General features: G+C 40.5%; 2 long non-coding RNA genes across 2 annotated transcripts; one reads left to right on the top strand and one right to left on the bottom strand.

Moving 5' to 3' along the window:
- Positions 1–13515: 13515 nt before the first annotated feature.
- On the top strand, positions 13516–26349 carry LOC142830045 (uncharacterized). The gene is made up of 3 exons (XR_012905062.2): positions 13516–13806; positions 25451–25532; positions 26152–26349. It is a non-coding gene; the product is annotated as an uncharacterized LOC142830045 (long non-coding RNA).
- Positions 14894–67803, bottom strand: LOC102453053 (uncharacterized). The gene is made up of 4 exons (XR_001369242.4): positions 67125–67803; positions 23944–24018; positions 15489–15556; positions 14894–15003 (listed from the first exon to the last, which is right to left on the bottom strand). It is a non-coding gene; the product is annotated as an uncharacterized LOC102453053 (long non-coding RNA).
- Positions 67804–72089: the final 4286 nt, after the last annotated feature.

Genomic DNA, 72089 nt, shown 5'->3' with positions numbered 1-72089 from the left:
CACATATAAAATGTTGATAAAGTTTTCCAATTCCTGTTTTTAATCACCGTCATGATTTGCAAGTTATGTCAGAAAAAAGTGCTACACAGGTCCTAGATGAGGTGCATATTGATTATGCATAGACAAGATAAATTAACTTACTAGTTATTTATTTAATAGTATCCGAAGATTTGCAGCTCAGTACATACATTGCTTATTAGCATGACTACAGTAATCTTCCTTTTACACATCAGTATTTATTTAGTATACCTTTTTGTAAGCATGCACGCTATCTTAAATTGTTCACTGATAAAACAAAAGTTGCAAAAAGCAGGTTTTGTGAGGTGAGTAAGAAGTATGGCATGAATTAAAATAATTTTTAAGGCAAAAAAGTATAAATTGTCACTTATTAGAAAGGATATTTATGAAACAGGAAAAAAATGTTTTATCTAGCAATTTGTTTCAAAGTGTTGGTACAGGGAAGCTTGAACCCAGAAACTTGTATCTACAGCGATTGTTTATTTAAAGAGAAGATATGCTAGAGGAGCGTTGAGCTTAAATTTAATACAAAAAGTATTATTTTTCTGAATATAGAATCATAACAAGCACAGATCTAAAATCTAAAATCAATAATTGTATATAAGTGTCAAATTTTGTTCCATATTTTAAAGACTATACCTCTAGGTGCACAATTTCTCCAACTATATGTCCAAACCAATTAATTGGGCACACAAATTTCTAGTTGCATATCTCACTGATCACTTGCTTATGCAATTCTGAAAATTCTATGTAGATTTGTGTGAATGTAATTGCCCATGTCTATTAAAAATCAAAAAGTCAGATCCTTAATGTATCCCTAATCCTTAATGTATATGTAATACTAAATATGGTTTATTGGTATCCCCTTTTACATAGCAAGTCTGACTGTGACCCCCCCACACCTTATAAAATTAAAAACAAACTTTGTATATACTTAAATTCTATTTAAAATGCAGTAGGTAAAGCAGGGTTTGGGATGGTTTACAGCTCACAAATCACCATGTAGTAACCTCATGATCCGGGTCCCTGGCCGTAGTTTGAGAATGCCTGGATTATCCCAATCCTTCTATTATATCCCCAAATGTTACTTTATGAAGATTACATAAGTAGCTATCATACCTGTATCTTCCTAATGTAAACCTAGTAAGATGGAAGACATGTAAAACTATACTGCCAAAATCCATCCGAATTAAGCAGTTAGTGAATTATCACGTGTTCATAAAACAGCAAGCAAAGCTGTCACAAAGAGTTGGTGCACAACAGGGATTATTGAACTTGTCTGTGGCTGCCACACAAACTGGTTATGCAAAAGAAATACATCTTTTACTGATTAGTAACAGTTCAACTGAATAGGATTGATTTACAATGAATATCTATTACTTTAACAAGCAATTAATTTGCTAGTGATCACCTTGAAAATATTCCCCCCCTTCCACATGCTCCTCCTTAAGCATAGCCTGTTGTGCCACATGTTTCAATTAAGAGGTTTTCGATGACTGCAATAATGTTAGTTTTGATGAGCAAGCTGAAAAACAAAGAGTACATGAGCATGCTTAGGAAGGCACAGTCTTCTAGGAAGGGACTGTTTTACATCCCTTGGTTAGTCACCAAAGGTCAAATGTGCCACAAGGCTACAATCCATGGCAGACTGTAGAACACTGCAGCATAGTCCTAGCAGCAATCCAAGGATAAAATTGTGGATCAGACAGAGACATTATCCTCCTTGGTCACCTCTTACTCTGGGACTGAAGTCATTTACCATAAACATATAGCAGCAGGAAAAATTGCTATCCTTCCCTGTCTTCCGGTGGGTTTCAGGGGACAGAGCCAAAACTATTGATTCCCTGCCCACCTGTATCATGAGGTGAAAGTAGGCTTAGTATAGCTGACTTTAAAATGATAAACACCCACACAGGTACCTTTCTGCAAAAATAAAAAAAAGTATCAATGAACATATTGATTTTGATTAAAAAAAAATCAGTGCCAGAATTGCATTTCTAGGTCAACCCTCCCAATGCAAATGAGAAAATGCCCCTCCCCCAAAACAGTATGGCAGTTAGGGCACTCATGCTCAAATCTCTACTCTATCACATCATTCTTTTCATTCTGCACTGGAAAAGAAAGCCTACCACAGAATGTCAGAGCTATAACATTTTTTCACAAAATGAATTGTTGTCTTCCATGCAGCTCTAGGGCTAACTGCTGTGCACCTAGAATCTGGCCCAGTAGCACCTTCTAGAGGCTTTTTACTCTTACCCATGCTCATGCATTTATTCAAAAACAAGGAACAGCCTAGCCCTAAACTAGACATTTGTTCAGCTTGATGGCAGTGTTAAAGAGCTGCCATCAGCCTCTCTGGGCCTGAGGAGTAATCATGTTTTTACTTTCTAGTGACTACGTCAATATTTTTTAAAAAACATTGCTCAGCACTTGCTTCACATTTAAATCCTGGTCTGAAGGGGACCTTCTTGGGGTGTATGTGTGGCTCCAAGCAGGGGAAAGGAAATAAATCATTTTTTAAAGAAAGTCACATCTCATGTATGCCCTCAAGGATCCTTACTTGATCTCTCAGATTTTTGAGGTTAATAAAAGTGAAATATCCCTAATAGAAAGCACTGTTGTAGTTAATTCAAAAGGGGAAATCAGTAGATTTTTAATAAAAGGCCTTTTATGACAAGATGCTGTAATGCTTTTGTAATCCAACTTCCCCAAAAAGCTATTTTTTCCTTTTATTTGCATCTGATAGAAGCCAAGTAACCTGAAGTTTATCCTTCACTTTGTTCACCAACATGTCTCTTGGTAATCTTGCAGAAAACAACTACTGTTCAAAATAAGGGTGGTGTATTCTTTCTTGGTCTGTAGATTGCTATTTACAGATTCCAAAATTTACAACATTGGTTAAATCAATCATCCAATCAGGATTCAGGGATCAGATACTAAAGCAACCAAACAGGAAATTGTCAACTGCAAATTACACAATGTACTGTTCAAAATTTCTTTTAGTAAATATGAAGGCATTCAAGGTAAAAACATTTCTGCAAATATTTGTTGGAATCTAGTTGAAGAATTCATGTATCCATGGAAAGTAACATGAGCACAAATCAAATCAAATTAAATCAAGGTTCACGTTTTGAATTCAAATGAATATTTCTAGAATTCTTTCACCACTCTTCGCTCAGTTGTATTAAACACTTAAAAGGCTGCCTTGCACTTCCCCTAAGGCAGCTTGCAGTTATTCACTTTCCACGTAATCTTCATCGATTGCAAGAGCTTAATTTTGTTCACTACAAAAAACAGAGACTCCGTCTTTATGGCAAATGAAACAGAGAGCCTCTGTTATGTTCTCAGCAGTGCTACTTATATATTTGTTCTTAATAATTGATTTTTGCTGACATTCTTCTATCATCTAGAAGAGAAGACCCTACAAAACATGGAGTAAAAACAGTAGTGACTTTATTCAAACCATAATCACCAAGAGAAGAATAAAAACAAAAAGCATGACTAATACGAGTCAAATCAAGAACAATGAGGTTTACTTTGTCATTCCTTTCAAAATGAAGCTTTTGATGGAAAACAAATTCCACTTTATGTTACTGAAGGAAGCAAGATAGCTCAGGAGACATCAAGTAAGTTATAGGGCACAGGTGCCCTTGTATTTTCAGGAGCTTCAGAGGGTAGCTGAGTTAGTCTGTTACAGAAAAAAACAACAAATGGTCTGGTAGCACTTTATAGACTAACAAAATGTGTAGATGGTATCATGAGCTTTCGAGGGCACAGCCCACTTCTTCAGATGACTGGAGTTATGAGTAGGGGATTTGAAAACTCAAAATAAAAATCTCCACCACCCTATATAGGAAACCCAATGACGGCTACTCTTACCTTCATGCTTCCGGCTCACATCCCAGACACATTTTTTAGTCGACTGTATACAGCCAAGCCCTGCGATACAACCGGATTTGCTCCGACCCCACAGACAGAGACAATCACCTAAAGGATCTTTAGAAAGCATACACAAAACTGAAATACTGACCTGGGGAAGTGAAAAAACAAATTGACAGAGCCAAAAAAGTACCCAGACATGAACTACTTCAAGACAGACCCAAAAGAGAAAATAACAGAACTCCTCTTGTTGTTACCTACAGTCCACAACTCAGACCCATCCAACACACTATGATCCCTCACTCTCAGAGGCCTTAGGAGAAAAACCTATTCTTGCTTACAGACAACCCCCTAACCTGAAACGTATTCTTTCTGATAACCATGCCACACAACCACATCATAAGCCTCCAGGAACCCAGCCCTGCAACCAAAAAAGATGCCAACTCTGCCCACATATCTACACTGACAAACTCATCACTGGAGCAAACAACATAAGCCACAAAATCAATGGATCATTTGACTGCACATCTAGTAATTTGATCTACACCATCAAATGCCAACAGTGCCCCTGTGCTATATATATTGGTCAAACTGGACGTTCTCTGTGGGAAAGAATCAATGGGACTATTTAGAAAAGCTAAACATACACAAATCCATGGGTCCGGACTTAATGCATCCGAGGGTACTGAGGGAGTTGGCAAATGTCATTGAGGAGCCTTTGGCCATTATCTTTGAAAAGTCATGGAGATCAGGAGAAATCCCGGATGATTGGAAAAAGGCAAATGTAGTGCCCATCTTCAAAAAAGAGAAGAAGGACAATCCAGGGAACATTAGGCCTGTCAGTCTTACCTCGGTTCCTGGAAAAATCATGAAAGGGATCCTTAAGGAATCCATTTTGAGTCACTTGGAAGAGACTAAAGTGATTAGGAATAGTCAGCATGGATTCACAAAGGGCAAGTCGTGCCTGACTAATCTGATTAGCTTCTATGATGAGGTAACTGGCTCTGTGGACATGGGAGAGTCAGTGGATGTGTTATACCTTGACTTTAGCAAGGCTTTTGATACGGTCTCCCACAATATTCTTGCCAGCAAGTTAAGGGAATGTGGATTGGATAAATGGACGGTAAGATGGATAGAAAGATGGCTAGAAGGCCGAGCCCAGCGGGTAGTGACCAACGGCTCCATGTCAGGGTGATAGTCGGTTTCAAGCAGAGTGCCCCAAGGTTCTGTTCTAGGACTGGTTTTGTTCAATATCTTTATTAATGACCTGGATGAGGGATGGATTGCACACTCAGCAAGTTTTCAGATGACACTAAGCTAGGGGGAGAGGTAGATACGCTTGAGGGCAGAGATAGGGTCCAGAGTGACTTAGACAAATTGAAGGATTGGGCCACAAGAAATCTGATGAGGTTCAACAAGGACAAGTGCAGAGTCCTGCACTTGGGACAGAAGAATCCCAAGCATAGTTACAAGCTGGGGACCAACCAGTTAAGTAGTAGTTCTGCAGAAAAGGACCTGGGGGTTACAGTGGATGAGAAGCTGGATATGAGTCAACAGTGTGCCCTTGTAGCCAAGAAGGCTAATGGCAGATCCAAAGATGTAATTATTCTCCTTTATTCGGCTTTGGTGAGGCCACATCTGGAGTATTGTGTCCAGTTCTGGGCCCCCCACTACAAAAAGGATGTGGATGCATTGGAGAGGGTCCAGTGGAGGGCAACCAAAATGATTAGGGGGCTGGAGCATATGACATATGAGGAGAGACTGAGGGAATTGGGTCTGTTTAGTCTTCAGAAGCGAAGAGTGAGGGGGGATTTGATAGCAGCCTTCAACTTCCTGAAGGGAGGTTCCAAAGAGGATGGAGAGGGGCTGTTCTCCGTAGTGACAGATGGCAGAACAAGGAGCAGTGGTCTCAAGTTGTGGTGGGAGAGGTCCAGGTTCGATATTAAGAAAACTATTTCAATAGGAGAGTGGTGAAGCACTGGAATGGGTTGCCTAGGGAAGTAGTGGAATCTCCATCCCAGGAGGTATTTAAGTCTCGGCTTGACACAGCCCTGGCCTGCTTGATTTAGTTGGGATTGGTCCTGCCTAAAGCAGGGGGCTGGACTTGATGACCTTCTGAGGTCTCTTCCAGCTCTATGGTTCTATGATTCTATGATTCTATGAATGGACACACATCGGATATACGTAAAGGGAATACTCTGAAGCCAGTTGGAGAACATTTCTGCTTGCCTAACTATAATCTGACAGATCTGCAGGTAGCGGTCTTGTCACAGGCCAGCTCCTCAACCCAAATTCACAGAGAAAGCTTGGAATTACGTTACATACACAAATTCAGTTCATATGCTAATGGACTCAATCTTGATTTAGATTGGTGGGGACTCTACCAATCAGGGTGCTGACAGCTTTCTGATTGGTATCCTTCCTGCTTAGCAATCTGTCTATTGACCTTGATCTTTATCTGCTTAGATTTAGCACCCATTTTCCAGATACTTAAAGAAAAAACAGGAAGGGGGGTGGGAGACAGAGCATCATTCTCCCTCCCCCCCCCCCCTTCCCTTCTCCTATTTATTTTGAGTTTTCAAATCCCCTACTCTTGTATTTTCAGGTAAGGGTAAATTAAGGCAGCAGACTCCTCCTTTCAGTGGAACCAGGTCCCCCTTCTCTTTCATGTTTTGGTCAGTAGGAGGACACAGAACAATTCAGCTGTTTCCCCTATCTCTCCCCATTATCATCACAATGCTTGTATGCAGGGAGACAGGTCAAAGACAAATTTTAGCTCATGATCTTAGTGCCTCAAGAGAGGGCCTGGAGACAAACATGAGCGGCTCCCCCCAAAAGGTTTATGATACTGTACTGTAAGGTGGTATTACCTCTTTCTTAGTGGCCCATGAACATGTGTATGTAAATATTAGTATGTTCTTGGAGAAAGTGAAGGATAATTACATCAGAAATGAAGATGAAAGAAGTGTTGTCAAAATTTGATCTTTACCACTTTTACAGATTGCTTTATAGGCACCTGTTTCTTTTTAGTATTTAACTTTTCACCTTTGTTAAAAAAAAAAGCAGATGTCCACATAAAGACCAAAACAACTTTAATTTAAAACTTCAGTAACTTCACACTATGATCTGTGAGAGTCAAGATTTTCATGAACAGAACTTTATGCTTGGGGTTCCATCCATGAGGGTGATACAAACACTTCCCCTTCTAGCCTGTTGCTAGATCTTAAACCTAGCTTCACTGAATTCAATTCTGCCCATTTATAATCAGCTAAAGATCTGGCTGTTTGAATGTTCAGCTTGACCAACATATCATTTGGGTTCTGTGTAACTATTTCAATTACAAGTGTGGGTTTTATATATATATATATATATATATATATATATATATATAATTACACTAGTTCAAACCCCGGTGTATACACAGTTATATCACTATAAAGCTTATTGCTTTCCTTTACAGGTAGTGGAGTAAATTACATCATTTTAAGGCATTTTTATAAATGGGAAAACTATGCCCACACTAGGGCTTGCACTGATTTAATGGTACTGGTTTAATTAAAGTGGTATAACCTAAGTGCATGCCCTTGCCTACACACACGTCTTGTCTACACTGGAAGTTTTTCAGCTACAATTATATCAGTATACTCCCATGTGTGGGCATGTTTTGGGATACCAGCATAATCAGTTTAAATTCATACCACCTACATCTTTCCTGCATACATAATGCCAGTAGACTCTGGTTGTTAGCAGTTGGGATCATACCTGGGACCTCCCAAGTTTAGCATATGAGCTTCTAATGCAGACCCATGGCACCTAGCCCAGCAAGAGAGTAAATAGAGGAACACAGACTACCACAACAAGCAGGGATGGATCACACATGCACCAGGCTTTCAGTTTCTTAGGAATTCCTTTTTTTTCTATTTCCGTATCAGCTCAATCCAATAGTGTTTAGAATTCAAAAGTTCCAGAACCCACTCCCAACATCAAACTGCTGGGTTTAGAATATAATTAAGGGATCTCTGTTTGACTGGCTGCTAGTGTCAGATCTCTTCCTTGTCCTTTTCCTAATTTCCCACTAGGTTTCTTCCATCCTGATATGGCTTATCATATGCTCTCTAATTCACTGATATCTAATTTATACAACTCAAACCCAACAGCACTTTAGGCAATGATGAAATAAAAAAAGTTACATAACCTTACATCAAAGGTTGCATATTTTGATTAAATCAAAACAGAGCTTGTTTATCACAGTCTAGTGAAACTGGTGCACTAAAAGTTTTGTTTTAATGTGCATTTCACAGTTCTTTCAGGAATCTGAAAATAAGAGTTCCTTTGGATGAGTTATTGCACTTGTACAACTAACATAATTTTGCTATAAAAAAGTGTAATCTAAGCACTTAACAAAGGTATCTATTCATGGAGACCTCACCTAATATGCTAAAGGAACATTGTCAAACTATCAGTTTGACTGGTAGGAATCTAGCATATTAAATTGAGTAAATTTGAAACAAGATAAATGAAGGGGGGAAAATTCTATTCCCCCCTCCCACACACACACACACACACACACACACACACACACACTGTCAGCAAATAGATTTGTTCATAGCAGCACATTGCTTTTATGTGGCCTTGTCAAACATCCAAACCACAATACAAGAGTGAAACAAGTTAGCCAAGGCCATAAAGCAGGAGGAACAGAATGCAGACCTAATTCATCTGTATCCAGTCTGCAATCCACAAAAATGGTTCATGGATAAAATTTGGATCTATTCAGAGAATGCTAGATTAACATTTTTAATGAGTCATTGCAATGCATAATTTCTGGGTCTTGAGATACATAAATACACCAGTTCCAGACTCATGAAAATGCCTTATGCCTAGATGAATTTTTGGCCATGACAATTTAGTAGATTTGAGATTGCAATTACTTTGAGATGAGTTAACCATATTTAATCATTTCGTATGTGCAACAATAGATGACATGTGGAACTAAGTCAAATGATTGGCACAATATACCAAGAGTTTAGTTAACTTGTAATGTCAAAAAAAGATGTCAACTTCATTTTCCATAAAACCATGGTTGACCAGCATTAATTATGTTACCAACATTAATTCTTTACTAAATTATCCCATATCTAGAGCCGATTGGAAATCTTTGACAAAAATGTATTTTTATTCTGACAATCAAATTCAAAATATTTTGACAATATTTTCTTGACAATATTTTCTTCACAAAGATAGCCACAGTGATGTATTTTGATAATCCTGACACTTTCTGTTTAAACATTTTCAGAATAGAATTTTTTTCAAAACAACTTTTCAAAATGAAATATAAAAAACAGTCAAACACATTTTGTCCAAAGATGACTTTTTCCAGAATTCAATTTATTAGGGTTTTTTTAGATTACTAGACTGTCCTAATATAAGTCTCAGTCATGTTATACTGTAACTTTAAAAATGAACAGTCCTGTCACCTAAGGGTATATCTACACTTGCACCCTAGTTCTAACTAGGGATGTGAATGCAGGCATTCGAAATTGCTAATGAAGCAGGGATTTAAATATCCCGTGCTTCATTAGCATGATCTCGCCGACGCGCTAGTTCAAATCACAGCTGATTCAAACCAGGAAGTGCATGCTGGGACGCGTTAGTTAGAACCAAACCCCTTGGATTGAACTAATGTTACTCCTCAAAAAACGTTACTCCATTTTTTGATTCATTATTGGCCAATTTTGTTTGGAAGTTCCTGGAGATATCACATGACATAATCTTTAATTAAAGATCAATCTTTAATTCCTGGAGACTTCAGGTTAAACTAAGAGGGTTGGCAACCCTAAGCAGGGTGCTGCCTTCAGAGCTGGGCACTTGGCCAGCAGCCACCATTCTCTGGCAATCGATCTCTGAAGGCAGTGCAGAAGTAAAAATGGCTTATTCCCCTGCAATGCCCTGGTCTCGCCAATGAGATCTCTGTAGGATAGGGTAAAAATACACAAGAGGCCAGATTTCAATGGGGGAAGGAAGGAGAAGGGAGAACACCAGATTTCATGGCCCATGGCATGTCTTTCCATGAATTGGGTGAGGCTGTCACCCATTGGGCTTATCATACTACTAAGCCCCTTTGCAGTCCTCTGGGGCACTCCACCACCCTTATTGAGCCAGAAGGTCTGGTTTCCCCCAGGCAGGACACACAGAGTTGGGGAGTAACAAATCCCAAGCACAGCCATACAGATGCTGAACCAGCTTAGCTACAGAGACTTGCCAGCTTCCAGGAACACAGCCCTGAAAAGGGACCAAAATTCCAAATAAATCCGTCTTATTCTATAAAAAAGAGTCATAAAGATATTTCATAATGAAAGAGAGATATGCACGCCTATGGCTCCCCCCACAGGCAACAATTATTTACACTGCGTTAGATAATTAAAAGTAGGATTTAAGTGAGTACATGTGAAAATAGATAGATCAAATGAAGTTACTAAGCTAAAACCAAATACACCAATTAAAACCAAAATTTAGAAACTTAGAATATTTCTCACTTCTGCTTGTTTCAGATAAATACCTTGAAGCCATAGCTAATCTTTTCTCTGGCCTGGGTCTAACAGTTTCTTGAACATACTCCTGGGGTGGGAAGGCAGTTTTCAAAAAAGACAAGCTAAAGACAATGTTGATTGATATCCATTCCTTAAATAGTATTATCTCAGGGCAGTAACTCTTTCTTTCACCCTCCCATCCTGATGAGAAAATACCAGATTCAAGATGGATTCCAGTACTAGCTGGCATGGTCACATGTCTTGGGGCTTACAGGAAAAACAGAACCATTCACAGACTTTTGTCTTTAGCACTGGGTCATTAAGCCCTTGAGCATGACATTTTCTAATTTCACATACAAGAATATATGCACACAAATAGAATATACATATTCAGGGAATCACAGGCTCTCAAATGATAGGTTATTTGCTCTTTTGCATAAAGCATATGCAAGTTATGCATATTCAGAAACCTTTCCATAAAAATATGAGTGCAGCATCACAAGGATACTCACTGGTACTAGTTGGAAGTTAAGAGTTCTTTCAAGTTTTTTTTTTTTTTAATTCTTGGTCAAAATCATGTGCTAGTTCCAATTTTAATAGCTATCTTAGTAAAACTTTGTGATTTCCAGCTAAGAAGTATAGAGTACATAACTGCTCAGGTGCATTATTGTTATAACAGACAATATTTTCCCTTAAATGCATAAAGAACGGGCTCTTGACATAAATACTTAGTATTAGGGAGTGCAGGTTTTAAGCTGCTGACTATAATCACATATTTTCTGCTTGAGGCTCAGTCTGTGCTTATTGGGTCCCATACTAAAGCATGCAGATACACCTGGGACACATTCCCTTGACTCCATTAGCCTTTGAATTGGACTCTTGCTGTATATTTGCACACTTATTTTATCTTGGAACTTTGAGTTAATAGGGCAGACTGTCATGGAGAGGAAGAACCTGAAGTAATGATTATAGAGGCACTGAACATTATATCTAAACCTTGATATGGGGACAAAATAGTTTGTAGACAGCTTGTGTGGCCAAGTCGGATAACAAGGCACCCAGCTACTATTTAAAATGTGGCCAATAGAACAAGCTTTTTGTGTTTGTAGTGATTTCATGCATATTTTTTCAGGTGCTCAGTCATGAATATTTAGTCCCATATTTGCTTCCCATTTACGTTGAAGCCAAATAATGTTGAATATTATGATAGTTGATTATCAGGGAGATGTGACGTGTTTGGGAGGCAGGCGTGAGAGTGGAAGGCAAGGGAATAACCCACTTTTAAAAGAAGGCTTTTGCCCTGTTTAGGTTCATATAGTGTTTCCAAAACATTGAGTGATGCTCCTGCCCCCACTACAGTCAGTGGTAAAACCGACTTTTTGGGGAGCAGTACTAGACTGCTAATCACTTGAATCACAAAGAGTTAATCACCCAGCAAACCAAAATAAACTGACTTTTTGGGGAGCAGTACTAGACTGCTAATCACTTGAATCACAAACAGTTAATCACCCAGCAAACCAAAATCAAACACTTACACTATGTACCTGCTATTCAACAGTTCCTCTGGTTACAAAGAAAGCTGTTTCATTCCCCCTTCAGCTCCATTGTACTAATAAATTCAGAGAGTTTCAGCCTTGACATTCCAGCTGTAAATAGCTGACATTTAGAGACAGAAAGCATTCACTTATTAGAGTATAATGCATTCACAGACACACAAGATGTGAAAAGAGTTCAACACTAAAAACCACAGTATTTATTCAAAACAATTAAAAACTATCAAACTATTGTAGCATAAAAGGTAAAATGCACTTGGAAAATCATGTATAACAGATATTAAACACACACTTCAAGTCATTTATATGGCGGTCAAACTCAGGCAGCCAAGATAGCAATGCAGAAAAAGAAAGTTTACCTTGAAAAGAAAGTAAAATTTTTCAGTGTGAAACTCAAATCCCATCCTTCCTGTCACACCATACAAGTTCCTGTAGGGAGAGCTTGACTAAGGCACATCTGGGATAGACTTGTATTTAAAGGCAAGGTATTAGAATCATATGATGAATTCAGAACCTCATCTCTTTTTGGTTTGGGGATTTTTTTTAATTAAAAAAGTAGAATTCTAGGCCCCATGTTGAGAAGAGAAAGCTTGAAAATGTGTAATTTAGCCAAATACCTCAGCCAGAGGCTAGGTGAGTATAATACAGATAGACATAGTTATGCTAGCTTTAGTTTAGCTAACATGGGTAACAATAGCAGCATAGACAGCACAAGTTTCAGCACAAAGATAACATCCAAAGTACTGGATGCTTACTGTGTTTGTTCATCTGTGCCAAAGCTTCATTGCTTTGCCTCCAATAGTGATGTTAACTATGCTATTTTGAGAAGAGCTGCCATCTTCCTGTACTACAATCATACCTTCACTTCCAGCATAGACATACCTTGGCTCTTGTTGGCTGCTTAAAACAACAGTTCAAGAAATATGATGTGCTCAAGTCACATACATTGAGTATTATCTCCAAGACCCACTGCTCAGAGGACCAGCCACCTGGCACCTCACCAGAAGGCTCTGGACAAGAGATGAGTGAAGCAAGCCCAGCTACACACTCATCTATCTGCATCTTTGTTGGTGGGGAAAATAAGGGGGGGGCTCTCCTTGCTGCCCCCTCCCCTGCCTCCTAGGACGAGGGTAAAACTGGAGACCTATGCTACTCTTATCAGTCAATGAGGGGATTTCAAACTTTGCCCCTTCCTTTTTGGGAGGGAAGTGAGGTCTCCTCAATTTACCACAGCAGGGCACATGGGCAACTTTGTGGCAGGGAGAAATGCAGCCTGTGGTGTGCATAGAGCGATGCATTGTCTTAGTCCAGGCCTGACTCTAGCTTGTCAAAACAAGAACATTTACAGACATACAGAAGCCAAACTGGAGATTTGGTTCCATTTATAACATTGAGCAAACCTGAATCTGGGAGTAGAGTTCCTGAATAAGGGCTCTTCTGGATTATGGGGTTTGCATTATACCATTATGATGCAAATGACATCACACCGAGAACTGGTGAACGAAAATGACCAGAGAAAGTCATCAGGTCAGTAAAGCACTACTGTGAAGCCAGCTTGCAGGGCATTTGACATGCAGTTTGAAGAAAGGTAGTGACTCCAAATATGTGAAGGCAGAAGTAAAAGAGTGACACACCACCTTAGAGAGTCACATAAAAAATACAAAACAGGAGATCAAGATTAGAAGAATGGAGAGAGTTGGCAGGAGAGGAGGTCAGAGAAGTGTGGTAGAGTGCTGTAAATTCATAGAGAGTTTTGAAGCAAGAGGGCAATTTTGAATTGGCTTCGGAAATGAATAAAAATCCAATCAAGGTGACAAAGGATGAGGGTGAGTGTGTCATATCTCCTGGAGTGTATGAGTAGTCCAGTCACAGAATTCTAGACCCCCTGAAGTTTAGCAAGCAGGAAATTAGGAAGACCATAAAAGATGAAAATGTAATGGCTAACCTGGGACATAATAAATAAGGACTTTTGCAGAGTAAGTGTGAAAGGTAGTTCAGAGTTAAATATGTAGGCAGAGATTGCTGAATTTTGACTTCTCAGAGCAGTCTACTGTTCTCCTCACTTGAAAAAAAAGCAAAAAATAGTCCTATTAAAAAATGTTACCCGATTAAGCACACAAAAATATGATCAATGTACAATGAAAGTAAAACTCAAGGTTAAATAATGAACCTTCACTGCATTATTGCATATATAATTTACACAATCATAGGCATACACCCGTTTTGCGGTTATATGAAAATATATAAAAGCTTCAGACAGTTTATATTCAGATACCCGGCTTCTGTAAAGCAGAAATCTCGTGAGTGTTAAAAAAATTGAATCTGCTTTTATGGGAATTCTTTGAAAAACAAAGGGGAGAAAATGTTCAATGTTGTCATTTATTTGAAAGAAAATCCTAGCTATGGCAGGGCTATGTTATCGCAGGACATGTGATTTCCATTTGGCACACAGTGAGATGAGACTATACCTTGAAGTTGAAGTCATTCAAGTAAACTAAGTATTACCTGGCTCTTCCTAATAAAGATGAATTTGCCTTGGTTCTATCTATATAAAAGCAAGAACACATTTACATAATTCTAGAAAGAATTGCATGAGTGCAGCATAATATTTAAATCTGGTCATGATTTCAGATAACAGCTTCAATAATGGGAATGGATTGAGTAGACTTCATGGTTTGGCCCAAGAAATGTTGCACTGTTTTTCCTCCCCAGTAGAAATACTTTTGTTGCCATAACGCAACAGCGGCACCCATATAACACTCATTATGTCTATTCACAGACCTCAGGACTTACAGCATTTCATACAAAATCTACTTACCCAACCCTTGTGATTCTTTTGTTCATGCTAGCACCTAGTACTCAGTTGGTAGCTAATACGGCATCCTTGAAATCAATACAAGCATGAAAATTCAGGTCCCAAGTTATAGAAATCGCAAGATGTTGAAATATTAGGGAAACAACTTACAGAGCTGCGGGGAGTGGTGATGCGCTAAAGTAGGAGCCATGTCCAGCTGGAGGGTAAGCTAGAAGTGGAAGTAAAAACAGAAAAGATCGGAAAAATTATCCAAAAAAGTAAAGCTATATTATCCAGTTTAAGTAAGAAAGAATAACCCAACTGTGGTATAAAGGCAGAAACATTCACAGGTGTCTCAAGTTGAGTCCCTGACATTAATGAATATCTTTGAAAAAATTGGAATAAACATTCACTAAATGCTGGAGTCTATCTTTCCTTATATTTTAATTTGTAATCATTTGAGGAACACTGCATTATTCTCAGCTATTGACAAGGCCACAGATAACATATTAATGGGAACGCTGAGGAATTCAGTTGCCCATGTATCAAATAGCTATTGAAAATGATAACTACATTGGAGTTGTCTTTCTTCTAACACATTTTTCAGTACAAAATGTTTTGAAACTGAAAAAGCTAACAGCTTCAGAATTCTATTCTTACATTCGTTCTTTGGTTTACATGAGACTTATCTACATTTAACTTAAAAAAACTTACAGATCTGTTCTTATCCATAAAGGGATGTTTTCATGGATGTTCAGTATCCACTGATGATGCTTCATTTGCTGTGAAAATAAATCACAAAAAATAAATAATCACATAACTGTACATGCAGAGGGCTATTGTTCTAGAAGAGTCAGATGATTCTGTGATTAAAGAATATTGCTGAAAGTCATAAGATCCAGCTTTGCCGCTGACTTTCTGCATAACCATGGGCATGTTACTTTGGGCCAAACTCTGATTTTGTTGTGGATGAGCATAGAGCTGGGTGAATTTTTTTTATGAAACTATTTTCTCCCCCAAAAAAATGCAGTTTCAGGTTAGTGAAACATGGAATGAATTCATTTCAAATTTGCCTAATGTGTTTCAGTAAAAGGATTTTTTAAAATCCCGCCCCCCCCCCCCCCCAAAAAAAAAATCAGAACACATCTTTATTTATTTGAAACAATTTTTTTGGTTTAAATGGTTGCTTCAACTTTTTTTAAAATATATTTGTAAAATATTTAAAAAAAAACCAATATGAGATAGGTTTTATGGGAGGGATGTCAAATTAATTGTTTTGTTTGACTGGAAACAATTTTGTTTAAAACTTTTTGGTTCATTGAAAATTTCTCAAGCACACCAAAAAACAATGGTTTTCAGTTAACTTGAAACAGTTTTCAATTGTTTTTATGGGCTAAAAAGCCAAAAAAAAATATCCCTCACACCTCTACATAGGTGTAAGATGTGTATTAGCCATGTCAGAGGCCAGAGCATAGGCTGTCATGCCTAGTGACTACAGCAAAAGTTAGTTATAATGAGATCCAGTGGTTGCAAGCTAAAGCTGAAAATATTCAGACTAGAAATAAGGTTTAACAGTGTCTATAATTAACCACTTGAAAAACATTCCAAGGGACATGATTTAAAAACTTCAAATGCTGTGATTCTATGACCTTAAAGACTATAAGCCTAGATGTCTTTCTGAAAGATACACCCTAGCTCAAACTGAGGATATAAGCTTGATATCGAGTTTACTAGATGAAGTTCTTTGCCTTGCATTATGCAGGCATGCAGGCTAGAATTAAAATCTATGAGTCTATGAAAATACAGTCATTAATTTCTCTAGTATCGGGGATCTATGCCTCTTAAAGCTACCACTTGCTCTTTATTTATTTATTTTGATTTTTTTCATGGCTTTTTTTTTTTTAAGAACTTCATTGTACAGAATGGTCATTAAGTGTGACGCAAACGCCAATGTTGCCATGGAAACCTCTGTCCACTACAGAACATACTAGAGCAATTTTTGAACCATTTGTCCATTTGATTAATTATGTCTTTGTGCTGAAGGCAGCTTGGCTTGATTGTCTCATCATGTATTAGAGAAGCTACTGCTCTAACAAATGGGGCTATTGTTTTGGGTCTATTCATCTTGGTACATCCCTAAGAGCTGATAGACATTTCAACAAAATGACTGTCCCTTAATGAGCTGCAGCTTGTCAGAATTGTTTAGGGCTTCATGCTAGGCACAGTCCACTGTCATGACAGCTTCTGTTATTATGGCAATGAGTAGGATGTCTATTAAAGAGTCTATACAATACAATGACCCTGGTTTTGATATCACATACTATGTAATTATCAGCTATATCTACTATTTGATAGATTCATAATAGATTCCAAAGCTTTGGGGAAAAAAACTTTGAGAGAGTTTTCTTACAAGTTAGGTAGCTGTTCTCAGTCAAAAAGGAAGAAAAGGATACTTTCATAACATTTATAGTTGTTTTTAATTAAAAAGAAAACCTGAATCTGACTTGTTAGGGTTTTGACTTGCTGGTAAATCATGCAAGATCTATATGCAAGAAAATTAAGGTTTATTTCTTTATTATGATTTTTAATTTTTTTATAAATCTATTTATTACTGGTCTAAAAAATATGGAATAGTAAATAGTAATAGCAAATATTATTAATAGTATGTTTCTTGTAAAGGTAAATTTTATTTTTTCTGCCAATATTTATTATATGTGCTATTGGCAGAAAAATAAAATTTACCTTTCCAAACAACACACTCTACATACTATTCATAATATGTTGAGCATGTTGCTTGGAAGGATAAATTTTATTTTTCTGTCAGTATTATATATAATATAAAATCTCTGCCAATATTTATTTATATATATATATATATATATATATATATATATATATATATATATATATATATATATATATATATATGACTGAATATATTTTGCTCATGCCCTTGCTCAGTCAGCTATATCATCATTTTCATAATTTTAGTGGACACGTTTGTCAGTGTGTTGTTTACAATAATGAATATCCAGCTCTAAAATGTAATCAGCTTTAGCTGAGTGGGATCTATGTCACACATATACCTGCTTATTTTTGGCAACAGGTTTCATGTATTTTCAATAATAATAATGGAAGGATATGGATTTTATGCTACTATTTTTGAATGTTCAGAGCAGCAGAGAATTTATTTAGCATAGATGCATGAAACTCAAAAGGAGGATGGCAAGCAAGGCAGAGTCAACACAAGAAGAACTAAGCAGCCCTCTAACCAAAAGCTAATTATGAAATTCAAGAAAAGCTTTCTACATATTTTTAAAAATGTAGATTTCAGATTTGCATTCATAGATGTTCCTTTCAGTGAACAAGCATAAAGAGTCAGTGTATATGACATTTGCTTTAAATATTTTTCAGTAGAAAATCAGTGATTAAGCTGTGCCCCTAATAATCACAGATGGAAGTCAGCACCCTGTAGCTACCAACAGCCACATTTAATCAGTTAATAACTGTGGATTAAACTTAATTCAGATTAATTTGTATTAGTATAGAATTTGTAACTCAATTGCTTTCATATTAATTTACATGTTGTCTAGACATGACATCATATTGACTCTTTGTTTGGCCTAAACACTAATTATGAACCTTGAAGCTAATGGATGCAAACTTTCAGTTTAAAAACAAAAAGGATTTCTGTCTACACTGTACCAGAGAAAGCTTAATATTACAGTTTAAAGTTGCAGGCTTGGCATTGTGTGGGAATAGCATTTCTTCATTTCCACTTGCCCCATCTTAAACAAAGCGTGTTTTTTCCTATGTGAAGAATGAGGCTGTTGGAAAGGAAAGTTACTACCATACATCAAGAATTGTTAGTCTCAAATCTTCTGAGAGAAGTCCAGTGAGGGAAACAAAGGGGTTAAAAAATTTCTTACCTAACAGTAACAAACTGAATATGGTACAAACTGGACTGAACCACTGTCGAGGTTATGCTATCATATTTTATTGTATTTATTGTGGGGGTGATTTCATGTGAGTCTAAGTTCTCCTGGAGAGGTTCTCAAAGCTCTCCTACTTCCAATTCCAATATTTGAAAATACACTCCTGAGAGTTTGCAATGTTGAAAACTATCATTAGCTTTCATTGACTTCTCTTTATATTGTTGAAAAAAAAATCACTTTACTTTCTTCTCGCTAGTGAGGCAAGGTAAATTTATAACAGAGAGGTGGAAGATGTAATTATGTTATTTCCTTGGACAAAGAGTCTTCATTAATTCTTGTTAATGCATTAAAAAGCTTCACCTTTTACCTTGAGCTTTGCATTTGTTCTTTTAGACTTTGTTTTATAATAAAAAGATAGCTCAAATTGTTTATACTAACCTGCCATTTTTATATCTTTTTTAGTTCTGTCAGCCAAGTCTCTTTAAAAAAATCTACTTTAATACTGTAAAGGCACATACACAGTACACTTGCTTCTGAAAATACTTCAGCATAAGAGAATTACTTGATAGAATCAAGCTGGAGTATTTAGTTCTGGGAGAATTCTGCAATTTTACAATGGCTTCAAATGCATTATTTGCAGAATTCTCCCAGGACTAAGCATTGCTAACTTTTGTCATAATGGTGGAGAAGGAATGTAACTAAATGCTAAGTAGCACAATCTACAAAACATAGAACACTGAGTTATCATTTAGATGCACTCTAATAAACAGGATATGGATCATTTCCATTTTGCAACATTGCATCATAACTGAGGGTTTATAAGTGGATGGATCATTGTCATGAGCTTTGTGAAAGGTTCACATACAAACTGCCTTCTTCGATGTTATACATATTTTTATCTGCTAGATAAATACAATTTGCCAAGTCCATCTGTGTTATAACAGTGACACTCAGTGGCTAGTTGCACCAGTCTCCAGAGGGATATCCCAAGCAATCTTCCAAGGGTCTCTTTTCTAGAGGAGAACATTTGTCACATATACAAAGGGAAAGTGGTGTGCTTAAGCAATTGTTGCTATTCTGGTATTGTGGTTGTGATTAATTAATATTTCATGCAGATCATCTGGTATTTGTATGGAACAAATACCTTTCCCAGCTTTTTGCTCAGGATGTGAGATCTAAGCAGAAATATATTACTGCTTACTCAAACATCACAGTGATTTGTGTTTGATATTTCTAGAAACTCCTACAGTAATGCAGCATAACTGGGCATGAAGCCTTCAGTGTTTAGGAAATTTCAACTATCTCCTGCACCTCTCCTCAGCATCACAGGGTATCAGGCACTCCAGAATACCAGACCTCTCCTAAAAGCTCTATCTTGGTTTCTCAAGGAATTTCAAATCGAGTTCAAAGTCTCAGTCCTTACCTCCAAGTCATTCCATGTCCAGGACATCAAAACAAACACATAAGCTTCAGGATGAAGATCACAGTTAATAACTTCACTCATTGGGCACAGCAGAATTATCTACTTTAAGGATAATATTTAGCTGAGCAGGAGACAGAACTTCCTTAAGACCGTGGAATGATCTCCCCCAGAAATTGCAGGCTACCACAAATCTCACCACTTTCCATTCCAAGGGCAAGGCACTTTTTTTACACAACCTTCTCTTACATAAATATATAGCAGCATGTATATTTATATTTCAAAAACAAAAAAATCAAGCAAAAATCACACCCTCAAAACATAAAGCAGAACAAGACACTCCCAAACTTCATCTTTTGAGTAAGAATGAGAGGATGTGTAGTCGCACTGATTAATACAGGACAATGTAGCACTTTAAAGACTAACAAGATGGTTTATTAGATGATGAGCTTTCTATCGTGATGAGCACTATGTAAAACTGTATAGAATAGAAGGCAACTGGTTCTGACTCCACTACTGATGGTATCTGCTGTCACTCTAGTAACTGCAAAAACCAAAGAGAGCAGCAGCTCAGTGGTATGGCTCCAGTCCCTCAAACTGTTCCGTACATGCAGACCCTTACAGCTACAGGAGTTCCACTTAACATCAAGGGGATCCCAGAGGAATGCCCTTGACTACTCACAAGCAGCAGCTTGCAAGGTGGAATCTGGTGGTGAAAGGTAATCAGAATACCAGTTCTGATTTAAAGGCTGAAAGGGAGCTGTCAGTTAGACTATGGTTCTCACCCACAGCTTGATACAACTGCATTACAGCAAGCCAAGTGATAAAGGTCCAGCTGTGTATAACAAAGTACACATCTGAGAGAAATACAATATTTGTGTCAAGAACAGATACAAGAAAAAATGGCCCTGCCACAAATGCTGCCTTAGAATCCAGAAACAGAGAGTCCAGAACTACCAAACTGCTAACCTCTTTGACAGACAGTGGCCAAAGCACCTTGACAGACATAGCACATTGCAATCTTGGTTGCTCTGGTTAGTCTGGGCAAACCAGATTAATTTCCATATAACCTGGACTGAGATAAAATCTGTTTGCCATAATCTTTTGTTAACCAGGCATTGGCACAATCACTGTATCATCCAAGTTTAATGAAGGGGAGTTATTTCCTTAAAATTCATATTTAGTTCCATACCTGAAATTCAGTGTCAAACATAATTTTAATTTGTGAAATTCCCATTAGACCTTCATATAACTGGGATTTACTTGCATCCACAATTAAACTATTTAATGTTCATACTAAAGTACCAAAAATGGAAGAGAAAAATTACTGAACAGTCAAGAGAAATCCTTGAAATTAAAAAAAAAAACAAAAAAAAAAACCACAGTTACACTGGGCAGAAGAAAAGAAGAACAGACAGCTCAAATAAAAGGAAATGTATTTACAGAATTTACTGTAATTTTTATTTGCACTCTTATATTTCTTCCTCACATTGTTTTTTAATTTTTCATTGCATTCATAGGATCATAGAATACTAGAATCGGAAAGGACTCACAACAGGACCAAGCACTGTCTAGATCAGTGGTTCCCAAACTTTTCAGCATCACGCCCCCTTTTTGATTTTTGAGAAACCCTCACGCCCCACCCCGCCCCCGCGAGCTAAACTTGTTGAGCAAAACAAAAGGAACTGACTGGGACCGAAAAACAAAAATAGCAAGGGGATTGACCAGGAGGTAGGGGGGAGAGGTTGGTTTCTGTCTAACCTAAACCTCCCTTGCTGTAGTTCAAGCCCATTGCTTCTTGTCCTAACCTCAGAGGCCAAGGAGAACAATTTTTCCCCCTCTTCCTTGTAATACCCTTTTAGATACTTGTTTCCATATTACCCAAAAGTTTGATTATGTCTAAAAATATTGGGTCAGAAGTTCCACTAAAGTAAATCAGATTAGCTCAATGGACATCAAAGGAGCTATACTTATTTTTTAGCAAACGTGAATCTAGATGTTCATCAAATATGTGTGTGCTTCTGTTAAATGAGAATTAAATACGTTTACCTGACAAATGTTAGTTAGGCTAATTTTACCATCTAAGTCCAAGGATTTTCACTCTCTGACCAGGTCTTGGCCTGCAGTCCTCACTTGCTAAGAATGATTACCTCAGAAAGCCTGATATACTTTCACGATCTGCTTTTCAGGTCCCAGTAGTTTCCAGTCAACAAACAGTCTTCTTTAAGCAAAGTATTGCTTATTTAGGAAAAAAGCATTTTAGAGAAAATCACCTTATAGCAAAGCTGACCCTGTTTGTATAAGCTTACTACCATTTCTGAGGAGCCAGAAAAGGCTTCAGTTGCTTCCCGACACTGTCAGGAACTGTATGTGTAGTCTCTCTCCGTCTGCAATAGCAGGCACACTATGCGCTGATCCCCTTCCTCTCTCTCCCCCTCCCTCCAAAAAGTCCATTTAATTATTTAGCTCTGGTCTACACTAGGGCTTTATTTCAAAATAACCCCCCTTATGTCAAATTTATAAGCAGACCATCCACTATGTAACATTACACAAAATAACATTTGAAATAGCATTTCAAAATAACAGGCCACTTATTTCAAAATCTGTATGCCTGCTTTTCTTGGGGAATAACACTAATACCAAAATAGTATTAGTGTGGACACTCTGGTGTGGCTATTTAAAAAATAACTATTCCCCAGAGTAATTTAAACTAATTACTTTCCTGTTCTGGGGTTCTAAGTCAAAGTAGCGCATCCACACTAACCGAGCCTGCCTCAGACTAATTTCAAGCCTCCTCCATTGTGGGGACAGGATAGTTCAATTTTGCTAACTCAGGAGTTATGTTGATTTTAGTAATTTTGCAATAATATAGACATGCCCTTAGTGTTCCTTTGATCTCTAGACTCACAGCCTTGACAAAACAGTGTAACTTCAGGCTGGATATTAGAGGTAGACTATTGACTGGGATGAATTGCCTCCCAAGTGTTTCTTGGGAGGCTGCTTATCCCTAGCGATTGCATTGCTTTCCTGTTTGTCTTTCCAGCAGCTCCCTACTAAGTTAGGAAAATGTCTTCATGCAGGGAAGTCCAATGTAGCTACACTAACTTTCTGGAAGGATTGGTATTTCTTTGTTCTACTAGGACCCCATAAGACTGATGGGTGACTCCTGGTATGCTTAGTCAGTATGTGTTTACATTTCTTTGATTTGTAAAAGTACAATGCTTTTACTGAAAGAATGAATGTGCTTGCTAAGAAATAGCTGTGTCCTAAATTGTAACTGTTGATAATACACTGCTCAGCATCCTCAAAGAGAAAGCAAAGCACAGCTAATGGGTGTTTGCTGATTGGCTTGCTGCGGGATATCACAACGTAAGGCCAGGAGCTGTGCTGCCTTAAAACCCCCAGTCAGGATAGAATGGGACAAGTGTCACTGCCCAGGCACAGGAGACCACTGAAGACCTGAGACCTGGATGGGCACTTCTGGAATGAACCATCTGTGTGTGCAGGGGGAGAAGGGAAGAGAGATGCAGTTAATCTAAAACTGTTGACACCTGTTACTAGAGTACCATTTGTAATGACAAAGATGTTTAAAGGTGAAGAATAAATACAAACTGAAGACAGTTATGCACAGACTTCTACACTGAATGTCTCTGCAACCCATTTGTTGAATAGTATTTAGCACAGAAAATAGTTTTATATTTCTTTTTAAAATTTAATTTCCTTCATAGTGAAAACCATTTTCTACTTCTCGATTGATCAGAAGTAACGCTAAGTGCACTACTGCATGCATTGCATTGAATCTTCTGGTACTTACAATTCTGTGATGTCATATTTTGAAGTTTCACTGCTGTTCAAGCTGTATTTTCACATGGTGAGGCATTTCAGGATGCTTGCAATAAACCAAGAAGTACCAAAATACTTTTACAAGAGGAAAATATATATATATTATGTCATCTAATTTTCCAAAAGACATTATTCTTACTGTTCTTTTTTTCATATTCCCTATAAGAATATAAAAACATTAATGGCCATACTGGGCCAGACCAAAGGTCCATTTAGCCCATTATCCTGTCTTCCGACAGTGGCCCTGAATTGTTTTTTTTTTTTTTATTCTGCCTGCCGGTAAGTCTATATTTCATATAATTTCTTTAATGATTCTTTTCATCTGCCCCTTTTTCACAGTTCTCTTAAAAAATATTCAAACACAACTCTTATGTTTAGATCAAACTTTTGAAGCCATGATATTTAAATGCTTTCCAAAATTAGTGTACCCATCCCTGCTTGTAATAAGCACAGTTAAAAATGAACACCACACTGGGAGTGCTGAAAAGAAAATATCGGAATTTTCAAAAACATTCTAAATATGTGTGTGTGTGTACAGACTCATTTAATATTTAAATGCATATATTTACGAGAATCTGTGTGTCCTCTTGCTTTCACTGTGTATGCTGCCTTGATTATCTTCCTTGTAATTATACCTGCCTGTCAAATTTCTCAGACATCATTTTCTACTCTGGTATTGTATAAAGATGGTGCCGAGAGGTTCACCTGTATTTGTGTGACTGATTTACTTCATTTTATTTTCTCACTTTCAAATTCAGTGACCAGACTAACCAAAGAAGTCCTGTAGGAATTACACCTGATAATAGATAAGTGCTCTGGCAGATTTTCAGGTAAACATACAATGAATGAGAAGATACAGAATGAATGGAGCATTCCCTTACTGTAGACAGCAGTGTCTAAGTTTGGAATTTATTTCTATAGGCAAGTTTAACAACAGGGGAAAAGACTATAAATGCCCTTCAGCAAAAATGAATAGGAGGAAGTAGGAGAGAGCTCACATCTCTTGCCTTAAGATATCTAAATACATTATCTCTTTCCCATAGCTGTCAATGTCAACTTTGATCACTAATGTATTACCTTGGCAGAAAGATAATCTAACTCTATCCTTAAATCTTTGTGCTTATGCAGTGCATATCTTCCTAGTGCAGTCCCAATATACAAGCCCAGCTGCATTCTACATCATTTAATAAAGCACATTAACTGAATCATCTCTTCACATAAGAGAAATGTTAAGCCTGAAATCAAGTGTCATTTGTTTTTCTTTATATTAACATTTCATTTTTTTCCATTACTGCAACACCATTTTTAAAGGGATGCCATTCACCTTCACACCATGTTAAAAATAGTTTACTTAGTAGGACAATCTATTATTGGGCATTAATAGATCCTTAGAGACTTTTGCAGTAAAAATGCTCATATTGACAATATAAAATTTCAAACCACACCAAGCACTGACCAGTGGTTTAACTCCCATTTAGAGTGCAATCCAATGATCTTCTGAGAGCTGATAATCAGCATATGTCAATCTAGAAATCCTTTCCAGAATTGTATGCTTCACAGGTAAGGTGTCATCATATTAACAGTATAATCAAAGCAGGGTGCTTTGCCTATGCCTATAGTTGTCTAGAACTTTTCCATTATAACAACCTATTGTTAAAATTCAACCATTTGGTTTAAAATTTTCCATGAAAAGTGTCTGCCTAGGGCAGATATGTGAACATTTCGGCAAGAATGGGTCACCCATTTCTCAGAATGAGATGAAGAAAAATATATTGATTTATCAACATTAAAAGAATCTTAAAACTGTTTAAATGGACTGGCTATCACATGTCCTTGATTTGGAGCCAGGCTTTCAATTTGCAGGAAGATATTTTAGGTTCAAGGTAACAGCGCAACCTTTGCTGTTGCCATGAAAATATACCCCAATTTAGCGCAATCATTAGCTTATCAAAAAAATCAGTTTAGCATATGCTCAGTACAAAACTTGTTAGAGTTTGGCAGTTAAATTCTCCAGGCACCTGAACTAGGCGTGCTCCCTACTCACAGCTACAAGAACTGAGCAGGAGTTTCCATGCAATTGCTCCTCCCAACAGCCAGGGACCACTGTGTTGCTATGCATAGGTATGGAAAGCAGGGATGCTGTTTATTCTGTTCTCTCATTCCCCCCCAACCTTTGCAGGCACCCCAGAGAAAAAGATAGCTGCCTTACTGGAATTCATAGGAGTGAAGAATAGGAGATCAGATGGACACAGAAAGCAACTGGGGAAAGAGAAGACCTGGGCGGAAGGGGGCAGAGGGAGTCTTCTGGGGCTATATGTTGTGGATGTGACAAAAGAAGAAGGGTCTATAATCTTAGATAACATTGCTCTCCAGAACATTAAAAAATCAAAAAAAATTCCCAACATTCTGCTATTGTCAGCAAAAAGCTGTGAAACTCACTGACTAATGGCTGGTTCACATAAGAAATACCAACCTACTACTTCTGTCAGTTACTCTGTTAGCTCAAGTGGCAAAGGCCTGCACTGTGCATCTAAATCATGGGTGGGCAAATACCAGCCCATGGTCCAGGTTCAGTTTACCAGGTTCAGTTTACCTTGCAGGTGGCACTACTATATTTACCTGCATGTCCACCGGTATGGGTGATTACAGCTGCCTTTGGCCGTGGATCACTGTATCTAGTTAGGGGAAACTAAGGGAAGCAGTGCCCTAGCCCATGCCACTTTCCTCAGCTCCCATTAGCCAGGAACGGTAATCTGTGGCCAATGGGAGCTGCAATTGCACAGACCTGCAGAGGCACAGATAAATATAGTGGTAGAGGCCCACCAGGGGCTAATCCTGGTGATCTACCACCGTTTTATTGCCTACACCTTATTTAAATAGTCTAACCCTGCTGTTGAAGCATCTATAAAGTAAATATGCTTCAGCAAGACAGAATTTCTGATTTTGTGTTTTCCAGGAAAATACATTTAAAAATCTATATTAAAAGTTAGGAAATGCTTGATTTTAAGAGTGCCTGTTCAACCTTAATTTGCTCTTCTTGTGCATATATATTATGATATAGTCTTCAATTATATGATCACATGCTTCCTTTTTCCTCCACAGAAACTGTCCCTAAATCAGGATGGATGGTATTCAGGGAATAAGATAATGGGAATTCTGAACATATAGGGTACGTCTAAACTACATGCCTCTGTCGGCAGAGGCATGTAGATTTGTTTGTTCAGCAAAGGTAAATGAAGCCATGATTTAAATGATCGCGGCTTCATTTGCCTTTGCCTATGTGTCTAATCTACATGCCTCTGCCGACAGAGGCATGTAGTCTAGACACAGCCATACAGTGCTATAAAAATGCTAAGTACTCTGATAAATCAGGCCTTAGGTGTCTCAGGCTGGGCTCCAAAAATTAGTGAACACTTCTGAACTTAATCTCTCTGTGTTTAAGTTCTCCATCTGTAAAATGGGGATAATAATACCCCCTCACTGGAGGATTGCTTTATGTGCATGAAAATAAGTTTGTTGTTGTTTGTGAATCACTCAGTTAATATAGTGACAAGCACCAAATAAAAGCTAATAAGAAAATGAAATAGTTTGATATTTTATGCAGGGTTTGGACTAGTGGTGGGCAGCTTATGGCTCTCAGGCTCCATGTGGCCCAACAGGGTTCTGTGTGTTGCCCACAAGACATTTTGTTTACTGTTGCTCTCATGCAGGGTTGCCCAATTCCACTGATTTTCATCCACTTAGGTTTTTTTTTTTTAACACTACCTGTATTATACTGGTGTGATATGCACATAAAGCCAGGGCATATAAAGCAAGTGAAGTGAGGTGCATGCTGATTGCATGCAACATTATGAAAGCCATGCATTCCCTCTGCATCCAATCAAAGATCTCCTATAGTTCAACTTGCACACCCTGCAAATTCTAGTATGCAAGCTCAGTTAGCAAAACTACCCTGTCCTGGGAATCAGTCTTGGATATGACAATTTTGCATCCCCCCGAGATGAAGAAAAATCACTCGTGTGGCCCACTCACTCACTAGCCTAGATTGCTTATTCAGGATTTGGATCATAATCATAATGGCAAATCCCAAAAGGATACGGCCTCCTTTCGTATTGTGTGTCATCTGGATTGGTCTCTGGTTAGTCCTAAAAGTGGTTTGGCTGGATTTTTAATTTGTGTCCATCACTGGTGATCTTATTCTGCCACTGAAGCTTTTCATGCCTATCTGAACATTGTCTGTATATCAGCATTCCTTGCAGGCTTCAGAATTTGTTGGTCTTCCAGTCTAGTAATACCTTAGTATGAAAGAAGCCACTAAAACTAAATCAGTGCTGATGGAGACTGTTGTTGAGTTCAGCTTTGAATAGCCTTATTTCTGATCTTGTCCTCCTACTTAATATGAAACAGCTGATGAAGACAGTGGGAAATGAAATCAGTCAAATGTTCTTCATCCTTCCTCAATGTAGATAGCATGCAGTAAATAAGTAGATCCACACAGTGAATGAAAAGTATATTTTTTTAATAACTATTTGGTCAGTAAGCACAATCCAAAACTGTGCACTGAGTGAGGCAAGAGCTACATGGAAAAAATAATAAATAGTCATACAATTCAAGACAGTGTCATAATGTGTGTACACATGGCGTGGGAGGGGAGTTTCGACTGCACAGGCAACTTCATGTCCGTCATTTCCTAGCATTTGCGTGCTTGAGAGTTTAATATTCTTGTATCATAGCTTTTATGTATATAATTGAGTAAAATATGCCAGTCATCAACATGGGGCTAGATAGTTACTAGCTATTGTGCAGGTATGTTGCAACAATAGTAAGGAATCACAAAGTCTCACTTGCCTCAAAGAGTGAACAAGCAAATTTGTTAGAACAGGAGAAACAGTTTTCTGTAGAATTATTCTACCTCTTTCTCTATTTCACTGTACAGCTTTTGCCTAGAACTTTCTTCAGCATGTTCCTTCTACTGATTTACAGAAATAGCGTATTTATTTTCATGGAGTGCAGATGTGGGAAAATGTAAAGAATTGTCTCTTCATCATCTTGAATGTCTCCTTCAAGGGTTAAGTACAATTACACTGTTTGGGAGACTTCCATACCCCTACACAGTTTCATATGTCCCTAAAAGAGGAAAAGAGGGAGGAAATTCATAACCCACTTTACCCTGAACTGGGCAGGGTTAAATTGAAGGTGAGCACCATGACAAATGGAGCATATTGTGCATTACTCTTTTGCATTGGCAAATTCATGAGCATGATAGACACAAATTAGATTGTTACCTTTGTTGCTCTTAGGGTGTGTCTACACTGTGGCACTAGCTCGAAATGAGCTATGCAATTTGAGCTACACAAATTTTGTACCTCATTTCAAGCTTATTTCGAGATAGTCTATTTCGAAATTTGGCATTGTCTACACAGCAACAAATTTCAAAATAGACCACTATTCTGACAAGTCCCTTAATCCTTGTGGAACGAGGTTTACCAGGATGTCAGAATAGCATGCCGTTATTTCGATTACATTTCAAAATAATGGGAGTGCTATCAAGATGAGGAAAACTATTTTGGGATACCGGAAATATCCCGAAAGAGTGCCACAGTGTATATGTACCTTTAGCATGGTGCAGCATTCTCCCCTCCCCATGAAGGCAGTTACAATGTCTAAATATCAAAATCTAGCCTTGTTTATGGAGGAATGATAGTCATTTCAGCATTATAAAGTGTAGCCTCAGAGAAGTGCATTGCAGATAACAAAGATATATGTTACTGTAGAGCAGTCAACATCTGAGAGAAACCTTTTCACTGTGTTCACCAAATGAGGGCTGTCTTGACTACCACCTTCACTTTGGTGCCTCATAGGTGGTGATAATCTAATATTACCCAAATTGTCCACCTATGAAGAAAAATATGGCTGTCCTTACACATACTGTGCTTGTGGAAGATTTAAACTCTGTAGGTGACAATGAGAGCAACTTAGAAGATCTTAATTCTGAAAGAAGAAAGCAGAGCTTTGAGTACCTTTTAAAGCTTGTATCCTTCACCAATAAGAAGTTGGTTCAATAAAAAATGTTATATTACTTACTTTGCCTCAGAAGAATAGATATACATATATAAGTAAAGGGGTAAATATAAGGGAAGAAATAATTTATTGTACAGAGTGGATGTACTTTTGCAGTCATATCTAATCCTTCTCCATAAAAGAAGGGAAATTAAAAAATTACAAGGGCAGCAAAATCAATAGAAGGTTTAAAAGGCACATTGTAAAAGAGGTGATAATAGGGTATGCAACAAGCGAGTATGGTGGGGGCTGGTCTATGCTCCAGCTGTTTGAGCTCAAAGGTGTTGGCATGTTAGCTTTTAAATAGTGTATGGCCTAGGGAGATCATCAGATGTCCCTGCTGATTTTAGTCTCAAGTCATATTAAGGTCTCCTCTGAAGAAAAGTTCTTAAAGCTTTACTCAGCCATAAATTCTCCAAGGCAAAATAAATTTTTGTTATAGTTCCAGTTTAATAGGCAACTCCCTTTGGCTTCTCTAATCTTACAAATCCTACTTCTTGTGCCAATTGCACACAAACCCTTAAAAGAATCAGGTTGCTGTTGACAATAAATACTGCCTTCATAGAACTCCTATTAATATTATTAGTAAGTAAACTGCTGAATTTCAAGCAGCCAGACACTCAGACATCCATATCTCCCTACAATCAAAACATTGTCTGTAGGGGCTTGTGGCTAAATACAACTGGCCTTAAAACTTCTGGATGATATTTATAGTGTGATATTCATACATCTTACTACAGATAAATGATAAAAAATATAGGAATTTACTTTTTCAGGTTCATTAAATGTAGGCTTATATAAGAAAAAATAGATTGGAAAAAAATTCACATTCAATATAAGGACAAAATTCTTAGCCACAAAGGCCTTCAGCAACAATTTACCAAAGAAGTCACTAATACTCTATCAGTAGAGGTGTTCAAGTGCACATAGATGATACACTATGCAGGAATATGGTAAAAAAAACTCCTACCCTTGGGTGGAGGACCAGACTAGGTGACCCAAAAGGTCCCTCAAACCTTAGGCTCTGTGAACTGCACAAGAGCATTAATAAGTGGTGACACTCACAGTATCTGTTTCTGCCATGGCGCATTCATTATTATACAAAGCCTGTCGCACACAATACATCATCTCCAAATGTTTAGAATTGCTGCTGCTGCCATCTAAATAAAGTTCCCTAAAACAAAATGCAAAACGCACGGAGTTATGTGACAAACTAGACATGCACTTTGAGCCTCTCTGAGAGTGCCAATGCCTTTGTCATGTTTGCTCTTTCATGATGAAAGTATCCCCAGGACTGCATCCCTGCTTGAGAAAGGCTGGCATTAAACAAACCCAGGAAAGAAAAACCATCTTGGACTTAAGCTTCAAAACACATATTCTAAACTTACTTCATTTGCCCTGTGCAGTTTAAGAACTTTGTGGTCTAATACAGATTTTGGTTTGTTCCAAATTTGCAGTAAAGCTGAATCAGTGTTTCTCAACAAGTACCCCCTTGGTACTTGAGAGAAGTCTGGCACAACTGAAATTTGAAGAAAACTGAATTTTTGTTTTAAGTTTTTCAGTGCTTTGTTATTTTTGTACTTTTTACACCAAAAAATTTCATCGCCTGTCCAGCTACATGTGTTGCAATGGTATAAAAAATTTTTGTGTCTGAAAACTGTAGGTATATATTTTAAAGGGGTACTTTATTAAAAAAAGGTTGAGAAACAGTGCCCTGGATTATACTCTGTCTCACTGGTATGCCATCTCTCCAAAAACCCTTGTCTTATTTCCCTGATCACAGAAGATTTAGCATTAGTGAATACATTTGCGATATTTTAAGAGTTTTACTGGAATGAGAATTCACACCCATCGTTAACTATGGTGTCGTAATGACTCATCTATAATAAAAAAATCAGTGAATAGAGGCAGATTTTGTAATTTTCCTCTAGATTTTAAGATCCCAGACTGATTAAACAACATAACACATGCTATCTAATATTGCCACATAGAGTCTCCCTATATCCTGGTGGAGACTACACAGTCTGGAAGGGATAACTAATTACACTACCACCCTTTCAATAGAAAAATTTCTCCATGTTCCCTATTTATAACCTCACTTTGATGGCATAGATTAACCTGATGAACCTGCTTAATAAAATGCCTTATCAGAAGCAATTTCAGCAGCAAAAGAATTAAGTAAAATACTCTAGTAATTCATTTCCTCTGATCATGAAAGTTTAGCTGACATTCATATATTTCCACGTTTTAAAAAATTGTATTTCTTCCAATAAAAAAGTTATAAGTGTGTTAAATATTCAGAGCCATTGGTAATTTCTATGCTGCCTCTGGTATGCCAGCCATTAGTAAATACAGTACTACTAACATCGAGGAAATTAAAATAAGAAGTGTATTTAATATGTAAATTAGTTTATTTGATTGCATAATCTACCCTCAAAACACATCAAATCTGCAAACTGTCTGACAAGTGGCTTTGCAAAGTGAGATTAGCTCTGTATCAGTGACATGTAATTTTGATAAAGTAAGCAATTAAGTTTCTTGTACTTAGAGGATCGGAAGCTGTTCTAGAAAAAATAGTAAGGCTCATTCTAATTGCTATCCATAAATTTCGTTTTTTTAAACCTTTGCAGTTGATGGAAGATGAGAAGCCATCAGTTACTAACATATGTTCCTGAATTTCCTAGACAGTTGCTTCTAGGTAGTGATGCTTTTCAGATTAGGAAACTTCAACTTCAGTTGGCAAAGCCCCACAAACCAATAAGTGCTTCTGCTTTTAATCTTTCAAGTGCATAGTTCCCTCCAAATGGGTTATACAGGCTGCATACATTGTAATCTCTAATTCATTCATGTCATGAGCACTTTGAGCTTTCCAACAGTATCTAGCCTATGTTCACTTTAGAGAGAACTTAAGAAAATACATAAGAATGGCCATCTTGGGTGAGACGGAAGTTTCACCTAGCCCAGACACCTGTCTTCCGTCCCTCCCTTGTTGCCCATTCCCAGCTTCTGATAAACAGAGGCTAGGGATCTCATTCCTGCCTATCCTGGCTAATAGCCACTGATGGTCCTATCCTCCATGAATTTATCTAGCTCTTTTTTGAACTCTGTTAAAATCCTGGTCTTCACAACATCTTCTGGCAAAGAGTTCCACAGGTTGATTGTGTGCTATGTTTGTGTGAAAAAATACTTCCTTTTGTTTGTTTTAAACCTGCTACCTATTAAAGACATGATGAAATATATTAGACATGACTGAACAGGACTATTAACAAAGACATTGTGTTTGAAACTGCAATTTATAGATGACAGTTTATACACAGCCATGCCTTAAATAAGCAACTGATACACATCACATAGTCTAGGCTATGTCTAGGCTACAGGTTTTTCTGGGATACCTCCAGTATCCTGGAAAAACTCCACCATGTCCAGCTCTTGTGCTTTTTTTTGTTGTTGTTGTTTTGTTTTTTTGTGGCAGAGCAGATGCACTCTTTAGGAAACCCTGTCTTCCTCCTTCCATGAGGAAGAATAGCTCTTCTGAAAGAGGGGTTTTTTTTGTTTGTTTGTTTTTTTAACAAAATTTGGTCCAGGGTAGATGGGCCAAATTTCAGAAAAGCCTCTTCCAAAAAAACTATCCGAAAAAGGTACACAAATTATCAGAAAAGGGTACTCAAATTGTGCTCTGCAAAGCCCTGTAGGGTAGACATAGCCTATGTTATGAAGAAAAAAATAAAAGGACCATAGCAAATAGAATTTGTGAAAAGGGTTTCTTATGGCTAAAACTGACCCCATGTACAATCACAGTTGGGCTCATTGGATCAGTTTCCTATTTTATGATATTCAGCAAAAATCTATCTTAGAAACTCCCACTTGTGGAGCTGAGTAAATTCACAAAACACCATTTATCATATACATTTAGCCTTTTTTTGCTGATTGAGGACTTTTAGAATTCAATTTCCTAATACGTATCAGTTAGAAAATGTTCCATGAAATTATTAAAATTATTTTACTTCTATGGTTTGGTATGAACAGTAGTTAGTAGCCAATAGTCTTGAGTAGAATTGTGTTGATTAGCTGTGATTAGCAAAGTAAATCAAATGGCATTTCTTCCTTTAGTGGATAAGCATTAAAATAATCATTGGACATGCAACGTTAAAGTGATCGTTCTGCAAATACTCATGAATGTTGCTTGGAAACTGGCTTTGAGAAAACATTTGTGTCAGAAAAATTTGCAGACTCTTGCTCCAGTAAAAATTAGATTGCATAAATGCTTTAGGAGCCCATAAGCATAATGAAAGCAAACTGATACACATATGTGAGTGACTATGGGTGGAAAATTTGTTTCATTTTTCAACTTCTGCCACCAGAAGTATATGTACTACTACTCTGCTCCTATTAATACTTTGGACTTCTGTCCTCCTGTTAACCAATTATTTCAAACAAGGATTATGACAAACTTCATCAGGCTCTGGGCAAGAAGGGAAGGGGGCTCATTGTGGACCTTCCAAAAGGGACAGGGCCTCAGGTGGAAGGGGTCAGGCTAAGGACTAGCCTCTGCCAATCAGCCCTCAGCACTGCTTGGACTGTACCCTGCCGGGCTTCAACATTGATTTCAAGGTCCCTGGACTCTAGCTGCTGGAGTAGTGACCCAGAGTCATGGGCCTTTTTGAATTTCTGGGACCCATGGCAACTGTCCTCCTTCTCCCCTTCCCCCACACACATTCTCGCTAAATACACCTCTGCTCTCCATCAGTGGCTCTCATCTCAAAGCGCTTTACACACTTTAATGAATTAAGCCTCACAACACTATTTGGAGGCAGGTATTATCCCCATTTTAAAGTGGTGAGGCACAAAACCCCAAGTTTTTCTAAAAATGGTTCTCTAACATTAACACATTTAACACATTTATAACTATGTTTAAGTATCTAATTAGTGATCTGATAGAAGTGTTCAGCAGGCAGCAGCAACTGAAGCTCAGCATCTCTGAAAATCAGGCCACTTATTTAGATAAGGTCTGTGACCTGCAGCCTTAGCCTATGTCTACACTACCTCAGAAAGTCGATCCATGGCATGCAACTCCAGCTACACAAATAATATAGTTGGAGTCCTTGTACAATAGGTCAAATTACCATAGGGTATGCACCATGGGAGATTGATGGGAGAAACTCTCCCTCTGACCTCTTTTATTCTTCTCATCTGGGATAGAGTAATGGGGTCAACTGGAGTGTGATCTGCAATTGATTTTCCAGGTCTTCACTAGATTGGTCTTGAAGCCTCAATCCCTGCTGTAGTATGAATGTTGTCTTAGAGAAAAGAGAGCTATCTGTTCTCATCTGTTGGTGGCAAAAAAGGCTATTGACCTTGTTGGAAAACAAGACTCTGACATCAATTGCTTGGACTCACCCTATTACCGCTATCAGGCACAGTTAGTCAAGGGAGTCTGGTCAGAGATGAGAAGACAGAAAAGGTGCATAACTTCAGTGGAGTAGTACATTTGTGGGCGTGAACACACTGTGAAGAGTCTTAATTACTGCTGATCTCTTTATAAAGAAGGCTTAGACTACTGCAGAAGAGTGGGCAGAGCAGAGCTGAGGGTGGTTTCAAACAACAGATAGTGTAAACAGGTAGTTGATGGAAGGTTCAGAATGGCAGTAGCACCTACAGAAGAGGTTAGGCAGTTTGGGCTAACATTAGAGAGGCCCATTTATTGCTTGGGCCTTTTACACAGCTAAGCCAAGTAGTAGAAGCAGTATTGGCCTACCAATATCCTTGGACTTGTCCAACCCAACACAGCTAACTGTGAGTGGGGAAGAGGGAAGTGGAAGAAAGACAGAAATGCACTACCCACTCCCAATTGCCAGAATTAAATTTGGGGCTCTGATTAAGGTACCCATAGGATTGGGAGTTTTACCTCATAAAACTGATTTTGACTGCTGGTTTCCCCAAATTCATTCCATTATCCCTGCTGAAGTAGTGCTTTTTTATTTAACCTATGAATTCAGTGGGGGTCCATCCATGTGCTAAGGGCACCATTTATAGTTTCTCAGGTTTCTGGGTGGGGACTTAAGCTGCTGATAGCTAAATCTTTAAGAAAATCCTCAGAAAATTGAACCCCAACCCATTTTTCTGCCAACACCACCAGGTAAAAGAGTACATAGGTACTTATATATGGACTTAGGAGTCCAATTTTAGGCACATATCTTCAAAATTCTTGGGCAGAGAATTTAAATGTGACAAAGCAGATGTCGCAGATAGAATTAAGTTACCCTAAGTACTAGATGTATGACTTAAACGCAAAAAAGGGAATAGTTAAAAAGCTTTAATGTTAATTTTAATCAGTAATCCATTATTTCATCCCAACATTAGGAAGATTGCTTAGCTCAGTCTTTGGATTGTCACCTTGGAAAGGGAAAACAAACTTATATAGTACTGTTTTTTCATACTGCAAACTACCCACAGCAAACCCAAGACCTGTCGTTTAGAGATGAAATCAAGAGCTGTGTCATTTATTTCAGATTCTCCTTCTGGATGGCTTTTCTTGTCTTGATAGCCTCTTTTTTTCTCATCTGCCTTCCGCTTTTCACTTCCTTTATATCTTCTTCCACATTTCTATTTGGCCTTTCCTTTCTTCCTGGCACTTGATCATGGAAGTTGATTACAAAGTCAAATACTGTACTATTGCTGGTAATACAGTGTTTTCTTGTTCTCTTGTCCCCTTCTTCTCACTCTGCCTTATTTCTTCCTTCCCACTCTTTCTCCCTTCCTTCTGCCTTCTTCTTTCTGCTCAACTTTCTCGTTGCTTGTCTCCTTTTCTACCCTCCTCTTTCTAAATCTGCCTTCTGTTCACCTTCTGCCCCACCTTCCTTCCTCCTATAAATTCTGCATCTTTTCTTCTTGTTGGCTCATTCCACAGAAAACAATGCCCCCCTCCATGGTTAAATAGCATAATTAAAGTGTTCTATTTTCATTCTGTTAAATAGATTCAATTTTTCTGACATGGGTAAAATAAAGAGTTGCCATTTCAAAACCAGTACGATGGCATTTGCGCTGGCTCACAGTGACTGGGCCTTCTATTGAAAGGATAGCCACACTTGCTTTGACTAAAATTATGCACTACCATCAGCCAAGAAACCTCCATATTTCACTCTCAGCATTATCCTGTGGTATCTTTCTATCCAGCTAACTAGGAAATTTGTAAAATGCCCAGAACTGAAATATCAAACCAAATATCAAACCATGTATAAGTATATTTATGTTTATAGCTCTTTCTATTCCTTGTTCTCCATTATTCATTCTTTGTTATCACCTTCTACATCATATAGTCTACCTCTCTCCTCTTTCTTGTGACACGCTGTTTCACAAAGCATAAGCAATATTAAAAGTGTATATCGGATAAGATAGTCACTATCTTTTCACTTAGCAACTGTTAGTGTCCATTAAAGTTCTATACTCCCATGAACCATTATGAATTTGCCATTCAATACATTTAGGTTTTTCCCCACTGTCCACCACCCATTTGCTGCCAACATATCTATATAATTCCTGAAAAGACCTTCAGGTGAATTACTCTTTAAAGATAAAAATGATAGGTAGTAAATTACAAAACAGAAAAGGAAGAAACAAACCATAAAAAAATCTGATTCGAGGTTTTCTTTTAGTCCACAGCAGACAAACATTATATTGTCAATCATCCCAACCATTAAGAACTCATACTAAGGACTACATGTCTGTGGGCATAAAGGATTCAAGTTTGAACATGTGGAAAAGTGCTACACAAGTCTATTATTTGGTGAATTTGTATCAGAGTGTGTCAGTATTTGAGGTAGCTAAACTCAAACAACCTATTGTTTGAAAATTAACCTGAAGCTGAAGTAGAAAATTCAACATAAAATGGAGAGCAGGCCATACTGAGAGGAGACAGCCTCTGGCAGTATGGTGAACATTCTGTAGGGCTACGTGTACATTGAAGGCTTTTTGCTCAAGTACTATTTTGCACAAGAGTTCTTGCACAAGAGCTCTTGTGCAAGAGGGCTTATTCCTCGTGGGGAAAGGAACAACTCTTGTGCAAGAAGCCCTCTGCTCTGATGCTTTACTATAAATTTACTTGTGCAAGAATGCACGTGCAGTGTAGACGCTCCACAAGTTTTTGCACAAGAACGGTTGTTTTTGCGCAAAAACCTTGCAGTGTAGCCATAGCCTAGGCGAGTGAGAGAGAAACTTTTTCTTACCCTTCTCGAATTATTTCATTCTATATGCTTGACAAGCCACAGGGATCTGCTGAAGTTTTGAAAACCATATAACCCTTTGGGTTTCCAATCATTAAATAGGCACAAAACAGTGTAACTTGGGAGATCAGTTTCAGATGCCTGATTAGGAAAATATCACTCAAAAACGTCCATGTTCTTTACAGAGATCCAATTTTCTGCTTTTCTTATTTAGCAAATATATTCAAATCTAAAATATAGTAATTAAACCGGGATTAATCTGTGAAACCTCAAAAACAAAAAAATATTTATAATATGTTCTCAGTGTCTGAGATGGTGTGACCAGATCTGCACACAGTATTTAAGGTGTGAGCATGCAATGAGATTTTTATAGTGGTAGTATGATGTTTCTGTCTTATCATCATCTTTCTCTTTCCTAATGTTCGATAAGCCTTTTTAACTGTTGCTGCACATTGCATATATGTTTTCAGAGAACTATCTACAATGACGCCAAGATCTCTTTCTAGAATGGTAACAACTAAGTTAGACCCTACACTGAGGTCTTTTAAAAAGTCTTTTTGGCTACTCAGCCTTCCAGCCACATCACACTCTGTGAATCTCAACCCCTTCCAGGGTATATACTTTACCAGGCACCCATCCCAGTGCCCTCTGTAGTCTCTCAGTTTAGTCCGTTCTCTTAGTCCATTTCCCTACTTGATACGAGAGTGGTGCCATCAGGGCTTCTCCTCCTAGTGCCAACATTCTAAGCAGCCTCCCTGAGCTGTCTTTGGTTCATTCATTCATTCATTCAGCCAGCCAGCCCGCCCGCCCGCCCGCCCAGTCTGCCTGCCTCTCCTCCAGGTCTGGGCTGCAACTGAACTGCCTATAATCCTGTAGCTTCTTCTGTAGTCCCTCCTGACCTCTGATTGGCAGGTTCTTCCAAGCCATTCTAGCCATCTAGAGGACTTCTCCATGGCCCTTTTGGCCTTAAGGTCTAGCACTAACAAACACACTACGGCTGCGTCTAGACTGTCTACACTGGCTGCAAGTATTTACGCAAGAACGCTGACATTGTAATGTACAAAATCAGTGGTTCTTGCGCAAATACTCCGACGCTCCCACTCAGGGATAAGCCCTCTTGTGCAAGTATGGCTAAAATGGCCATCGGAGCTTTCTTGCACAAGAGAGCGTCTACACTGGCATGGATGCTTTTGCACAAAAGCAAATCTTTTGCGCAAAGGCACATGTCAATATAGACGCTCTCTTGCACAAATACTTTTAAAGGAAAAATGTTTCCTTTAAAAGTATTTGTGCAAAATCATGCCAGTCTAGTCGCAGCCTTGATTCTTAACTTAAAGCACTGCCATTAAGTAAACTGGCAAGGTTTAAAGACAGAATTATAATTCTAGCCTTAAATTCAATTTTGTACATGTAAGCATTTTAGTGTATTGTGCAATTTTGGAAATATATTCCAGACACTTGCCTAAATCCTTCAGTCTTTACTCATTCATAATTGCCATTGTCCTCATCAATAGCACCTAGATAGAGTTCTTTCATATTTAGTGCATAGTGAGCTTTATTCGTCCCTGGCTTTATTGTATTTTTAAGGGGAAAAAGCTTTTAGAGGATTCTAAAACTTGTATAATTTTACCCAATACAGCTTGGATGAATACATATTCATAAATATTCATAAACATATTATTTTATTTATCCCCAAATATCTACCCAAGTATTAGTGATTGTAAATATATAGTTAATTTTCTGTTGGTTTTTTTTTTTCATTTCATGAACTTATATTCATGCTTTAAAAAAAAAAAAAGAAAAAAAAAAGAAATCTGGTAGAAACATTTACTGCCAGAGAGAAAATTTTGTACCAGGTTTCAGCCTGCAGCTGATTTTTGTGGTAGATTTACAAACTCCTGCAAATGGAGATTTCTAATAGAAACGCTGACACAAGCTAAACTCCTTTATAGTACATAGTATGAACTTACTGCTATAATAATTAAGCAATTAGGCATGACAGAGAGTGTGAGTTTCCTGAGATAATCACACCCCTGGGGTATTACAAGTCATGATCCAGAGATAAGTGTTTTTAATTCCCCAAGGGTGTGATTATTTTATGATAACCACACCTCCGGAGGAGACTTATAAGTCATATGAAATTCTTGAGTGTAAGTAAAAAAATGCTTGTGCTACAGTAGGCACAAGATTTCTGGATGTGAAGAGTGGTATAAGGTAGTCACAAATTAATTAAGAACTGCAAAATACACAACAACTTCAGAAAATCAGCTATCAAGCCAGTCAGTTTGTATTGGGGTGGGGGAAGAATAAATGCTAAATGATTCAGCAATTTTCTCCAGCTCCTGGTGGAGAAAATGTTGTTTTGAAACTTCTGAGGAGATCCTGAAGATTCCCATTAAAACTTTAATTTACCTTTTAGTCTGTTTTCCCCAAGGTTATAGAAGTGGCCTTCTCTGATGCAAATTCCAGTTGTGCTCTTAAATCTGCTCATGCCAAATAAAGCAAAATTACAATCACCTCTTACCTGATTCCAGAATTGCAGCAGATGCATAAGGGCTCTGTTGGACTGAGGAGGGAAAGAACTAAATTCATTTTCACAGGGCTGGCCTTAAGCAGAAATGCAACTGTTTGTGATCCTATGTTTGTAGGGACTCTCCGACAGTCTCATTTTGTGATACCCCTTCCTGACACCAGAAGAGCACAGAAGACTAGATTCTTTAACATGGTAAAGGACTATAGGGAATGCTTATGGAAGCCCTTTTGTTCCCTTGCAGGAGGCACTCCCATACTTAGAATCCCACACAGCAGAAGCAAACTACACTGAAGTCTGGCTGGTCAAACCTAATAGTCTTATAAACCAGGTTTTATAACCACTCATCTAAAAAATTGTTCTGAGAATGCAGCAAGAACCTTTGGCATACTCTTGGATCTGCTTTTATTATGCACTATATATTTGAGAGAGTTTGTCTGTCTGTTCAAGAACTCTTCCTAAATGGTAGAGTTGGTTACGCCAGGAAAATGGGATGTGCCTGGAATAGGATTGTTTCTCAGAAGACCATACAGAAAAGAGACAGAATCACCAGGCAGGTGAAAGGGGCTGGCTGTGGGTGCTCCCATCCAAGACTGCTCCAGTCCTGCGCCTGGCTGGTGCCCTTTAGGGAATTGGAAAGGGAGAGGGGTACTGAAGTCCCCACCCCCTCCAATTTGTATGAGAACAATGCTGTCTGTTCCCCTTTATCAGTGAGCAACAAGAAAGAATAGTTTGCTGCATTCCTCACTCTGTCTGTAGAGCACAAGGGCAGATGAACCTGGACTTGCCCCAGGTGAGGTACCCCTTCCCCTGATGTGCTCATTGGAACTGCAGAAGCCATTGACAGGTACTTCTTCACTTGGAGATAAGCTACTATGATTCCCTCCCTCTTCTGGGCAGCCTAAACCCCTCCCCAGAGCAATGATTTAAATTAAGCATGCACATTTTCATTTTATTTAAAGAAAATTGAGTTCAGGACCTGAGCAAAGCCAGAAAAATTTTCTTGTGTAGCTATATTTGGCTATCTACCAAACAGCAGGAATTGCCTTCTTAATTGTGTCTAGTATCACAATTTACTCAATTTCCTCAATTTACACGAGGAAGTGAGGAGACAGATCGACAGAGCCAGATGTGTACCGAGAAGCCTCCTGCTACGGGACAAGCCCAAGAAAGAAACCAACAGAACACCACTGGCCATCACCTACGGTCCCCAGCTAAAACCTCTCCAACTCATCATTAGTGATCTACAACCCATCCTGGACAATGATCCCTCGCTTTCACAGGCCTTGGGAGGTAGGCCAGTCCTTGCCCACAGACAACCCGCCAATCTGAAGCATATTCTCACCAGCAACTAAACACCGCACCATAATAACTCGAACTCAGGAACCAATCCTTGCAACAAACCTCGGTGCCAACTCTGCCCACATATATACACCAGCAACACCATCACAGGACCTAACCAGATCAGCCATACTGTCACTGGTACATTCTCCTGCACATCTACCAACGTAATATATGCCATCATGTGCCAACAATGCCCCACTGCTATATACATCGGCCAAACTGGACAGTCCCTACGTAAAAGAATCAATGGACACAAATCTGATATTAGGAATGGCAACATACAAAAACCTGTAGGGGAACACTTCAATCTTCCTGGACACACAATTGCAGATCTAAAAGTAGCCATCCTGCAGCAAAAAAACTTCAGGACCAGACTTCAAAGAGAAACTGCTGAGCTACAGTTCATCTTTAAGTTTGACACAATCAACTCTGGATTAAACAAAGACTGTGAATGGCTTGCTAACTACAAAAGCAGCTCCTGCTCTCTTGGAATTCACACCTCCAGATCAGCTGCTAGAAGTGGGCCTCATCCTCCTTGATTGGATCCACCTCGTCATCTCCAGCCTGATCCTGGCCTGCATATTTATACCTGCCTCTGGAAATTTCCACTACATGCATCTGACGAAGTGGGTCTTTGCCCACGAAAGCTTATGCTCCTACACTTCAGTTAGTCTATAAGGTGCCACAGGACTCCTCGTCGTAATTGTGTCTAGGCTCTGCATTTAATTTTGATAACATGCACTGCACTTATTTTCAACACTCAAATTCCTACTTATTCATCCATGTCACCAATATGTGATATGGCAGGTAAAAACAACTCAAGGTACACATAAGCAAATAGCTCTGTGATTTCCAAGGAAATAGAAGTTGGATATAACCAATTGCCCAGAACCATGTAATGCCCAGCTCTGTGTTATTTACCATTTCAATTTGAGAATATTTAGTTTCCAGTTGCTTTTGTTTTCGAACAAACAAAGGCACTTTTCATTTGCATTATTTATCATTAAGGTGACATGGTCCCAAGGAATGAACCTGAGTTAATTAAAAAGGTTTAGGTGTCAGCCAGGCTTGAGAAAGTTTCTTTGTTCTGCTACTGTAATGTGATACAAAACACGAGTCTTATACTGGTGAGATTATTACACTTGAAGCCACGTCAGAGATTGCTATCTTGTAGTGTACATGTTCAGACTTTCACAAATGGTGTGTCTACCCAGAGCTGTAAATATAACATTCCAAAGGCTCATATTTGCATTCTTCTGAGTTGCATTTGAAATAGTAATCCATGGGAAAATATAAATGCACACATAAATGGTGTTTTATATGTGGATGTGGACAAAGTAGCAAAAATTAGGACAGGGTTACAGGGTTTCTTCCCATATAACCAGTAACGCAGACTAGGTTCTCCTCATCCTATCTGAATCTAAGCACCTTCCCACCCTCCCTCCCCCACTCCAGAAAAGGAGGACAGAGTACAGCAGGGTTGGGACCTCATTTCGCAAAGGCCCCGAGATCCCACCCAGTCACATGAGCTCAGGGCTGTTGAAAGAATTGCCAGGCCCCTGGGCAAGATGTGGGAAAGCCAAAACCAGGAGCCTCAGCAGAAAGGGCAGGCTGGGAGCTAGCCTCCCCAAGCCAGCCTTTTAGCACTGCCTGGCTCATATGACCTGCAGTTCCAGTGGTGATTTAAAAAGTCCATGTCTCCAGAGACTGAAGTTGTAGCATCACCTAGGAGCCTTGGGCCCTTTTAACTCCCCAGGTCTTGGGGTTACCTTTTGTTCCCTCATCATCATTAGTGCCCCTGCACGAACCCAATGCCCATTACCAAAATCCCAAGTCTTTTCTCTCTGGGAACCATTCATTTTATTCCCTTTACCACACTGGAAACCATCCATGAGTTGTGATCAGGAAGAAATGTGCAGCTGGATACTGCTTGTGTTCCTACTTAACCCATTGTGGATTGCAGGTGCTGGGAAGAAGGCAGAAAACTCCCCGGTCCTCCACCAATTTGACCCATTGGAGAAAAGATTCCTTCCTGACCTCCAAGAAAGACAATATGCTGTCACACTTGGCTCCCTTTCCTAATTCAAGGAGATAGGGTGGATTGCTGGACTGGAGCTAAAAGAAGTTTGACCTGGCCCCTGAGCTGAGCTAAATCTTGAGGAATACTGGCCAAGAAACACTCCTCTCTTCTAGCTGGCCACTGGTGCCAAAAATTCCCATGGGAGCAGCTATCCATTTTCTTTGATCCTTTCCTTGCTATTGGGACTTCCCCCACCCCTCTTTTCACCACACATGCCATTAGTTTCCCCCTCCCATTTATGCCTGTGGGTAGCATTTCCATGCACTATATACATACTAACTAATTCATGCTCAAAAGCTCCCTGAGGCAGCTAAATAAGTATTATTCTGAATTTACAGTATGGAAAACTGAGAAGCAAAGGGTGTTGCCCAGAACTGGTTAGCTGCAGAGCTCAGATTAGAACTTTGGAAGTTCTGACCCCTAGCTCTATCCTTACTGTGGGAGAGTGGGATCCATTTTAACAAATGGCTTTGAAATGGCCAACTAGAAGCATACTGAAAGCATCTAAGAATCTGGCCTTTTGCAAACATCATACATGCTCATTGGGGTAATGTGGGAATAGGGAATTGGAATGACTCTTACTTGAATCCTTCCTTATTTCCAGAAGCTAAAACTATATCCAGTGTAATGAGCAAAAAATCTCACTTTATGTTCAGGGAATGTCTACACTACAGAGTTTTGTCAGAAAAATGGCCGGTTTTCTGACAAAACCTGAGTTATGTCCACACTGCAATCGCGTTCTTCCAAAAGTAAATTGAAATAACAGAGGGGTTTTTCTGGTTTTGGTAATCCTCTTTCTATGAGGAAAAAGCCTTTTTCTGAGGAGCTCTTTTGGAACAAGGCGTGTGTGGATGGGGAAGAGAGAGTTCATTGGAAAGAGAAAAGAGGAAAAAGCACAGGTGCTCTGATGGCCACTCCGTTAATAGTAATCACAGCTGAAATGTGAGATAGCATCTATTCAGTGTGGACGCCTATCTTGTGAAAAAGCAGATCACTTTTTCGACGCGCTTTTTTGTGTGGATGCTCTCTTTCGGAAGAAGTTTATTCAGAAGATCTCTTCCGAAAAAAGGTTCTTCTGAAAGAAGCCTGTAGTCTAGACATAGCCTCAGACTTCATCCCTGCATATTAGCATGATTCTTATTTAAAACTGATGCTGCTAGATGACTGGTAATAGTTTTTTTCCCTGGATGTTGTAGATACTAGTGAATTATTTTATTATATTTAACAAGACTGTGCACGAGAATAGGCACTGTCCCATGGATTTGTAAAGCAGTTTATAATATGATTCACCTCTACCCTGTCAGGTCCAGTAAGGGAAACCAAAGTGACCTATACTAGCAAGAATTAGGCTTAGTTCTAAAGCCTGATTCTTTCCAACCCCATGTCAGTATGTGCGGCTATGTCTAGACTATAGGCTTTTTGCACAAGAAGCTTCTGTCGGAAGAGATCTTCTGCAAAAACTTGCACAAGAGAGCGTCCACGCTGCAAAAGTGCATTGAAAAAGCAATGCGCTTTTGCGAAAGAGAGTGTCCAGACATCCTGGATGCTCTCTCGCAAGTAAGAAGTGATTGCTATGGATGACAGAATGGCCACCAGGGCACTTGTGCTTTTTCCTCTTCCCTCTTCTTGCACAAAAAAACCCTGCTTCCTCGTACATACACGCCTTGCACAAAAAGGCATTCTTCCTCGTAGAATGAGGATTACCAATTGCACAAAAACCCCTCTGATCTTTCGATTTACTTGTGCAAAAATGCACTTGAGGTGTTAACACTCAGAGTTTTTGAGGAAAAACTCTGTAGTGTAGACATATGTGTGGAGACAGGCCTTAAGAGAGTATAGAAGTGAACAGCAAGTTTGGCAATAACCTCCAGTTTTGTTAGCAACTGTTATTTGAATGGCAGTGCCACTCAGGGGAGCCAACAAATTGCTGGGCCCCTGGGCAAGGTTGGGGAGTATCTCCATGCTCCCAGAAGGGGCAGGGCCTTGGGCAGAAGAGGCAGGACTGGGGCAGCCAGCCCTCAGTGCTACCCACATCATGCCATGCTACCTCCTCCTGCCCCCATGCCAGCTCTGAGAGTTGCCCAGAGCATGCCACATAGCACACCAGCAGCGAGTTACAGGGCCCACCGTTCCAGGCATCACTGTTGCTATGGTAGAGGGTGCTGGAGCTACAGGTCCTTTTGAATCACCAGCACCCAAGACAACTGCCCCCTTTGCACTCCTCCCTCCCTCATCAGGCCTGGTGCTCTTGACCAGATTTCCTGTGCTGCAGAAGGTCAAAGCAGGGGTGAAGTCAACAAAGTGCTAAAGAGAAGAATCAGAGCACACAAAATTTGTTACACCTGTCACTTAGAAGATCGCAGTAAACACTTGTGATTAAGAGGATCATTTATCTATTGATTATGTACAAACAGGCATGGCCATGCCCTACCTCCATCCAGATCCTGCATTTCTACATATCCCATTATATCTGCTGGTCCTGGACTCACATTGATGCTTCCAGCCTCCTGCCAGAAGCAGTGCTGTTTCCATGCAAGTATCCACCTGCTTCCTTATTAGAGGCCCTTAGCAGGACAACCTGGGCTTGAGTGATCATCAACTCATGCATCTTAAACTACATTGAAGGATAAACAAATATGGTTCTGCAACAAAGGTCCTTGATTTCAAAAGAGCTGACTTTAAAAAATTAAGGGAATTAGTGAGGGAAATGGACTGGACTGAAAAACTCAAGGATCTGAAATATGGAGGTGGCTTAGAATTACTTTAAAGGTTGCAGAAGCTAGCTGATGCCTGTATCCTAAGTGGGGGGGAGGAAGGGGAAATTTGTAGAGATGAGCAAGCATCTCAAATGGGTGAGATCTCTTTCTCTCAAAAGAGAAAGCAAAACGTCTACATGGAGCAGTAGACAAGAGGGTTCAGCAAGAAAAACTACCTCTTGAAAGTCAGAAAGTGTAGGAATAAAGTGAGGATTGCCAAAAGCAACACAGAGTTAGACCATGCATTGAAATCTATAATTAAAGATTTTATGTCCATATAAATAGTAAACTATGAAAATAATGGACTGCAAAGCACAAAGGATGGGATGGAGTTTCAAGATTATCTAGGCCTGGCCCAACCCTTAAACAAATACTTTAGTTCAGTTTTTAATGAAGCTAATGAGGAGTTTAGGGGTAGTGACTGGGTGGCTAATGGCAATGAGGATATGCAGGTGGAAATTAACTCATCTGAGAAGGAAATCAAATTCAAACAGCTTAATGGGACTAAATCAGGGGTTACGGACAATCTCCATCCAAAAATATTAAAGGAAGTAACACATGAAATTACAAGCCCAATAGCAAGGATTTTTAATGAATCTGTAAACTGGGGGTTGTATCTTATGACAGGATAATTGCTAATCATAGTTCCTAATTTTAAGAAAGGGGGAGAGAGTGTTCTAGGAAACTACAAGCCTGATAGTTTGATCTGACCTGTATGGAGGATCTTGGAACAAAATTTGAAAAATAGAAAAGCAATTAAGGACATAGAGACAAACAGTAATTGGGATAAAATAAAACATGGTTTTACAGAAGAGAGATCATGCCAAGCAATCCTGATCTCCTTTGAACAGATAACTGATTTTTTTTTAAGACAAAGGAAATACAGTAGACCTAATCTATCTGGAGTCTATCTGAATGGCACTGAGACTCAGTCATATGAGGTATTGGTAGGGTTCCCAGGTGTTCATTTTTTGACTGAAACACCTACACTCCAAATCCCTCATTTCTAGCTTAGAGCTGCCTCCTGAACTCCAAGTCCTCATTCCTGGCCCCATCCCAGAGCCTGTACCCCTAGCTGGTCCTCTCACACCATGTCCCCCTAGTGAAAATGAGCTAGTAAGCAAAGGAAGGAAGGAAGAGGGATGGAATGAGCATGGGCAGGGTTTCAGCGATGTGGTGAGGCCTCAGGGTTGTGGTGGGGGCACAGGGTGAGGAAAGGATTTCAGTTTTCTGCTATTAGAAGGCTGGTAACTTTAGATATTGATCAGTCTAGGAGGCCTGTCTAGTGGAAGGCTTTGGGGGCTCAGGTTGAAGGCACCCTGTTGTATGGGAAAATGCATTTGGGGCAAAAAGGATGGACTGTCACCTCCATGTATCACGTGCATGGTGAGATGGTTGAGCTGGGTCACTGATAAAGGGAAACTGATAAAGGATTTATCCTGGATATAACCTGGGGTTATTGCTTGGCATGGGGAAACTAGCAGCTCTAGGTTCATGTCACCTTTCCTCTCCACTAGTTTCTACAGTCTCTTACAAAATAACCAACCATGGAATGTCCTTTATCAGCCAAACTGAGAACTAAAGTAAGTCTGATTCTACCATGGTGACAAACTGCACTTGCTCGGAGATTTAAAGTGAGGTCATGATTTGACTTCATTTATATCAAACTTATATTATTAACCCAGGAATGAATGCTGACTTTGTGGGCTAAGGTGCCAGAAACTCCTGAACAATGCAGATTTCATTTCTATCTTCTGAATTCTGCAGAGTAACTAATGCTGTGTGAGAAAGTGAAATTGATATTCCTCCAGCACCAGCAGTACACAAAGATTTAAGTGAGCAACATATGTGATCTGACGAGATGACATGTAAATTTCATTTCCATAGAGAAGAGACTACTCAGCTTTGGATACTTTTGTAATTCTTCTATGCATGGTTCCTAGTTTTTAGTGAAGTGTCAGTAAACAAGACTTATACCTGTTTTGACAGCTCTGGAAGGCAGCCGTTAGCATGTTTGAACTATGAGTGGATGTATTAAATGATCTGTTAGAAAATTGTATTTATGGCAACCTTTTCACAAAGGCACTAAAAATGCTGAATTGTTTTTCTGCATATTTAAAAACATTATTTAGTAGCTACAGTAAAGCCCTTATAGCTTTGCAGACAATTTACTAAGAATATTTTTGCCTCCTTCCTTTATATGTTCTCACCAAATCCTTTTGTTTAGAAAATGCACTAATATTCTGGAAAACAGAGTAAGTAACAGACAGTGTGCTGACAGTTTGACTTTTCTTAATTGAAGAATGAATATATTTTGGGAGAGCTCTACTTCAAGGGCATGCATAACTAGTGAATGTGTATAATGCGAAAAGGAAATCTAGATAGGGCTAGGTTCTGATGAGACTGTGGACTTCTGTGATAGATTCTTCTTCAAGGAGAGGCATTCATTGAGTAAGCCCTTCTGTGCCTCTGTTCATTAAATAATAAAAGGTCACTTTGGCAAACTTCCAAATTAATGCGTGTTCAAGCTTTTGCTTCTGAGTGAGTGTGATGGTGACTGATCATATTCAAAAGGTATGCTGCAGACTTTCAAAGATGAAATGTTGGGTTTTTTTCTGGTCTCATGTAAATGAGAGATGACACTGGAGTTTAAACAAAGAATCTCTTTAAACATCTCAATGATTTAGTTTCAAAGCCATAAATCAACTTCTGTTGTAGTCCAACTAGAGTAATATGATAATCAGAAAAATTGTTTTGCTTTATTCTGCATGCCATTCCTTCCATTTCTACATCTTCCATATACAATGCAGTATTCCAAAATAGACACTTATATTATTTTCAGGTAAGGTACAGCTTACTTAGCTATTTTTTCTTCACTCTCATCTGATGAAATGGGTTTTGCCCACAAAAGCTCATGATACATATGTCTCTGTACCAGTGGGTCCGTACCCGTACGTCCCCAGGAGTGCTCGGGGTTGTCCCTGGGGTTGGCACGGCCCCTCCCGGTGTCCTGGTGCCCCGCTCTGCTGCGAGGTCTCGGCTCTCCGCTAAGTGCTCGGGCGCCTTGCTTCCACCTGAGTGCCAATGTAATTTCCCCACGGATGGGTGGGGGAAAGGGGGGCCCAGGCCTGCCCTCACTCACGGGCCCCAGCCCAGGGCCCTAAGGACGCGGAACTGACTGGCTCCGGTCCGGCTGACGGAGCTCCTGCCGTAACTCGTCAACCCGCCAGCTCGAGCGAGCCCCTCCCTGGGCTGCTTCCTTTCCCCCCCCCCCGGCGCTCTCCACCCGGGGTAGTCACCTTTGGTCTGGCCAACAGCCTGCCTGCCGGCCCTGTGGCGCCCCCGCCCTTCAGCGGCGGGGGGCTGCACTAGGTAGCCCGAGTGGGGGCCGGGGCCGTGCTCCGGGGAGGTCAGCTGCCTCTCCCCTTCTCCCAGTCCTCCCCTCTGCTCCCAATAGCCCCTGCTGCCCCCCCTTAATGGCGGGGAGGTGTTCCCTTTTAAACCTCCCGCCGGGGCTTCCTCCTTCCCCGTCACCGGCCGGGGCGGGCCTAGCGGTGCCCTTCTGGCCCCTGGTTGGCTCCCCTCCGAGTCCATCAGGGCGGGGGAACTCCTCCCACCCTAGCCCCTCCCCCCAGCCGCGTCGCGGCCGCGCGCCGGCGGGGCTGCCGGCGTTTCCAGCCCCGGCGCGGCTCGCGTGCAAGCCGCGCACCCTCGGGCCGGCCCCCCGCGGATGCCAAGCAGTGCCTGCTCGGCAGCGCCCAGGGGACGGGGGGGGGTCGCCCCGTCACAATCTCTAAGGTGCTGCAGGACAACTCATTTTTTCAAAGTTAAAGACTAACATGGCTACCCCTCTGAGACCACGAAACAGAATAAGTATCCAGAAAGATCTTCTTTGGGTGGATTTAAAAACCCCTATTTTTAACTTCAAATTGCACTAACCCAATTTCAGAAGATCAAGATTTGAGCTCTTTCTGGTAGATGCAGTGATCCTAGAGGAGGGAGCACAAGGCTGGGAATGCCTGAGTTCCATGTTTAGCTTTTGCTCTTCCTCTTACAATCCTACTAGCCACAGATTAAACATCTCTCGCTGGACATCCCACTTGTTATTGGCTTTATTTGGGCAGGAATCCTGCTGCCCGGGGGACACCAATTGTCCTCTTACCCCATAGGATCTTTATGAAGAAGTACAAATTAGACTGCTGACGACCTCTGTGTCTACATATACAATGCTGCCCATTCTCACCCTAATCTATGTCCCAGGGTGTGGCTCTGTGCTGGTGCTTGCTGAATAGGGGGAGAATGCTCCCTCCTCCAAGATTTTGATAACTAGTGTGAACTGTGGCCCTTCTTGCCTGCTCTCTATGGTCCAAGAAACAGCAACTCAACTCCCTCTGAAGATATCAGCTCTTTACCAAATACTTATTCCCTGTGTTGATACTTACAGACTAATCAAACCATCCCAAGCCTACTTTTTGCTGAATAGATTGTGAATCTATGCTAAATAAATTGAACTACTCGAGTCTGTCACTAGAAGGTAGGTTTTCTAATCCTTTACTCATTCTCATGACTCTTCTTTGAACCCTTACTGATTTATCAGTACCCTTCTTGTGCCTGAATTGTTGCTGGGACCAGTCAAATATATCTCCTGTATGGCCTAGCAGACAAATTGCCTTCAGTGCTTGCCTTCTAGTCATGGGACACTGGGCATGGTACTATTGAGTACTTTCAGTGTTCTGGAGAACTGAGCAGCCATATTGCTTACACTTGATTAGCATCTGCCTTGCACCTTGTATATTCATTTAGCCCTATGTAAAGTGAATGCAAACAATGCAAAGACAACCATTTTGATCAGGTTGCTTTTAACAAATTGAACATCTGACTGGATGGATGTGTGAGCTGCAAGACATTGGAGAACTGTGCCTTAAATATATTAAAGTTGGAACAGAAACAGATTAGATTTATTCTGGGCTGCCTATGGTCCCCAAACTACCTGGGAATAACCAACACATAGTAATACCCCAACCTCACCATTGGTGATGTTCTCTATATACTGGAAGGGGACACAGGAGGGTGACAGAATTTCTATTGTGTTTAAGGCCATGTCAACACTTACAAATTTACAGCAGCACAATTTTACCGATATAGCTGTGCTGCTATAAAATTGTTCATGTAGCTGAGTGCAGAACTCTCCCACTGACATAATAAAACCAGCTTAATGAGAGGCAGTAGCTATGTTCTCAGGAAATCATCTCCTGCTGGCAGAGCACTGTGCATATGAGCATTAACATGAGCTCAATACACTCCTAAGTGGCCAATGTTTTGCCAACGTAAACACTAGTGTAGACATGGCCTAAGTTTATGAGTGTTATTGTCCCATAATGCCACCAAAAGCAGGTTCTTACTGTAGAAACATGTGCAACCACCAGAAAAATCTTAGGCATCAATTCGATCTCTCTTTGTTTTATATGTTGTCCATCACAATGGTCTCTGAGTACCTCCCTTGAGATTTAAACATAAAAAACTGTTTCCTGTTTATTGCTCAGACTCATACACATTAAAAATATGGGGAATTCTGGCCCCATTGAAATCAATGGCAAAACTCTAACTTCAGTGGGACCAGGATTTCACCTTATATCTAATTGATGTAGGGCTTTTTGTTTTGTTTTTAATTACCAGTGATCTCTTTAAAGGTGGCAATTGGCTGATTTAATTATGGAAAAGAGTTTGAGATGGACCCATGGGTGTAGCTTCTCTTCTGCTCTGACTGTCTTGCACGCACTCTCTCTCTCTCTCTCTCTCTCTTTCCTCTCCCTCTCTTCACAGCACATCATATCCACATCAGTAGTTGAGTTCCAATCCATCACTTTGCATTAAGCTATGTCATATCAAGTTCCTACATCATATCACACTGCCAGAAATAGCAAAATCAATGCCTTTCCAAACCAGATCCATCTAAGTAATACCCCAACAATCAAATACAACAAAGAATAATATTTATGTTTATATTTTTTCCAATATCTAATGGACGAGGAAGGCACTCGAAATAAAAGAAAAAGCAACATGTATGAGCCATATCAGAGCAAGGGACATTTAAAACTACTTAGATTCTTCCAATTTACCTTCAGAGATCTTTGTTGGATTGACATAATTATTAACTATAAGACTGTGACATTGTAATGGAAGCTCAGAACTGCCAAAATCAATACTAGTTGGCATAATATCCCAAGGGGAAACAATGAAAAATTTACTTGTTGGCTTTCTATCAAGTCAGGTCACTGCTAAGGCTTTTGTGAGAAGTGCAGACTGTACAGAAATGTGTGGCATCTAAATACATCCTGTGACTGTGCTTTATGACTTTGCTATTTTTTATTCAAAAGGTAACAGAGAAAAGGATTTGGGGAGAACTTTAAAGCTGAACTTTACTTCTAAAGTTTCTTCATGAAGTTTCTGGAGGCCTATTTAAATCTGGAACGTTCAGAATCACTGTGGACTTACTATGTCAGCAAATGTTCTGCTGATTAACTAGGGTCCACATAAATATTACCATTCCACGGTGGGTTAGATTTCAGCCTAGTTAGTTATTTCTTACTGACAGTTCCTTCTGGGAGCTGATTCCCAGTAAAATCGCTGCTTCACCAGTGATTCCTGAGTTTAGGACTCCTAGAAAGATCCAGGTGTCCTCCTAGAGTAGGATCGATGTGTGTGATGGTTCCAGTGAGATCGCAGGTGCCGTTCAGCCTGAGGCAGTAGCAATGAAAAAAATAAATGTAGCAGATGAGTTCTACCTCCATCATAAGACTGGAGAAAGGGGTACACTTAGCAGCAGGAGACACCAGCAGAGGCTGTGGGAGAGGAGTAATGAGAATAGGGACTAGCCATACTTGTAGGATCACAGTAGGAACATTCCTAGGAGGCACTGATGCCAGAAAGCAAAGAAGTTGGCCCTTTGAGCTCCATTCAAACCAGTTGCCCACATTTTCTTTTTCATGTGGGTTACCCCAGATGTGTGTTCTCTGCCTTCACAAGAACTTAAAGGCAACACAGAGACATCAAGACATCTAACCCCATGTCTCACAGAAAGGAGTGCAGGAAGACCTAGGGAAGAGAAAACAATAGGGAAGAAAAACTGGGAGAGTAAAGTCAAGGACATCCTGGTTGGGATAATTTAGTAAGGACTGGTCCTGCTTTGGGCAGGGGGAAGGACTCAGTGACCTCCTGAGGTCTCTTCCTGCCCTAGGATTCTATGATTCTATGAAGGAAAGGGGCTGGAAGGAGGAGGGAATAGGAAGACTAAAGGAAGGAAATGGAAGAGAATAGAGTAGCTAGGATGTGTCTGGGAGAAAAAGAAAAGGAGAGAGATGAGGAAACTGAGGGTGTGTCTAGATTACAGAGTTTTGTCGACAAATGTGGACTTTTGTCGACAAAACTATACCTGCATCTACACTACCGCTGAGTTCTGTTGACATAACGTCGACAGAACTCAGCAGTTTTGTCGACGCTGGTAAACCTCATTTTACGAGGCATAACGCCTTCTGTCGACAGAGTTTCTGTCGATAGAAGGTGTTATTGCATGTAAACTGTCCTTTGTGTCTACACTACCATGTCGACAAAGCAGCTTGCTTTGTCGACAGAACTGAATGTAATGTAGATGCTCTTTGTCAACAGAAGTTTTGTCGACAGTATCTGTCGACAAAACTTCTGTCGACAAAAGCCTGTAGTCTAGACGTACCCTGAAAGAGACGAATGGAAGTGGAATGAGAAGCATAAAGGAAATTGTAAGAGGGAGGGGAACTGGTTTAATACACAGATTAGTTGAGATCAGGGTTAAAAAAGTTGAGTATCTTGAAAGCAGTTAAAGTGATACATGAGGGACTGCAGCTCCCTGTCCTCTGCCAAACCCAGAAGAGAGCTCCCTCTTCTCTCTCTTGCTTGCATAAGCGATACTTCTTTGACAATTCCACTTTCCCTTGACCAGTGCAGCTAGTGTGCCCCTAATTAGTGCCAACCTACCTAATGCATTTGTCACATTCCAGAGCAGTATCCATTGGCTATGTATTATGTACATAACAGAATGCCAGCTAACATTACAACTGCAGACGAAATGTAGATAGTCAATAAAATCCACAAATGGGGAGGTATAGGATGCAGGTCACAATAAACAATCCCTATTCCCTGACAGATGAGAGGATTATTCTGTCTCTTTTGGACATCTGTCAACAGCTACCATCTCTGAACTCTAATGGCTTTTCACCATGTGATCATTTTTGCTCTGAAAACAGCTCTTCCTGTTACTAATCCATTCTGCCTAGGAGGAGAATCTGCCATCTGGTGACTGGGCATGATTCTCTGTGTTACTGATTCCATGTCTTGTCTGCCACTTTGGCAGCATAAAAGAGCCTTAAAGAGGAAGAAATTAGATTATCCCTTACACAGAGTGCTTCCTTGGTCAGGTTAGAACTAACAGGGGTATGTCTACACTACAAAGTTAGTTCGAACTAACGGACATTAGTTCGAACTAACTTTCATAGGCGCTACACTAGCGCTCCATTAGTTCGAACTTAATTTGAACTAACGGAGCACTTAGTTCGAACTAGGTAATCCTCATTTTATGAGGATTAAGCCTAGTTCGAACTAGCTAGTTCGAATTAAGGGCTGTGTAGACCCTTAATTCGAACTAGTGGGAGGCTAGCCCTTCCCAGCTTGCCCTGGTGGCCACTCTGGCCAACACCAAGCAAACTCTATTGCCCCCCTCCCGGCCCCGGAGACCTTAAAGGGCCACGGGCTGGCTATACAGTTTGTGCCAGTTGCAAGGCTGCCAGCACCCAGCCAGCAGACCCTGCACCTGCCACAACATGAGCCAGCCACCCGAGGACACCCAGCCCTCCACTGCTCCCCAGGACCAGCCTGGCGGCTCCCAGGAGCATGCCCGGGGACGCAAGAGGCGGGCACCCGCTTGGTCAAGTGCGGAGATCGTGGACCTCATCGAAGTTTGGGGGGAAGCCTCCAATGTCCACGATCTCCGCACTAGCCACAGGAACGCAGCAGTCTATGGCCGCATGGCTGCCAGCCTGGCCGCCAGGGGCCAGCAGCGCAGCCGGGAGCAGGTGTGCTGCAAGATCAAAGACCTGCAGCAGTCCTACTCCCGGGCCCGCCTGCAAGGGGCCAACCTGGAGGTGTGCCCCCACTTTCACACCCTGGACCGCCTCCTGGGGGCTCATGCCGGGGGCAGAGGGCCCGCTCCAGGAGACGGAGGAGGAGGGCTATGAGAGCCAGGAGCCTGCTGGCAGCCTGCCCAGGACATGGGACCCCCGAGGCACCCCAAAGAGCCGCTTGCCTGTGTCGTCCGAGGCCGGGGAGGCGTCCACCTGTGAGTACCATCGTGCTCCCCTTATGTGTACGGGGGGGTGGGGCGAGAGGGAGCCCTGGGACCATGCGCCTGGGCCTTGCCCACCACGGAGCAGCAGCTGGGGATCCTGCAGGGGCCCTGGCCTTGCAGAGGGGAGCTGGGTTTCACACACCTGGGCCCCTGGGGTAATTGACCGCTGGTCTTGTTGCACCACAGCCGCAGTACCTGGGCCTGCAGGGCACACCACCCCGCCTGCAGCAGCTGCCTGTGCCCGGGCAAGCAGGAGAGCCAGGAACCAGGAGAAGTACCAGAGGCGGCACCTCCGGTTCCTGGAGCAACAGCTCCGTCTCCAGGACCACTGGGTCCAGGAGGACCTGAGGCTGCGCTGGAGGAGTTTGGAGGCCCTGGAGGAGCAGGGCCGTGCCCTGCGAGGCCACCTCCAGAGCCTGCTCGACCTCTTCCCAATTCCTCCTGCTCCTGCTCCCCCTGCTGCTCCCCCTGCTCCCCCTCCTGCTCCCGCTCCTGCTTCCTCCACACCCCCCGTCCCTCCTGCCCCACCCTCCACAACCATTCCCCACCGACGCCCCCGGACCCACAGTGTGGCGAGACGGGAGAGGCAGCCGGACTCCCACCCCTGAGCTTTCCTTTCCCTTCCTCCCTTCCCTCCCCTTACAGCTCCCTCGTCCCAGGTTTCTCCCTCCCCTCTCCCACCCTTATTCCTCCCTCCCCCCACCCTAGTTATGTGAAATAAACAGACGTTTTTGTTTGAAAAACAGGAGTCTTTATTTTACAGTAGGTAGGGAGGGGAAAAGGGAAGGGGGGTAGGGTGGAAGAAGGCGCCAGTGGGGCATGCAAGGGAGAGGTCAGTCCTCCAACCTCCACCTGGAAGCTCTCCCGCAGGGCTTCCCGGATCCAGACGGCCCCCCGATGGGCTTCCCGGATGGCGGCGGTGCGGGGCTGACCGTAGTGTCCAGCCATGCGGTCAGCCTCAGCCATCCAGGCTGGCAGGAAAGCCTCCCTCTTCCGCTCACACAAATTGTGGCGCACACAACATGCTGCCACCACGGGAGGGATGTTGTGCTCGGCCAGGTCCATACGAGTGAGGAGGCATCGAAAGCGGGCTTTCAGTCACCCGAAGGCCCCCCTCCACCATGATGCGGGCCCTGGTCAGCCTGCCATTGAAGGCCTGGCGGGAGGGATTGAGGTGCCCCGTGTAGGGCTTCATCAGCCACGGCTGCAGTGGGTAGGCAGCATCCCCCACCAGGCACACGGGCATGTCCACGTCCCCGACCTTGATGTGGCGGTCGGGGAAGAAGGTCCCCGCCTGCAGCCGCTGGCACCCGGAGGAGTTGCGGTTCACCTGGGCGTCATGTGCTTTGCCGGACCAGCGCACATTAATGTCTATGAACTGTCCCCAGTGGTCACACACGGCCTGCAGGATCACAGAGAAGTACCCCTTGCGGTTGACGTACCAGGACGCCTGGTGTTCTGGGGCACGGATGGGGATGTGCGTCCCGTCAATGGCCCCCCCGCAGTTGGGGAAGCCGAGGGCGCCGAATCCCCGGATGACGGCGTCCGGGTCGGCGAGGCGGACCACCCTGCGGAGCAGCACCCGGTTGATGGCCTTGACCACCTGCAGAGAGAGACACAGCAAAGCGCCAATCAGTGGGGCGCCCGGGTGGCTGGGAGCGTTTGTGCCCTGGCAGTGCCCCGCACCCCACTCCCAGAAGCAACCCCCCTGGCGGCGTGTAGTACGGCCGGGACAGACCGACCCCTCCGGTGCGGGGCACGTTCGTCTCTTCCTGCCCCCCTTTGTCCCTGGGGCGGCCCATCCCCTCCTCGCAGCCCCCCTCCGCCTCGGCGCAGTGGCCGACGAGTGCCATACCTGCATGAGCACCGCTCCGATGGTGGATCTCCCCACGCCGAACTGGTTCCCGACGGATCGGTAGCTGTCCGGCGTGGAGAGCTTCCAGAGGGCGATGGCCACCCGCTTCTGGAGGGGGATGGCGGGCCTCATGCGAGTGTCCCTTCTGCGCAGGGCAGGGGTGAGCCACTCGCAGAGCTCCAGGAAGGTGTCCCTCCTCATCCTGAAGTTCTGGGTCCACTGTTGGTCCTCCCAGCGCTCCAGGACGATGCGGTCCCACCAGTCGGTGCTGGTGTCCAGATGCTAGATGCAGCGGGGCACGCCAGTGCCGGGACGCCGCCACGGCTCCTCCACGGCCCCCAGGGCGGCCAGGCGGAGAGGCAGGGGACTGACGTGCACCAGGAGGTGCCAGGTAGCCTCGAGCCATTGGTGGCAGGCTTGCAGCAGCAAGTCCAGAAAGTGCACCAGAAGGTGCAGGGCGAGCTCTGGCTCCATGTTGCCACCTGCGGCGGCGGCCCCGAAGGGAAGCACCGACACAGACGGGCACAGAGACCAACGCTTTGCTGTCCCTCGGCGAGGTTGGAAAGGAAGCAGGAAAAGCTGAGAACCGGCTGTCCAGGGGGGTCCCTTTAAGCACGAGCCTCAGATAGCCTCAGACAGCAGCCACACAAAGCAACTACTGACCTGATGCCCTGCCAGAACCGGTTTCAGCCGCCCTTAAATGCCCCCCTGCGTCCAATCAGTGTGGACGCGCTAGTTTGAATTAGCAAAACGCTAATTTGAACTAGTTTTTAGTTCTAGACGCATTAGTTCGAATTAGCTTAGTTCGAATTAACTAATTCGAACTAAGTTAGTTCGAATTAGCGCTGTAGTGTAGACATACCCATAGAGACTCCATAAGGGGCCAACTCCCAGTCCACAGTGCAGGAGTTGGGTCAAGGATGTGACTGGTATATTACGTTGTTCTCAGAATTGTGAGAAGTAGAGGATGCTCCAGTTTGGGGCTCATCTACACAAACATTTAGCATGCGGCATGCTGGGCTGTGAATCTACCCTGCATTAGCCTGCCATGCAATAACTGTCCCCTGTGGATTTTGCTGCTGCACACAAATTACATTGCTAAATTTTGGTCTACTCCTGTTTCAAGCCAGAGTATATCAAAGTGCATTAGTGAACTGCTAGAGCAAATCAGTAGAGTCCACATAGTTAATCATGGCAGGCTATTGTAGGGAAGATTGACGTCCTAGCTTTCCACAAACTAGATGTTTGGGTAGACAAGTCCTTATACTTGGGAACAATCCAAAAATGAGGACAATGCAAATTTATCTTACAGGCACCTTTGTTCTCTCATCCCCTCAGTACTGCTCTAGGTATCCTGTCAGTGGCTATCAGGGTTTGTGCTATTTTTGTCAATGCACGATTGAGATAATCAGCATTCTGGATGTCCTAAGAAACAAAGCCAGTGTACTTCTCCAAGAGGATTGTCTTACACTAAGGAAAATGTGGCCTTGTCATTCTTTGGAGTCCTTTTGAATTGTATAACATTTAATAGCCTGTTGGGTTAGGTGGCAACCCTTGTTAGAGTGTTCCCAATCTTCAGTGTTGACACTTACCACCGCATTGATTATGAGCTTGGATGAAGAGATGTATTCCTGCTTGTCCGGGTCATTGCTGATATTTCTTCTGATTATAAATACAGTGTAGCAATGAACTCTGTCAGCACAGGCTCTGAGTATTTGGTGGGAAGAATTTACACCTCCTCACTACTTTCATCAAAGTGTATCCCAATCATATTGCCTCTGTAATTTAAAATGCTTGACCTTCTCAGTTGTATCACAATCAAATCTCATCTTAACGTGACCCTGTTTGTTCTGCTCCCTTCCAATCGCCTTTTCATTCTTTGTCCCCAAATCCTCCACATTCATTCTCCTCCTTGTTCTTGTGAGAGCACTACAATGCCATTCCAATAACTACTGGGTTCTCTCTGCTTTGTCTCATTTCTGAGAGCAGAAAGGAAGGAGACAAAACTTACCCTGCAAGACAACAGGGACCAGGAAAATATAGCATTTCTTTCCTTTCATTTCTTAATGAAATCAGAGAGGTCCCACAAAATCTGGGGGGATTAGACTCGTTACTAAGGCAATACATAAAGAAAGAGAGAAATATGATAGAAAGAAAAATGAAAATTATTTTAAAAAATTAAAGTAGGGCATATAACTGAAAAAACAAAATTAATTTAAATCAACTTTAAAGTCTGTCTAAAAATAACATAAAAACTATGTTGCTTGTAAGTCAAAAATCATTGTGCCACCAAACACTGGACAGTATATAATTATATGCTGTTGTGAAAGCTCTAAGATTCAGGCATACTAGGGTGAGCTAAGGATGAAACATAATCCTTCACTCTACATTTCTGGCTTTTGTCAGTTTAATCTAGTCCTTTAATTGTATTTTAATATAGTTTTTTAGTATATAATAAAAAAACAAAGCTGAAATAAATGATAACCTAAGTCCCTGAGCATGTTCATTGTGGTAAGTAAAGCAGACACGCCAGATGTTCAGAGATTACTGGTGGGAGATGGAAGGAAAAGGCAGCATAGAAAAATGTAGCTGTTTTTTTGTATTGTGTTTGGAGAAGAGCAAAAGAAGCTTTTTCCCTTTCCTGATTTAAAGGCTCTTTGGTTTGAGAAAGAATGACTGGCTGATACTAAAACAATTCTCGTGAGCAGACTATCTTGAACCAGATACAACAGCTAAAAAGCCAGCAAAATGCAGCTCTACAAATAACCTCCTGTTGTCAAATTGCATGTAATTTGGGAGAAGTTTTAGTGCTTTCTGCTTCTCTAGCACACAAGGAACTGTGAATCCAATGCAGTTGGATACATTAGACAGAGCCCTTTCTTCTACTTATTAAATGAGTCTTTAGTCCATAAGCACAGCTATCTGTACATTGCCCCTTTACTCACATTAACGCCTCTCTGCCACCTAACTGTCTGTTTCTGCTGCACACATATAATCATTACTGCTATGCTTACATTAACACATATGAAGCAATAGCCCTTGAGGGATTTTCACCTTGACCTTTCATTCAGCAACACATCCTCCTGCCCTTCATTTCCAGCTTTGTTTATAAGTCCATCAGATTACCTTTTTTGTGCTGACAATGGGCGCATGATTTGCTTGTCTGGGGGTTTCTGTTCATAAAAGTATTAATTGTTTGCATGGAAAACAAGCCACAATGGAAACACCTTTGGAGGAAGCATGGAGCTCAGTTTTAGTCCCGAGGAAATGAAATAATATAATCCCTGAAGAGATTTTCTCAGAGGCTATAAGGCAGGGTCACTTCCTCAGGTACAGTAATCTGGTACTTTGCAAGTGTACAGCTATAACAGAAATAAAATATAAACCATTCCCTAGTTTAGAGTTTCTAGTTTGTACTAACTTACAAACATGTGCATACAGGTATAAGGTCCCAAGTCTCTATGTCTGGGATGTGTTTAGATATAGTAGAGAGCAGTGATTGCATAAAATAGCTATGGCTTTCTGTTCCTTCCTAGGGCTATTCTAACATCAGAGAATGCCATATACTCTGGCTCCACCAACCATTCACTCATATTCTTGGTTTGCAGTGGCAGCTGAAGTAAGCTAAAATTGTAGAAAGTTGATAAAGGAAGCAAAGGGACCCAAAAAGAAATCTATGGCCAGCAAAGAACAGGGTTTTATATCTATATTAGGAACAAAAAATTCTGACAATGGTATCATTCCATTACTAGATGGAAATGTAGGATTATCAGTCATAAGTACTAAGAAGACAGAAGTGACCAATACATATTTCTGTTCCGTATTGGGTGAAAAGTTGATCATATAGTCTCATCATAGGATAATATTCTTTCCATTCTGTTAAACAGGAGCTGTTGAACTCCTACATTTTAAAATCAGCAAGTGGATATTTTTCATCCAAGAGTTTTTAAAGAGCTGGCTAAGTAGCTCACTTGACCATTAATGCTGATTTTCAAATAAGTCTTGGAGCACTAGAGAAGTTCCAGAAGACTAGAAGAAAGTTAATGTTGGATCAATTTTTAAGAGGGTAAATGAGATGGCATGGGTAATTATAAACCTATCAGCCTGACATTGATCCTGGGCAAGATAATGGAGTGGCTGATACAGGATTCAATTAATAAAGAATTAGAAGAGGGTAATGTAATTAATGCCACTTGTCACAGGGCCCCCCAGGCTTTATGAAAAATGGCTTATGAATATGCATAACTTGAAGACACTTTAGGAAAAATTCATCATGTGTCATATAATTTTTAAAGTTTTAATCTGCTGAATGTGTACACTCTGTTTCTGTGCATGTATCATTCTTGTATATGATGTTAGAAATATGAATCTGTTTATAAATCTAAGAGTGCTAATCAGGGCTATTAATGATACTCCAGAAACACAGCTTTTTGGCATTCAAACCAACAAGCTATGGAGAGTCTTGTTTTTTCCTGAAAGCCTGGATTATGGTTGGTCCTGCCAGAATTTGTGGCCAGATTACTTGATGCTAGAACCCATTTTGTATCTTGTACTTTTCCACTCGAGGTGAGACGAGTTTGAACTGAACAGAAAGAATTCTTACCTTGCGCAAAGGGGATATAAATATTAGAAATCAAACTATAGGGAGTTATCAGATGGCAGGAGACCCCCACTTACCACCAACAATACCTGCTGGCAATATCTAAGGCTACGTCTATACTGCACCCTTCTTCTGCAAAAGCTTATGCAAATGAAGCACAGAGTAGAATATCGCTGAACTTCATTTGCATAATTAGGTGCTATTTTTGTGCAAGAGGCTTTTGCACAAAAAGGTGCTGTGTAGATGGCTTCTTTTTACACAAAACCCCCCTCTTGCGCAAGAGCTGTTCTTCCTCTTTTTTTCAGGAAGAACAGCTCTTGTGCAAGAGAGGGTTTTTGTGAAAAAATGGCCCCTAATTAATTATGCAAATGAAGTGCGACGATATTGTACTCCACGCTTCATTTGCATTAGCTTTTGCAGAAGTAGGGTACAGTATAGACGTAGCCCAGGACTGAACAGAGGCCCAAGCTGTGATGTTAGCTATCTTGTGAAAAGAACTACTGTTAGGGTAAGAATTAGCATGTAACAAGTTTCTTAATGCATTAGGTTTAGGTGGCATATTTTGTTTTATTTTTTGCTTAGTAACTTACTTTGATCCATTTGTTATCGCTTGCCATCACTTAAATCCTATTTTTTATATTTAATAAAAACATTGTTGTTTATCATCAAATCCGGTGTAAATAATTGTTACTGGGACAGGAGCAGAGGGGAGAAGAAGCAACCATGATGCATATCTCTCATTGATAAAGAAGGTGAACTTATGAGCTTTCTCTATGTAAAACTTTATACACAGTATGATGGATTTATTTGGGGGTTTGGTTCCATTTAAGGGTTGTGTTCCTAGATGCTATCAAGGTCCTATAGCCTCTGCTGATCATATCACTGAGACTTCCCAGAGCTGAGTTGGTTCAGCATCTGTGTTATTCTGCTGGGGAGATTTTACCCTAATTCTGTGCTTTTACTGAGGGAGACCAGAGCTTCTGGCCCAGTACGACAGAATGGTGGAATGCCATAGAAGAATAGGGAGGCTCAGTGGTATGATTAGCACATCAGGACACAGCCTCTGTGATCCAACCCATCAAACCTATAAATATGGGATTATGTAAAGTAGATCCTGTCAAACTAATTTGAGGGTTTTTAAAATAAGATTACAAGTTTGGTTGAAAAAAAGGAATAGTCCTCAAGTAATAGATTTCCATAGGATGTTTTACGTGGTACTGAATGTCAGTTTGATTTTAAGAAACTAGAGTGACATCAAACTAACACCCAGGTACCCCACATCTACACAAGCCGCCCATTACTTTGAAGTGTTTTCTAAATAATGGGCGCACTATTTCACCATCACAGTAAACCTTGTTGCACGAGGGATAAGGGATGGCTCAAAATAGCATGTTTTTTTGAAATTTGGTGCTGTGTAGAGGCGCCAAATTTCAAAATAAGCTATTTTGAAATAGAATCAAAATAAGATACACAATTTGCACTAAGCAAATTGAGTATCTTACTTCAAGTTTAGGGTGCTGTGTAGACACGCCCTTTGAGAATGAGTAAAGGATTAGGAAACATACCTTATAATGATAGATGAGCTGAGTCTAACTTGCCAAAGAGATTGCTAAGGGGTAAATTAGTATCTGAGGAACAAATATTTAATAATGGATTCTGTAAATTACTAAAGGTATAACATGATCCAATGGCTAGAAGTTGAAGCTAGACAAAATGAGACTGGAAATAAAGTGTAAAATTTTTGATAGTGATGGTAAATAACCATTGGAACATTTACCAAGGCTCACGGTGGATTCTCCAACACTGACAATTTTTATATCAAATGTGTGTGTATTGCTAAAAGATTTGCTATAGGAGCTATTTGGGGCCCTGTTACACAGGAAATCAGACATCACAATAATTCCTTTGGGCCTTGGGATCTATAAATGGTTGCTACACCAGCTTTATACTAATAGAGATTCCTTCTACAGAGGGAGAATTCTCTTTGGGACTGTCTTGTGTTCAGGAATTTGCATTGTACAATGAATTTAGCCCATACTTTAGAATCACCAGTTCAAATCATGGAAGGTGTGGGCAAATCAATGGCTACAAGATCCAAACATAGTACCTATCTTTAAAAGGGGAGGAAAGGAAAAAAATAAAGACTAGACAGCTTAACTTTGATACCCAGAAAGATACTGGAACACATTTTTGAACAATCAGTTTGTAAGCATCACTGGAGAACAAGATAAATATAAGTTGGTTATTACTGATCAAGAACAAATCATAGCAAACCAATCTAATTTCCTTCTTTGACAGGGTTATAGGCCTAGTGGGTATGGGGGAAGCAATAGACATGATTTATCTTAATTTTAGTCAGATTCCTGAGGTTGCTTGAGAAGGTCATGTGGGACTAGCTACAGAAATGTGGTCTAGATTAAATTACTATAAAATGGGTGAACAGCTGGTTGAAAAACTAGACTCAGGCAGTGGTTATCAATGGTTCACTGTCAAACTGGGAGGATATATCAAGGGTGGGTCTCACAAAACTTTGTTTTGGATCTTGTACCATTCAGTTGTTCTTTAACCACCTGAATGATGGCATACAGAGTACTCATAAAACGTGCAGGTGATACCAAGCTGGGAGAGGTTGTAAGCAATACAGATAACAGGTTTAGAATTCAAATTATCTTGATGATTTTAGACCAACTATTAAATTTAACAAAATTAAATTAAATAAATAAAAATGTAAAGATCTGTTCTTAGGAAGAAAAACAAATACACAAATACAAAATGGGGAATAAATAGTGAGGCAGCAATACTGTAGAAGGAAGCTCTTGGAGTTATACTTGTTTTTCACACTATTGAGACAAGTTGAACATGTCTCAATAGTGTGAAAAAAGGCTAATGTCATTCTGAGATGTCTTAACAAGAGTGTCATATGTACGACATGGGAGGTAACTGTTTCAATCTACTTGGCACCTGTGAGTCCTCAGCTGGAGAACTGCATCCAATTCTGAGTGCTGCACTTTAGGGAAAATACAGACAAAGTCCAGAGGACAGCAACAAAAATTGGTAAAAAGTTTAGAAAACTTGACATAAGGAAAGGTTAAATGGAGCATATATAGCCATGAGAAAAAAAATGATAGAGTGGGGACCAGATGTTCTCAATGTCCCCCCAAAACAGGACAAAAAGTAATCAACTTAGTTTCAATCCAGAGGGGTTTAGGTTGGATATTGGAGAAAACTCTGACCGAAGATATTTAAGCACTAACATAAAGAGTTTTATTTCACTTTATATCACTATAAATTACTAATACCAGAAAAGCAAACTCTACAAACTTGTCTGAGTATCTTATTTGGAGACTTTATTGTTCATTTCAAAGGTGAGTATTACATTTGCTTGCTGACAAGTCAAAACCGTGTTCCTTCCTTGTACATTTAATTACAGTATATTACAAAAAGTGAGAATATTGTATGTCAGTAGAATGTTTATCTAGATAAATATAAAATCTCAAAAATAAGCAAGAAGATTTGAGTGTCTTTTAGCTTAGTGAAATAATCATAATCTTGTAACTGATCTGTCTCACGTAGATAGTAGTTGCTATTTCCAGTTTCCAATACTGGTTGTGACACACCTGGACCTAATATGTAATATTTTTATGGATAATACTATGTAACCATTTTATAAACTTTGTATATGACCTGGGCAATGAGTGGGTACTTACTGAATCTTGGGGATAGTGGAATGATTATTATCTGTATAATAAAATACCAGGCTTGTCACTCTGAAGCCTAGAGTGTCTGAATCAGTGTGGAATGATAGAAATATCTAAAAGTGTGGCATAGTGTTCTTTCTGTTCAGAACATCACCAGGTTCAGGTATCACCCCATGAGACCCAGGTGGAATATTGGATCCATAGCTTCGGTAGTGAGCCAAAGGTTGGAATATTGGAGGTGGGAGTAAGAGCGGTATGGAGTAACAAAGAGGTGGCTGGGGCAGTGTAGCTCTGTGCACAGGCTACAGAAAACAGGTACAAACACCAGCATTTGTCATTATAACTGCTCATGAAAACAAGAACCCCCCCACTTTTGACTTTTCTACACACAATTTTAGATAACGGTCAACAGCGTGGGCTGTCGCTAGTACATACATAATTGAATTCAATGAGGTCTATGTATGAAGATACCATAAGGGCTAACCAGATGACAACACCCAACCATAGATTTCAGGGGCAAGTTATTGGTTTCAAGACTCCTGAGGCTGGTTTCAAATCTAACCAATTCCAAGCCTTATTCTGCCAAAATCTGGAGCTCAAAAAAGCACAGCAAGAATTTAAAAGCTCTTCTTACCTGGAGAAGATGGGTCACTCCTCAGAAAATATCTGGAGGAGGCCAGATTGATACATTGAAAAAGAGAATGTCAGGAAGCAAGGTCTGCCACAATGCTAATCTCCAGGCAAAATAGCAAGTGCAGTAGATTGCCTACTAAATTGGAAGAGTTAGCAGACCAGCAGCAGCTGTTCAGCAGCTGCTCAAAGTATTTGTACATGGCTGCAGTAGTTTCTGTCCCAGCCTTATTTAAGCCCTGTGCCTGCTAACCTCAAATAGAATTTCAGCTCTGGACATGTCAGACCTGCAAAAGTAAATCCATGGTTAATATCCTGAGGCTTGTGAGCTGGGGCTTTACCTAAGAGTAGGGAACTTGCTGGATTCAACTCAGAGACAGGTGACAGTGAGAGATCTGAGACATAGAAGGAAGAATGCTCAGATCTCCCCAGGAGGGGTCAAAGGCATGGTTCACCTGCTAATGTGACAACTGCAAAACTAAAAACTTTGTTAGAGCTATGTTGCCACAAGTAGGGATAGAAAACTCATTCAAATAAAATAATGGCTTCAGGCTTTCCCCAAACCTAACCCTTAAAAAAAATTCTCAAACTTCTTAGTTGGGCCACTACTAAGAGTGTATGTGACAAAATAATATGAGTAGCTGCCCAGATAAAAACAAGTAAAATAAAAATTCTAGCAAGGAAGCTTGATCCTCCATTCCCCCCCCCCCCCCAGAATTCCCAGGCTGATTTCAGATAAGTATTTGAAGGTTTGGATGCTTATCCAAACCTCCATAGACCCAGAGGTTCACCCACAGGACTGAGTACATGATATATTCATATAAGCAATCATCTCTGCGAAATGTCCCATATTCTCTCAGGTCTAGAAAACATAAATCTTGCATTTCAGAACTCAGATCTCCCAAAGCTTCAAAGAAATGTAAATCCACCATATAGAAATGGGAAACTACTAAGCTACAATTTGCAGCAATATCTTCAAAATGTTAGCAATATATTGGAAAAAAGTAGCTATCCAGTGTTGGTACTCTAATGTGATATCCACAAACTACTGCACTGAAAAGAACGGGGCTCTTCACTACAGAGATGAGTGATTGAGAGGTTCCTTGTTAACCTTCCAAAGGTCTGCTAGGCACTTTATATACACCTCATACTGTGCTCACCACATTTACTTGCGGTCTGCAGTAAGTGCTCTTCACCACCCATGCTGTTTGTAATATCACAAGTATGGACTGGATGGTCACTTGCTTAAAAAGAGTACCTCAAAAGCTTCTAGAACAAATGTATATGTACATTGTAAGCACACTTCAGGCTGAGTGCCTTTGAATTATTGTCCCACCTCTTCAACACATCCCTCCACCCCCAGTTTCAAATACAGCCTTTGTGACAGTGCTTCACAGTTTGAAAATATGACGATCTTATTAATGTCCATTGTTGAGAGTGCTTTGTGTGGCAGAGTTAAAAATGAGATTGTTCATCACTAGGTGGGATAGTAAAGGATTTGGTGTTCTGGGATAAAATGGAGATTTAAAAGCAGATGTATACACCCTTAAGAGTTGTCTATCTTGGTAGGCTGATTTAAAGAGAGGTCTACATTTAGGCTGGGCTGAGCTGTGTGAGAAGCCTGCTCAAAAACACCTTCCTAGCTCTGAATATTTTCCAATTCAGTGAAGTTTAAACCACCACGATGTTTGAAGAATTATTTCTTCAAATATTTATCTGTAAATACACAATCTACTATACAGTTCAATAGCCTTCATGGTATGGCTTTTATGGTTTTTCATAGAGGAAGAGAAAGAATTACTCATTTAGTTATATGCTGGTTTATATTACAAAACGTATAAGGGCCTTAAATTAAAATAAACTCTGGGATTTTTTCTTTGTTCTTATGCACACATTAGGAGAGTTGCTATAAAAAAGGCTGTGCATTTCTAGATATCAGTGCATTTCAAAGCTGAAGGAGTGTCAGAAAAAGAAATCTAAATCAATCATTTGAACTAGCTAGTTTTAAAAAACGATATATTTTTATTATGAATGGCATTTACTGATATAAAATACATTCTTATTGCTTTAGTAGGTTGGGGTTTTTTTTTTTTTTTTGGCTTTATTTTGTCCTGGCTTCTAAAAGGAAATAGGAAGCTAGTGGATTTACATTTTTCTGAGAAATAATTATTATACGAGACAATTATAAACAATACGGCTACGTCTACACTGGCCCCTTTTCCGGAAGGGGCATGTTAATTTCAGCTATCGTAGTAGGGAAATCCGCGGGGAATTTAAATATCCCCCGCGGCATTTAAATAAAAATGTCCGCCGCTTTTTTCCGGCTTTTAGAAAAGCCGGAAAAGAGCGTCTACACTGGCCCCGATCCTCCGGAAAAAAAGCCCTTTTCCGGAGGCTCTTATTCCTACTTTGAAGTTCAAAGTAGGAATAAGAGCCTCCGGAAAAGGGCGCTTTTTCCGGAGGATCGGGGCCAGTGTAGACGCTCTTTTCCGGCCTTTCTAAAAGCCGGAAAAAAGCGGCGGACATTTTTATTTAAATGCCGCGGGGGATATTTAAATCCCCCGCGGATTTCCCTACTACGATAGCTGAAATTAACATGCCCCTTCTGGAAAAGGGGCCAGTGTAGATGAGCCCTATAAGTAAGCCACATAACAGATTAGAGAAAAAACTTGCATCATAAAGTACAGGACTAGAACAATGTTTTTAGATTCATAGAATACTAGGACTGAAAGTGACCTCAAGAGTTCATCGAGTCCAGTCCCCTGCACTCATGGCAGGACCAAATACTGTCTAGACCATCCCTGATAGACATGTATCTAACCTACCCTTAAATATCTCCAGAGATGGAGATTCCACAACCTCCCTGGGCAATTTATTCCAGTGTTTGACTACCCTGAGAGCTAGGAACTTTTTCCTAATGTCCAACCTAAACCTCCTTTGCTGCAGTTTAAGCTCACTGCTTCTTGTTCTAGTCTCAGAGGCAAAGATGAACAAGTTTTTTCCCTCCTCTTTATGACACCCTTTTAGATACCTGAAAACTGCTATCATGTCCCCCCTCAATCTTATCTTTTCTAAACTAAACAGACCAATTCTTTCAGTCTTCTTTCATAGGTCATGTTCTCTAGACCTTTAATCATTCTTGTTGCTCTTCTCTGGACCCTCTCCAATTTCTCCACATCCTTCTTGAAATGCAATGCCCAGAACTGGACACAATACTCCAACTGAGGCATAACTAGTGCAGAGTAGAGAGGAAGAATGACTTCTCGTGTCTTGCTCACAACATACCTGTTAATGCATCCCAGAATCATGTTTGCTTTTTTTGCAACAGCATCACACTGCTGACTCATATTCAGCTTGTGGTCCACTATAACCCCTAGATCCCTTTCTGCCGTACTCCTTCCCAGACAGTCGCTTCCCATTCTGTATGCGTGAAACTGATCGTTCCTTCCTAAGTGGAGCACTTTACATTTGTCTTTATTAAATTTCATCCTGTTTAGCTCAGACCATTTCTCCAATTTGTCCAGATCATTTTGAATTATGATCCTATCCTCCAGATTAGTCGCAACCTCTCCCAGCTTGGTATCATCTGCAAACTTAATAAGCGTACTTTCTATGCCAATATCTAAATTGTTTATGGAGATATTGAACAGAGCTGATTCCAAAACAGACCCATGAAGAACCCCACTTGTTATACCTTTCCAGCAAGATCATGAACCATTAATAACTGCTTTCTGAGTATGGTTATCCAGCCAGCTATGCACCCACCTTATAGTAGCCCCATCTAAGTTGTATTTGCCTAGTTTATTGATAAGACTATCATGAGAGACCATATCGAATGCCTTACTAAAGTCTAGGTATACTACATCCACTGCTTCTCCCTTATCCACAAGACTCGTTATCCTATCAAAGAAAGCTATCAGATTGGTTTGACATGATTTGTTCTTTACAAATCCATGCTGGCTGTTCCCTATGACCTTGCCACCTTCCAAGTGTTTACAGATGATTTCCTTAATTACTTGCACCATTATCTTCCCTGGCACAGAAGTTAAACTAACTGGTCTGTAATTTCCTGGGTTGTTCTTATTTCCCTTTTTATAAATGGGCACTATATTTGCCCTTTTCCAGTCTTCTGGAATCTTTCCTGTCTCCCACGATTTTCCAAAGATGATAGCTAGAGGCTCAGATACCTCCTCTATCATTTCCTTGAGTATTCTAGGCTGCATTTCGTCAGGCCCTGGTGACTTGCAGGCATCTAACTTTTCTAGGTGATTTTTAACTTGTTCTTTTTTTAATTTTATCTTCTAAACCTACTCCCTTCCCACTAGCATTCACTATGTCAGGCATTCCTTCAGACTTTTCAGTAAAGACCGAAACAAAGAAGTCATTAAGCATCTCTGCCATTTCCAAGTTTCCGGTTACTGTTTCTCCTTCCTCACTGACCAGTGGGCCTATCCTGTCCTTAGTTTTCCTCTTGCTTCTAATGTATTTATAAAAATTCTTCTCGTTTCCCTTTATTTCCGTAGCTAGTTTGAGCTCATTTTGTGCCTTTGCCTTTCTAATCTTCCCCCTGCATTCCTGTGCTGTTTGCCCATATTCATTCTTTGTAATTTGGCCTACATTCCATTTTTTTTATGACTCCTTTTTAATTTTAGACCATGCAAGATCTCGTGGTTAAGCTAAGGCGGTCTTTTGCCATATTTTCTATCTTTCTGACACAGATGATTGCTTGCTATTGGGCCCTTAATAATGTCCCTTTGAAAAACTGACAACTCTCCTCAGCTGTTTTTCCCCTCAATCTTGATTCCCATGGACCTTACCTATCAGCTCTCTGAGCTTACCAAAATCCGTCTTCCTGAAATCCATTGTCTCTATTTTGCTGTTCTCCCTTCTACCCTTCCTTAGAATTGTGAACTCTGTGATTTCATGATCACTTCCACCCAAGCTGCCTTCCACTTTCAAATTCTCAACC

The sequence above is a fragment of the Pelodiscus sinensis genome, chromosome 6 (assembly GCF_052426305.1).
Source record: "Pelodiscus sinensis isolate ZL-2025 chromosome 6, ASM5242630v1, whole genome shotgun sequence".
Taxonomy (NCBI): Eukaryota; Metazoa; Chordata; order Testudines; family Trionychidae; genus Pelodiscus; species Pelodiscus sinensis.
The sequence above is the reverse complement of the archived record's forward strand: the minus strand, read 5'-3'. Positions and strand labels throughout refer to the sequence as shown.